The 72,089-nt window shown below is 37.2% G+C and overlaps 1 long non-coding RNA gene and 1 pseudogene across 1 annotated transcript; one reads left to right on the top strand and one right to left on the bottom strand.

Moving 5' to 3' along the window:
• Window positions 1-50,391: 50,391 nt before the first annotated feature.
• LOC145156337 (uncharacterized) lies at window positions 50,392-50,931 on the bottom strand. Its single transcript, XR_013736619.1, has 3 exons — window positions 50,868-50,931; window positions 50,639-50,785; window positions 50,392-50,536 (listed from the first exon to the last, which is right to left on the bottom strand). It is a non-coding gene; the product is annotated as an uncharacterized LOC145156337 (long non-coding RNA).
• Window positions 50,932-53,520: 2,589 nt separating this feature from the next.
• LOC145157425 (nudix hydrolase 3-like) lies at window positions 53,521-68,681 on the top strand (annotated as a pseudogene).
• Window positions 68,682-72,089: the final 3,408 nt, after the last annotated feature.

The raw sequence follows: 72,089 nt of genomic DNA, 5'->3' as shown, positions 1-72,089 counted from the left end.
AATCATTCCTCGTAGTTTTACGATTTTACTTCCTCTTCTTCATAGTTCTTCTTTACTTTTCGGATTCTATGCCCTTCTATGGCTAGAAATCCTTATTTTTCCCCTTGTTGTTTGTAGATTCTCACCATAACATAATATATGTGTTTGAGAAGGTGAAAATCCGGGATCAAACCCATGCAAGGAGTGAAAAGATGCACATATGTTCATATGATTTCAAAAATCGAGTGTTTCATCTTCTTCTTCATTTCTTTTGTGTTCTTACATGAAAAAAAGCATTTAAACCATTTCTAGTACATCTTGGATACTCATTCACTCCATGCATGTGCTAGAAATCGGATTTGTGGTGCAGTCCTAGTGTAAGATTCGGTGGTTTCAAGGAGCTCTCTATCACATGAATGAAACACACACTTTGGGGCCTTGGAATAACCCTAAATCTATGACTTGGATGCATGAACCTAAAAGTTTCTTTTTCTTCTGTAAACTCTAGTTTATTGTTATTTATCTTTGACCATAACTGAAATATGCATGTTGTCTTTGTCAATGTGCCCCTAAGAAGGCACTCAAAGCAACCAAGGATGACATGCATTCTGTCAGAATATTTTGTTCCGCGTTGAACGGCCACAACTCAGTCATTACTAAACCAAATCACGATATTCGTTTTTTACGAGATAGTTATATGAGTTAGCTTTCAAACCCAATTGGTATTACTGTAAAATATTAAAAATCGGATTTTTGACAATTTTTACAAAATAATTGCGCAAACAGCTCTTTTTCTGTGATCATTAGTTTTGCTTTACATGATCAATGGTCTTAAACCAAACCTTAAATCTGGGGAAAAATAGTTTAGAAACTTAACATATCCAAAAAAATATTGGCTAAAATTTCATGGATTAAAACCCCACAGAATGTTCTACACAAATTCATGAACTTTCAGCTACATCTACATCTCATGCACTATAATGTGCAAGATTTCTTAACTTGTTGGGGTTCAATACCACTATTTTGCTTCTAAATATATTTTTAACATATTGTCTTATGAAAGTTCATATATACAAGTGATGATCTGTAAAACCTCAAGGGCTAGAACCAATTCCTTATTTTTCTATAAAAATAGTTATTTAATGGCTATAAATTCAAAATAAACGTTTTCAGAAGAGATAAAATTCTGAAAATTATTATTATTAATATAATTACAGATTAATAAAGCCATGTTAATTTTCAGACAATTTGGATATTGTTTGGTATTTTATCCATATTTTTCATTAAATTGGAGCATGAATTTATAAATTCAGGTTATTGGACCTAAAAACCCTAACCAATATTTTTCTTAACCTTGGGAACATTTTGAGAACCTGTAAAAATTAAATTGAGAATTTTAGAAACTGTTTACCATTTATTTTGAATTTTCTCTATTAATTGGGTTTTAATTTACAAATAAATATCAAATGACCTTCAAAAATGTCTACAAAATTTCTGGACACCAATGTCCTTTGTTAAAACCAGAAAACCAATTTTTTTTGAATTTTTGGAATTTATTTCCATGCCTTTGTGAAATTTTGAACACAATGCATTATGAATTAATGTTACCGATAATGAATCGTACACACTTTGGGCGCTTTTACGACACCACTAGTTGGATAGGAAGTTCCTAGAAAATAGCTTAGTAAATTATATCTCACTAGAAACTATTTGTTCCGTAGGACGCTATTAGGATTCGCACTCACCAACATCAACCCGCGAAGCCCGAGCCGCAAACTTTCCATTGTGAGTTTTCACAGCCCCTATTTTACGTTTTAATGTTTTGGGGTGAAAAGCATGCTACAATTTCTATGAACATTATTTTACAAGCTTGTGTTATGAACTTAGTGATGTGAACTTTGTTGTATGAACCTTTTATTATGAACTTGTACTATGAATATGGTGTTATGAAATTGTATGTTAAGTCCCCGGAGAACCGATACAACCTATTAACTCATATTTGAGCCGATGGTCTTATGGATAGCGCTATTTGGGGTCGACAGCCCCCACTCACCCGGAACCGCAAGTGCATATTTCCATGAACTGACATCATGGGAACCATGGACATGATGGAATGGGGCAGGAACGGTCGTTAGGCTTGGTTGTGAACGGAATGCAATGGCATTCATCGTTTTCTAAATTGGAACATTTATAGAATAAACTACATTTTTGAAATAGTGTATTATTATAAACATGTGAACTCACCAACTATTTTATAGTTGACCCTCGTTTTTGCATGCTTTTCAGGGAACGGTCAGTGAATCAACAAGACGTTAGCATGATTTAAGTTGTTACGTTTGCTATGTATTAAATTATGTATTGTGAAAACTGAATGTATTTGTTTTGTACGCGATGTAAACTTAAAACGCTTAATGTTTATGGTTGGTACTTCTATTTACCTTTGTGATGAGACCTTAGCCTGTCACTCTTCGTGTTTCCGCTTTAACGGGGTATGACAGATTTGGTATCAGAGCCTAAGGTTATAGAGAATACCGGCTTCCCCGTTCCCTTAGGGACGCCTAAACTATAACCATTGAGTTAATAAAACATGCCATTTAGTATAAGTAATTCCGGTAATGCGCTACTGGACCTTAATTATACATAGCCTGATCACCTATGTATAATTAAGGAAGAGTTAGTGCAAGACCGGAATTGATTATAGTGAATGGTATCAACACCCTAGGATAAACATAAACATCAAACATAATAGAAATTTTCTAGAAGGCTAAAAATCCATCTAAACATTAGACTTTCTCGTGTACAGCGTAGCCATGTCAAACACTAGCTCTCAAGCACTTGGATCGACAGATGAGTCTGGTTACGTCACTGCGCGCCCGAAAGTCAACCGCGACTCGAGCACCGAACCGACTGAAGATCCGTCTACAGGATCAGAGACTGGAGAGGAAGTGAGCAGCCAGGCACCGACTGAGGAAACTTCAGCCCCACCGATACCCGAGCCTTCGCGACAGCTGACGCCTCAGCCACCCCTTTATAGACTATACCACAGGAGGACAGCAAGAAAGAGCGCACCAATGCTGAGAGAAGTGTTGAGGTTCGAGCGTCCAGAACCCGTGCCAGCACCTCCCGCACCAAGGAGTGAGCGTCTCGAGCCTAGTCAGCCTCGACCCCCAGTCATAGGGATACCTTATATGCGAGCACCCGGGATGACATGTCAGGAGCGACGCAGCATGGAGGCCATGGCCTGAGACCTGCATGATGCCCGTAGTACGATTACTTATCATCATCACAGCATAGCCGACATGTCAGACGTGGTGGATGCGGTGTGTGGTTATGCATACTCCGCCCAGAGGACAGCAATCAGAGCTATGATCACTAGCGCTATCGCTGGAGGGCTAGCATTGATTCTGGCAGTGGCACTTGTCTGGGTGATTGTGTTTTGGGGTTGAATCTAAACGTCATGGTTTATGTTTTGTCGTTTTTGGTCTATGTATTTTGATGTAATGCCTTTGGTTTATGGCTTTTGAGAACTATGGTTGAAGTGTCTTTTGTAGCTTGTAGTATCAAGCAATATGCTTTGTTAAACCTTTTATGTACGAACTACGAATGAAATCTATTTTAATGATTTTCAATCACCATGTTATTTCACACTTATATTTTTCATGAACTGTAAATTGTTTTGATGATTTGAAATCGTTCTTGAAAATATATTTTATTATTATTAATATTATTATTTCTTTGAAAAAAAAACTAATTAATAATGATAATAACGTCCTTAATTTTGTTTGTGTGTTATAGAACCATGCCCCAAAGAAGAAACACCCGCTCACGCCCAACACAGCCTGAGAATGCCACTCCCGATATTGCTCAACTAGTCTCGCAACAACTAATGGCTGCTATCCCTAACATTGTGGCTCAAGTCACTGCGGGAATCAATTCTAGTCAGACAAACCATGGAGGCCCTACACCTACTGAGAACACCGAAGGAAGCGGAGTTCGTAATGAGGAAACAAGGGGATGCACCTATAAGTACTTCATGTCTTGCAAACCCAAGGAGTTTCATGGAACAGAGGGTGCAGTGGGATTGTTGAAATGGATAGAAGGAATTGAGGCTGTACTCCACATCAGCAAGTGCTCAAATGACTGCAAGGATCCCTATGTTGCATGCCTTCTCCAAGACAGAGCCTTAACGTGGTGGAATGCGCAAGTCCGGAACCGTGGAAGGGAGGCAGCGAACCAATTAGCTTGGGAGGAATTCAAAGAGTTAATCAAGAAGGAATACTATCGTAAGGATGAGATCCAGAAAATGGAATCTGACTTCTGGAACCATGCCATGGTAGGAGCCGATGTGGAAGGCTACACTGTGCGTTTCCATGAACTCGCTGAACTAGTGTCGTACATGGTCACCCCTGAGAGCAAGAGGATTGACCGATACATATGGGGTTTAGCACCAGAAATCCAAGGCATGGTTACTTCAGCAAATCCTACCTCAATCCATAGCGCTGTAGACCTGGCGCACCGCCTTACGAATGATAAAGTGAGGGTCGAGATATTGACTCGCCAGAACCCGGAGGTGGTAACAGGTACATTCCTCCTAAACAACCACTATGCATCAGTATTATTTCACTCGGGGGCAGATAGAAGTTTTGTGTCACATGAATTTAGACCCCTAATCGACTTGAAATCAAAAATATTGGAACATGCCTACGTAGTTGAAGTTGCTAACGGTCATGAAATTAAGGCTAGGGAGATAGTTCCTAATTGTACCTTGAACTTAGCTGATAAAATATTTAGTATTGACCTTATACCCATTGAACTTGGAAGCTTTGACGTAGTGATTGGAATGGACTGGTTGTCCAAGAATCGAGCAGACATAGGATGCTTTGAGAAAGTTGTCAAAATACCCCTCCAAAACAACGAAACCCTTATAGTGTACGGAGAGAAACCAGGCAAGAACTTGAAGATAGTCTCATGCATGAAAATTCACAAATATATGAGGAAGAAATACCTTGCGTTCTTGGCTCATGTAGTGGAAAAGAAATCAGAAGAAAAACATATTCAGGATATTCCAATAGTGCGAGAATACCCTGAAGTATTCCTAGAAGAGTTTCCTGGACTCCCCCCAGCAAGACAAGTCGAATTCAGAATTGATCTAATTCCTGGATCGGCACCTGTAGCTAAAGCACCTTACCGCTTGGCACTTTTTGAAATGCAAGAACTTTCGGGCCAACTTCAGGAACTTTTAGAAAAAGGATTCATTCGTCCAAGTTCCTCACCATGGGGTGCACCAGTCTTATTTGTGAAAAAGAAGGATGGATCGATGCGAATGTGCATCGATTATAGAGAACAAAATAAATTGACTATCAAAATAGATACCCCCTTCCTCGAACAGACAATTTGTTCGATCAACTCCAGGGTGCCACGTACTTTACAAAGATTGATCTATGATCGGGATACCACCAATTAAGGGTACGCGATGAAGATGTTCCTAAAACCGCCTTCAGGACTCGTTACGGACACTATGAATTCCTAGTTATGCCTTTTGGGCTAACTAACGCGCTAGCTGTTGGGTTATGAGCATTCTAACACTCCTAAGTGTACATGCAACCCTAAATACCTTGGATCTATGTTTTCTCTATTATACATACAATTATGAACATCCAAGGTATTATCCTAATCTAGCATACAAAATAATAAATATAACAAGATAGAATACATACCTCTTTGATGTAGAATGTCTTCATGAAGCTTGAATGCCTAGTGCCCCAAGTGTGACACCTCAAATGGTTCACACAACACCAAATACACTTGGAATAACTTGAGAGAAACTTGAACACTCCTTGAAATCGTCTAGCCCTCACACTCACACATTAGTGCATGATTTCTTGAGCCATGGGATTCTTTTATATGGTGGCTATTAGGGTTACACCATGTAACTCATAACTTTACCCATTCCTTATGCTCCATGGATTTTAACCTCCATGGAGTATCCATGGGTCACCCCATGGACTTAGTCTAACATAAGGAATCTTGGATCACAAGCCCACATATATAAGAATGAATGATTTACACAATCAACCCATATATTTAATTAGTCTCCTTTTGATCACTTAATTAATTCCAAATTAATTCTTGATCAATACTAATTAAATAACCTTATTAATATATTAGAACTTATAATATATTAACCAACCTTAAGTGTTATTTCTCTCATTATAGTCTATCCAAATGCATGATGCCATGCAACCCAAATGGACCATGCCGGGTCGGGTCAAGTCTTACCAATTATAGTTATGGACTTAGACATTAATCCAACAGTCTCCCACTTGGATAAGTCTAAAACTATTATTGCGTATGACTTCAGGAACCGATCAGCAATCGTAGGTCTCAAAAGCTTCTGTCGAACTCTGACCTTGTCGATGAACTCTGACCTTTGTCAATGACTTGTCCATTAGATAAGGGATCATATATTCCTCCATTCTAGATATCATATTGACTGAGACATGGATTATCAATCATTCTCTCTGTCCATTTGTTGTTTCTTGATTTCCGATTCATGATGACTGACTCATTGAACAAATCAAATCAGTCCTGGCTTGGCCAAGCACTCACATGTATCATCTTTAAATCATCGAGGGGCCCACAGATATCGCTTTTATCCCGAAGGTAAAAGGAATGGATAAACTTCGACTCATATGGCTTGTTCTACTACTTGTTGAATCATACACAAAGGCACGTTTTATAACATCGAGTTACCAATGCGTTTTCGTGCAATCAATGTATAACCAACTCATAGTAACAACTCATATCTCTAGGTTTTAAGAATATAAGATATTATCGTCTCATGATCACTCGTGATAAAATCCATGAAGTGATTCAAATGAGCGTGGGTTGAATCTGATACTCAGAACTTATGAGCACTCATGAGTGTTGTAGCACCACTTTGTCCACCAACTTGGACCTCTACAAACCAACCCATGACAGTCTTGATTCATATCTACTTCCAACATATGACCGACTGTGGATGGTTTGAATAACTTAATCATTCAGGAAGAGCGACTTAGTAATTCTGGAAGTCAAAACATGCAAAGTGAAACACTAGAATAAATGAATCAAATATGGTATCAAACCCTATGAATATAAATAAACACTTTTATTTATCACCATACTGATTACTCATTATTCATTGTTTCGGTTTTATCAACTTTATACTTGAATTAAAAACACTAGTTGTCCCATGCTCCAAGCATGTACACTATGTTTTTCTTAAACAATAGCTTTGCCATACACGAAGTATGCACTCTATGTTTGTCTATGATCCTTACTTTGTGAAATAAACCAATTGAACATAATTTCAATGATTCTAATTTCACACTCCCAAATCCTTATCGAAAAATGTGAGAATTTCAAATTCCTATCATTTATCGAAATCTGTTTAGATTTTAAACTTATATGCACTGACCCTCCTGTAATGAATATGTACAAAGTCACAAAGACTTGTCAACAGTCATTATAAGGTATTCCAATGGAGATCAACTCCATGGAAACTAAGTCTCATATTCAAAGTACATTGCTTTAGACATGCTTCTTGCATTAAGTTTTCTAATCTTACACAGATAACTTCCACCTATGGAGACAACTCCATATTCTCATTTTGACTATCACTTCTGAATAAGAGATGCCTCTTTTCAGAATATGTCAATATGGTCCTTCCAAAATTAGCACTATACTTCCAACTGTCCCTGAGCAACCAATCTTTGGTAAACCTCAGATTGTCCTCGACAATTGCTTAATCATTTTAGTCATATCCAATTCTAGACCTTTTCCCTTCTTAATGATTCTGGGCATTTGGAAAAATTTAGAAATGACAAATATTATAGCACATGCAATCGATCCTGTACCCAAAGCAAATGGTACACGATTCATGATGTCTCACATAAAGACATGATTCTAGACCAGTCTTTTGCTACTATATTTTTATTTGCCATGTTTTCAAAATTTGACTATGAAGAGGGATGCCGTAATCATAATCGAATTTTGAGAACGCAATATATAGAATTTCCTTAAGTTGAACCAATTCAACATGAAATTCATATATATAGTCTTGACTAAGGATGATTAAGGTCTCAATCTAAGCCTTTAGAACTGAAATGAAGTATATCCTCTCCCTTAATTATAGAAAAACAACTTTTTCAATCCCTGCAGCCTCGCGAATTGAAACTTTTGTTTTCTATAATTAACATTGCTAACTTGCAACACTAACAATAATTATCATGCTCCCACTAACATGATGATTATTAGCGTAATACTTATGCTCCCAGTAGCTTTGATATGTACTCAGAAATCAGCTGAACTTCTAGAAATCAATACTTTATTGACTTTCTTACCAAAGTTCAGATTTCTGATACGAGATGCTTTGATAAAACTTTATCAAAATCATACACCTTTCCTTAGATAGCATGCATGTGTGTCTAAACAATTTCAGAACTATGAAAAGGGATGCCGTAATCATAGTCTCAATTGTTTAGACCTTTTGTCATCTGCTTCAAATCTACTTGGTGGAAGTGTTTCCTCACCATCATTTTCATGAATCGGAGAGAAACCTTATGACCCTTAGATTTTATGGTGTATGTGTTCTTATCCATGTGAATCGTCAAAACCATAGTTATAAGACAAGGATAATGACAAATCCAAACTCATATGGACTGAACTTATGCAATCTTAACTTCTTGCCACCTGGCAGTACAGGGCCTGCCATTGCTTCCAAGTTGTTATGCAACCAATTGAGAAATTTCAGAACTCCTATGCAAAGCCAACTTTAACTGGAATGGGCACAGAATATCTCAACACGATAGGTTATAAACCTCAATTCGTGTGCTAGTGAAGAACCTCAGGTTTTATTCTTGATTAGTTCTTGAAATTCTTTTTAGGATCTTTAAGACTCCCACTATCCTCTTGACATATAAGACTATCTTGCCAAATATTCAAGAGATAGTGCGGATTCTTTATCAAGACAAACACTTCACACAATTGGCCTTAGTTGGTCTTTGTTTTATCCAAAACATCACAACTTACCAATTTCAAATGTACAAGAGTAGGACACTTTTACTCTTACATTTGACAAGTGTTTTAAACCTTTCTTTAAGGTATGTCACTCAAGTTACAATCTTGGAGTATGACTCTAAGAATTGTTTTGGAACGAAGTATGACTCATCTTCCTGATCTAACCATTTCAACAATTCATGACTCCTCTTCTTAGTCATAATAATGCACTAAGATGACCTTTAGAGGACTAATTGTGATATGAGTTCTAAATCATTAAGATGATCACAAACATGATACTAAAGTACTCTCCCATCTTTTCAGATTTGAGAAACTTTTATCTTTCTACCTAATTTGATTCTTCCCATTCGTTCTGCCATACATTGAGACTTTTCCAATGTTTCAGAATTATACTTAAACTTGTAAGTATAACCATATTTACTAAACTTTAGTAAATCAAATAGTCTTAACGAGCTTTGTGGTGGACATGACCAGTGCACAAGAATGTGTACTCGATCCCTTTAGTCCTTCACTTGACTCACACATCCATGTGAACGAATAATTAGTCTTGATTTTCCAATGCTTGAAAGTTCTCATTCATCATACTATTCAACTTGCATGATTCCAAGTTTCGGTCCAATTGAAACTTGGGCGATGAGGAACTTTCCTGATTTGGCAAATTTAGACACTACCACAAATGAAAGAATCAAATCCATTTTCCAATATTGTTGTCAGTGGAATCATATAAGCAACAATTTTCCACAAATACCATTGTAAGGATACTTCAAATAAATAAAATTAAACAATTTTCTTTTATTTTAAAACTTTGCGGAAAAACTTATCCTTACAATCCACATGGAAAATTGTTGTTATCTATTCCTTACCAATATATCATAACTTCTTAAGCAACTGCTCAAAATTCTGATGCGATCGAAATCCACCTACGCGATCAGAATCAGCATATACTTCCTTTAAGCTTTTCTCTCTATTCTTTGATTCTTAAAACATCAACATGTGACCCAGTCACATCATGTAATGAGGATCTTAGAATAGAAACTTAACAGAGTTAGATAATGGGCTCTACCTGAAGTAGAGTCAGACTTATTACCTTTAATATCCTTAGTTAAACTTGGCAGCTTTGCAATCAACGCCCCTTCCTTTGGCAAAATAAACATATGGAGCCTTTGGTAATGGGACTATCTCAGACTTAGCCTTTCTCCTTACCATTTGGTCAACCGGGTTGACTATGGCCAATCCCTTTCCATTAAAAAGAGAATGCTTTTTCTGGATTTCCAGTGTCACCATTGTCACTGTCCATAAAGTTTTTGGGAAGTTGATCTTCTAATCAAATTTGCTTTACTATCGTTCCAAATCATTGTTGATTCAGCAGCACCAAGCAAATAGATATGATCATTAAGGTTCATGTCATAGTCTGTTTCATAGTAGTCCCAAAGGAACTCACTATGTGACTAAGAAAGTGATTAAACATCCAACTTTCTCAAGACTTTGACACCCAACTCTCCCAGCTTGTCAATATGTGACTTCATCTCTAAGATGTGATCACACATAGACCTTGCTTGCCATTAGGGCTTGAGTGACCTTGAACTTGTGGGTTAGGGAGAATAATTGGAGGAGGTGGAGGAAGAGAAGTATGACTTCCATGAGCCAAACTCGGGAAGTCATATTCATTAGGAAAGCTTGGTTTGGGAAGATCATTGTTGTCTAAACCAGACATCAACAATGGGAGAAATTCACGTAAAGTTGATTTAAGTCCTTAATATAACACCCAATATGATATATTAAGGCTACGACCCAACAAACTATTTTATAATCTAGAAGAGGGATGCCGTAACCAAGCTATAAAATATTTGAAGGTAGGTGAATGACGATTCACCAATTTCCACCATGAAAAACGAAATAATTTATTAGGTTTTAATTGGATTTGAAAGTCCTAGATCTTTGAGATTCATTGAACTGTTCAAAGGCATGTTTCAATCTCGAGTGTGCCCTTCAGGTTTTGTGACTGGGATGCCGAGGATCACAAAACAAGGTGTGAATAACCATGCAAATATACTTGGTACCCTTAATATTTACCTCTTAATCAGTGTACCGGTTAACCACACACGCTCCACCGATACTATGATAAATATTAAGTTACCCTTTGCCTACCTTGTTAAGTCCAGGTTAGTGTGCCGGTTAACCACACACGCTCCACTAACGACTTAAGCAAAGTGCAAAGTGTAATTTCATGGGTTAGCACCAAATTAACATTTTCCTAAGTAACTAAGATTGGGTATTAATAAGAGTTTAGTTACTTAGTATTTATCATTAATACTTTTAATGAAAGGAGAATTATAGTCCTTGTCCTACCCGTTCGGCTAACGACCCTCCACCAGTCAAGGAAGCGGTGGGTGAGAGTGGACACCCATTAAACTGCCATTTTATAGGCAGTAACCTTATACCGCCCTTATAGACCGGCTTCGTGAATGAGGCATACTAACGGTAAGACTGACTTTACTCTTATACATATATATAAATATTATTAACTTATAATATTATAAAGTATAAGGGTTGAATTTTAACTTTTAAAATTCTAAGGCTAACTTGGAATTAAAGTATTCTTAAGAGAAAACTTTTCAAATTCCAAAACTTGAGGGCAAGTTTTGAAACTATTCAAAACTAATTAATTCCATAACTTATGAGTTTAAAGTAGTTTTAATTAACAAAAAAAATAAAAAAATAAAAAAAAAACTCTTTAAGTTCCATAACTTGAGGACAAGTTATGGAAGACTTTAAACTAATTAATAAAAAAAATAACTTTTTTTTATTGTAACTTATGGAACTAATTAAGGTTACACTTTTTTTTTTAATTTAATGAAGAGACTCTTGAACCTCCATAACTTGAGGACAAGTTATGGAGTCATAAAACCATTTAATTACAACTAGACTCTTCATTTTGTAACCTTTGCCAACTTTTATGAGTTTTATGATTCTTAAATGTGACTTTTCATATAACTTGAGGACAAGTTACAAAAACACACTTTGGAATCAACTCTTAGATTAAAATGGATTGAAAACAACTATTTCACACAACTTTTCTATTAATCTAAGAACCTCATAAGAACAAGATAATTCAAATCATCAATCTTCAAGAAATTAGCATGAACATACAAACTAATACAAATCTTGAAATTATGACAATTATCTTAGAAATTGGATTAGCATGAACATTACCACATCAAAAACACGTTTATAAGTCCAAAAACATCTTAGGGTAATGTTCCTAGTCCAATTCCGGCCAAAACAATTGAATATATGCATCCAACTCGATTTTTCAGCTACTTTTGCAAGTATAACAAGAAAACAAGTCTAGGCTCTGATACCACTGTTGGGTTATGAGCATTCTAACACTCCTAAGTGTACATACAACCCTAAATACCTTGTATCTATGTTTTCTCTATTATACATACAATTATGAACATCCAAGGTATTATCCTAATCTAGCATACAAAATAATAAATATAACAAGATAGAATACATACCTCTTTGATGTAGAATGTCTTAATGAAGCTTGAGTGCCTAGTGCCCCAAGTGTGACACCTCAAATGGTTCACACAACACCAAATACACTTGGAATAACTTGAGAGAAACTTGAACACTCCTTGAAATCGTCTAGCCCTCATACTCACACATTAGTGCACGATTTCTTGAGCCATGGGATTCTTTTATATGGTGGCTATTAGGGTTACACCATGTAACTCATAACTTTACACATTCCTTATGCTCCATGGATTTTAACCTCCATGGAGTATCCATGGGTCACCCCATGGACTTAGTCCAACATAAGGAATCTTGGATCACAAGCCCACATATATAAGAATGAATGATTTACACAATCAACCCATATATTTAATTAGTCTCCTTTTGATCACTTAATTAATTCCAAATTAATTCTTGATCAATACTAATTAAATAACCTTATTAATATATTAGAACTTATAATATATTAACCACCTTAAGTGTTATTTCTCTCATTATAGTCTATCCAAATGCATGATGCCATGCAACCTAAATGGACCATGTCGGGTCGGGTCAAGTCTTACCAATTATAGTTATGGACTTAGACATTAATCCAACACCAGTTGCCTTCATGGATCTTATGAATAAGATTTGTAGGCCGTACCTTGACAAGTTTGTGATCGTGTTCATTGACGACATACTAGACTTTTCCCCAAACAAAGAAGAGCATGAACGAAATCTTAGGTTAGTTTTGGAACTGTTGAAAGACCAAAAATTATTTGCAAAGTTCTCTAAGTGTGAATTTTGGATTAGGGAAGTATGATTCCTTGGTCATGTGGTTGTAGAAAAAGGAATACACATGGATCCCACCAAAGTTGAAGCAATTAAGAAATGGGAAACCCCAAGATCCCCGACGGAAATTCGGCAATTTTTGGGATTGGCGGGCTATTATAGGCGCTTTATTGAGAACTTCTCCAAAATTGCCCAACCACTGACTATTTTGACCCAAAAGGATAGGAAATTTGAATGGGGAGAACCACAAGAAGATGCCTTCCAATTGCTGAAACATAAGTTGTGTAATGCGCCAGTCTTGGCATTGCCAGATGGTGTGGAGAACTTCACAGTGTATTGTGATGCGTCACACCAAGGTCTGGGTTGCGTACTGATGCAGAAAGGCAAGGTTATTGCATATGCGTCAAGGCAGTTGAAGGTTCATGAGAAAAACTACACAACCCACGACCTAGAATTAGGAGCGGTGGTATTCGCCCTTAAGATCTGGAGACATTACTTGTACGGAACTAAGTGCACTATTTATACTGATCACAAAAGCCTACAACACATCTTGGATCAAAATATGCTTAACATGAGACAGAAGCGGTGGGTAGAATTACTCAACGACTATGATTGCGAAATTAAATACCATCCAGGAAAGGCCAACGTTGTAGCCGATGCGTTGAGTAGGAAGGAAAGGGTGAAACCCTCACGAGCACATGCCTTCGGAGCCCTTGTTCAAACCAGTTTGAAGAGCGAAATCCTTGCTGCTCAAGGCGAAGCGTTAAAAACTGAGAACTTGAAACGTGAAACATTGCACGGCCTGGAACAACAATTTGAAACACGTTCAGATGGAGTGAAGTACTTCAAAAATAGGGTATGGGTACCAAAGATCGACGAATTACGTAAGGTAATTTTAAAGGAAGCCCATAATTCCCGATACTCGATCCACCCTGGAGCCGACAAAATGTACTTGGATCTAAAGGAATACTATTGGTGGCCTGGAATGAAGAAAGATATTGCCTTGTATATTGAGAAATGTTTAACTTGTTCCAAAGTGAAGGCCGAATATCAAAAGCCCTCCGGTTTGCTTCAACAACCAGAAATACCTCAATGGAAATGGGAGCAAATATCCATGGATTTTGTTACCAAGTTGCCAAGGACCACAAAGGGACACGATTCTATTTGGATGGTGGTCGACAGATTAACAAAATCCGCACACTTTCTCCCCATTCGAGAATATTATCGAATGGAAAGGCTTGCTCGAATTTACATAAACGAGATTGTAGCACGCCACGGGGTACCTATTTCCATCATTTCAGATAGAGATAGCCGTTTTACATCTAGATTTTGGCAGTCACTTTAAAAAGCCTTGGGGACCCGTTTAGACTTAACTACCGCCTATCATCCCCAAACAGATGGTCAGAGCGAACGAACCATCCAAACGTTAGAAGACATGTTCCGGGCTTGCGTGATCGACTTTGGAGGAAGTTGGGATAACCATTTGCCATTAGTCGATTTCTCCTATAATAATAGCTACCATACCAGCATTCAGTGTGCCCTCTATGAGGCCTTGTATGGGCGTAAATGTCGCTCCCCGCTATGTTGGCTGGAAATTGGCGATAGGCAGCTAACGAGACTGGATTTAATTCAAGAAACCACTGAGAAGATCTCGATAATACGTGATAGACTGAAAGCAGCTCGTGATCGCCAGAAGAGCTATGCTGACAAGCATAGGAAACCCTTGGAATTTCAAAAGCGAGAAAGAGTACTCTTAAAAGTATCCCCATGGAAGGGAGTCGTGCGTTTTTGTAAACGAGGAAAACTGAGTCCCCGTTATGTAGGACCCTTCGAGATTATCGAAAGGGTTGGTCCAGTGGCATATAAGCTCAAGCTACCGGATGAACTGAGTGCGATACACGACACATTCCATGTGTCGAACCTCAAAAAGTGCTTGGCGGAGGAATCCCTACACATACCCCTCGGTGACCTCCAAATTAATGATCGACTAAAATTCCTGGAGGAACCTATAGAAATCCTCGATCGAAAGGGTAAGCAACTAAAACGAAGTAAAATACCGATCGTGAAAGTTCGTTGGAACTCTAAGCATGGGCCCGAGTTTACGTGGGAACGGGAGGATTTCATGAAGAACAAATATCCTCAACTATTCGTTATGTCCGAACCAGTGTTACCGCATTGGAAAAAAACTATGTTCGGTAGACCATAACCCAAGGTAAGTTAGCAACCCTAAAATTTCCATATTGGAAAAAAAAATATCTAATGCTTAACAAGGTTAAGTATTCTAAGCTAATATGAACAAAATTAAATCATAATATGAACCAACTATAAAGTTGATAACAAATTCATATAATTCATGATTCGAAATGTGAACCAAAAGTAAAATCCAAGGATATCAAAATCTTACAACCACATATTATGAATCCTTGTTACAATTGTTGAAATATGATAAATTGATTTTTATAAAAATTAAATAATAGGTTATCATTTTCTAACTTAATTCAACAAATAAAAGTTTGCAAGTTATTACCAAGTGTAAATATTTCAACAAAACCCAATAATTAAAACCTTAGCGGATTATGATAATGTTTGAGTTTTATAAAATTTAAAATCTAGATTTATAAAAATTCAAAGGAGGCTTTTGTTATTTGATCAAATATCAATAAAAATACCATCTCTCTCTTAAAATTTCGGCCATTAGGTCTTTCCCTCTCCCCTATGCCTTAAAACCTATCATTACTTCTCATTTGAACCACCCACACACTCCATCTCACACTCCTTCTCCAAGAAACCTCTTCCACTTCCAAAACCTCTCCTACACCTCAGAAAATCCTCTATTCTCTGCCCTAATTTCGGAATTTTGAATGTCTTCAAGTGTTCTTGCTTCTCTCAAGAACAAAACCAAGGTGAACAACACAATCCTTCCTCATAGTTTTACGATTTTACTTCCTCTTCTTCATAGTTCTTCTTTACTTTTCGGATTCTATGCCCTTCTACGGCTAGAAATCCTTATTTTTCCCCTTGTTGTTTGTAGATTCTCACCATAACATAATATATGTGTTTGAGAAGGTGAAAAACCGGGATCAAACCCATACAAGGAGTGAAAAGATGCACATATGTTCATATGATTTCAAAAATCGAGTGTTTCATCTTCTTCTTCATTTCTTTTGTGTTCTTACATGACAAAAAGCATTTAAACCATTTCCAGTACATCTTGGATACTCATTCACTCCATGCATGTGCTAGAAATCGGATTTGTGGTGCAGTCCTAGTGCAAGATTCGGTGGTTTCAAGGAGCTCTCTATCACATGAATGAAACACACACTTTGGGGCCTTGGAATAACCCTAAATCTATGACTTGGATGCATGAACCTAAAAGTTTCTTTTTCTTCTGTAAACTCTAGTTTATTGTTATTTATCTTTGACCATAACTGAAATATGCATGTTGTCTTTGTCAAAGTGCCCCTAAGAAGGCACTCAAAGCAACCAAGGATGACATGCATTCTGTCAGAATATTTTGTTCAGCTTTGAACGGCCACAACTCAGTGATTACTAAACCAAATCACGATATTCTTTTTTTAAGAGATAGTTATATGAGTTAGCTTTCAAACCCAATTGGTATTACTGTAAAATATTAAAAATCGGATTTTTGACAATTTTTACAAAATAATTGCGCAAACAGCTCTTTTTCTGTGATCATTAGTTTTTCTTTACATGATCAATGGTCTTAAACCAAACCTTAAATCTGGGGAAAAATAGTTTAGAAACTTAACATATCCAAAAAATATTGGCTAAAATTTCATGGATTAAAACCCCACAGAATGTTCTACACAAATTCATGAACTTTCAGCTACATCTACATCTACATCTCATGCACTATAATGTGCAAGATTTCTTAACTTGTTGGGGTTCAATACCCCTATTTTGCTTCTAAATATATTTTTAACATATTGTCTTATGAAAGTTCATATATACAAGTGATGATCTGTAAAACCCCAAGGGCTAGAACCAATTCCTTATTTTTCTATAAAAATAGTTATTTAATGGCTATAAATTCAAAATAAACGTTTTCAGAAGAGATAAAATTCTGGAAATTATTATTATTAATATAATTACAGATTAATAAAGCCATGTTAATTTTCAGACAATTTGGATATTGGTTGGTATTTTATCCATATTTTTCATTAAATTGGAGCATGAATTTATAAATTCAGGTTATTGGACTCAAAAACCCTAACCAATATTTTTCTCAACCTTGGGAACATTTTGAGAACTTGTAAAAATTAAATTGAGAATTTTAGAAACTGTTTACCATTTATTTTGAATTTTCTCTATTAATTGGGTTTTAATTTACAAATAAATATCAAATGACCTTCAAAAATGTCTACAAAATTTCTGGACACCAATGTCCTTTGTTAAAACCAGAAAACCATCTTTTTTTGAATTTTTGGAATTTATTTCCATGCCTTTGTGAAATTTTGAACACAATGCATTATGAATTAATGTTACCGATAATGAATCGTACACACTTTGGGCGCTTTTACGACACCACTAGTTGGATAGGTAGTTCCTAGAAAATAGCTTAGTAAATTATATCTCACTAGAAACTATTTGTTCCGTAGGACGCTATTAGGATTCGCACTCACCAACATCAACCCGCGAAGCCCGAGCCGCAAACTTTCCATTGTGAGTTTTCACAGCCCCTATTTTACGTTTTAATGTTTTGGGGTGAAAAGCATGCTACAATTTCTATGAACATTATTTTACGAGCTTGTGTTATGAACTTAGTGATGTGAACTTTGTTGTATGAACCTTTTATTATGAACTTGTACTATGAATATGGTGTTATGAAATTGTATGTTAAGTCCCCGGAGAACCGATACAACCTATTAACTCATATTTGAGCCGATGGTCTTATGGATAGCGCTATTTGGGGTCGACAGTCCCCACTCGCCCGGAACCGCGAGTGCATATTTCCATGAACTGACATCATGGGAACTATGGACATGATGGAATGGGGCAGAAACAATTGTTAGGCTTGGTTGTGAACGGAATGCAATGGCATTCATCGTTTTCTAAATTGGAACATTTATAGAATAAACTACATTTTTGAAATAGTGTATTATTATAAACCTGTGAACTCACCAACTATTTTATAGTTGACCCTCGTTTTTGCATGCTTTTCAGGGAACGGTCAGTGAATCAACAAGACATTAGCATGATTTAAGTTGTTACGTTTGCTATGTATTAAATTATGTATTGTGAAAACTGAATGTATTTGTTTTGTACGTGATGTAAACTTAAAACGCTTAATGTTTATGGTTGGTACTTCTATTTACCTTTGTGATGAGACCTTAGTCTGTCACTCTTCGTGTTTCCGCTTTAACGGGGTGTGACATATACATAAATTCGACCCTTCAAATTTAGAGACTATGCTATTCAAGGGGTCGTGTCACCGTCAAATTTTTTCCTTACATTAATGAAATATAGACCTAATATAAGGTCAAACTTTCCTGAACTCTATAAACTAGAGTATATCAATAAAACTGGCATGCATTTTATTTCATTGGGAGTTTACCACATATCTCATAACCTGTTATTACAAACGATTTGCTTATGGTAACTCTAAGATTACTTAATGTATACCTCAAGATTATGTGTAATTAAGAGACGATCGACTTAGAAATGGTGAGTCTGCCTTAGGTCATGTTCCTTGTTTGGTTGTGGACTTAGGGCAGACTCATTAAGTTCAACGGCCTATTGGACCTTAATTACACACAATTGGTATACATCGGGTGATCTTAGGAGTGGATCAGGCATGGAACAAATCACAAGATTACATTCGAGTCATTTCTACTAATTTCATAACTTTATTTATATAAAACCTCTGCTATGAATTGGTTGCCACATTTGAGAAATCGGGAAATACTATACTTGAAAACTAATAACCTAGTTTTACGACGCCCGACTAATAACCATTACTAAAAGACTTATACTCATTTCGTCTTTGAAATTCTATAACATAAAGATGCCACCTCGTAGGTCTGCTAGACGCACTAGCGGAACGCAAACAAATCCACCACCGCCACCTCCCCAATATGATCATGTTATGTTCCAAGCTGCGGTCACGGCCGCGGTGGCAGCTGCTATGTCCCAAATCAGCACTGATGTTGCAGGACGGACAGGAAGCGGTACTAATAACTCCACTCAAGGAGATAGCCAAGGGCGTTCTAGAGAATGCTTCTTTAAAGACTTCACCAATGCCAGACCCGATTCATTCAATGGCAGCAGGGAGTCATCGATTTGATGCAGTGGTTCGAGAAGACCGAATCTGTCTTCGAGATTTGTGCGTGCCCCGAAGCGATCAAAGTCAAATTCACAGCTCGCACTTTCTCCGGCTGGGCCCTTACTTGGTGGAACGGCCACGTTAAGTCACTGATGCTTATAGTGGCTAACTCGATAAGTTGGGAGGACTTGAAGGCAAAAATGATGAAAGAGTATTGCCCCAGGGGCGAAGTGCAAAAACTAGAGCAAGAACTATGGGACCTCAAAATGACAGTCTCTGACCTTGCAACCTATACCGTCCGATTCTGTGATCTAGCACTCCTTTGCCCCGCTATGGTCACCCCGGAAGACAAAAAGTTGGAGCGATACCTCTGGGGATTGTCCCGCCTAATTCAAGATAGCGTTTTGGCCTCAAGACCAACTACTTTTGACAGTGCCAAGGAATTGGCACAACAACTCATAGACCATCGTGCCAGCCATGACACTGCGACAACCACCCCTAATCAAGCAAGTGGAGGAAACAACAAAAGGAAGTTCTGGGACAACAAGAAGGACCAACCAGCCCAGGACTTCACTAAGAAGCAACAAATCGTTGTTGTTCATGCTACCACAACCCTCGCCACGCCAGCACCCATAAATCAATACGCTGGAATCCTTCCGAAATGCAACAAGTGTAACTTCCATCACACTGGGGTTTGCCGGGAGATGCATTGCAAAAATTGCAACAGAAAGGGGCACAATGTCCGTTTCTGTAAGGCACCGGCACAACCCATCAACCAGGTCCCTGGTACTGGAGTAAGCTCAGCCTGTTATGAGTGCGGCAAAACGGGACACTTTAAAAGGGACTGCCCAAGAGCAAGGAATGGCGGTGATGGTGGAAGGGTGCTTACGATCACTGCAAGAGAGACCACCCCGGAACTACCCGTAAATATCAGTACGTGTTTCTACCATCGACGTTTAGATTTTTTAAAAAAAAATTTTAGCATCGATTGAAGTATACCAACCATAAATCTCGAGAACACGGCAAACTCGTATAAGTCTTATCATCTATATAAAAACGCAGGGTATTTACTAGTGAATCTGTGATGGCTAGTGTAAACATTATGGTCATATATCATTAAGATTCTATGGACTTGGAATGTGTGATTCCGCCTCATTTCCTGTTCCTTGTTTGGTTGTGGGCTTAAGGCAGAGTCACTCATTCGACTGCCCTTGCAAACTTAATGATATACGACTATTTTACACCAAGCGATCATAGAAGATCTGTTGGGACTTATATTGCAAATTTCATCACAAATTGTTGAGGCACTCGTAATACTAGTACTCACTAACTACATTATAAAATATTCATAGTAGTAATACCAAGTATAAAGCGGAGAGCATAAAGGCACATGTAGAATACACTATCATCCCAAAACAATAACTCCTTTTAAATCGACTCAGCTCAAGTTACAATAAGAAATTCCAAGGTCGTCATGTGACACCAGGCGGATTGGTCCCCACCATATCAATTTCTCGCACTACAAAAATTTCCCACATCTTTCCCCAACTCTCGAAGTCCAGGTCAAAGTGCTAATTTCGGGACGAAATTCTTTCTAACGGGGGGATGATGTGACAACTGTCAATTTTTGGTCAAGTGAAGGTCAACCAAAGTCAACAAGTCAAACCGGTTAACTCATCTAACCCTTGTATATTAGGGTTTCCATTATGATTCTTATTGTACTACTCGCAATCTTAATACAAAGTATCACTTAGAGTTTTCACGTGTTCGGAAATTCTAAACCCTAATCAGGATAAGTGATAAATCTACTCGATAAAACATTATTCCAAACCCCCTCGGGAGCGTATAACATTCATAACAAGGCTTAACAGAGTGTAACAACCTTGCGTTACGAAGCCAAACACTTAAAAAGGTCGCAGGCGAAATCTCTCCCAAATCTCTCTCTGTATGAGAAATCTCTCCAAGTATGTGAAATCTCTCCCAAATCTCTCCAAGTATGTGAAATCTCTCCCAAATCTCTCTCTGTATGAGAAATCTCTCCAAGTATGTGAAATTATCTCCCAAATCTCTCCAAGTATGTGAAATCTCTCCCAAATCTCTCTCTATATGGGAAATCTCTCCAAGTATGTGAAATCTCTCCCAAATCTCTCCAAGTATGTGAAATCTCTCCCATATCTCTCTCTGTATGAGAAATCTCTCTATGTACCTTCCTCAGTCGAAAACAGCCCAAAAGGACCCTCTTAGTCCGGAACCCACTTGGTCTGGAACCCTCTTGGTCCGGAACCCCTTGGTCCGGAACCCCCTTAGTCCGGACTACCCTCCTGCTTCGGAACATCCTCCTGACTCCGAAACATGTGGGGCGGATCGGACCTCCAACTGAACCGGACACATTTGGCTCCTGACCTCGGATCCGAGAAGGAAGCGTCGCACCTCGCCCAGCGCCTCCGGAATCCACTGCTCACCCGCTTCGGAACCTCGCAGCCTAAGTCTCTCCTCCGGAAATTTGGCAGTAGCTCCGGAATGCTTAAGGAGCTCCGAAAATTTTGTGGTGACTCCGGATTTCCCCCTTTTACTCCGGATTTTTACCAATTTCGGACTTTTTAGTGTTTTTAAGTGATTTTTGCTCAGGAAATTTCCTTAGACTTTTATTTTTATAATTTTAAACACTCCAAACTTATATTTTAATATATAAGACCCTATATTATCATATTTTAAACCATATTTTGGGATAGGATCGTAAACCAAGGACAATATCTATTGAGTGAGATATTGTGTTAGAGTGTTGATTTCCCTTAGAGTGTGACACAAGCTATCCCCCATACCCACTTAGGACAACCCCCAGTCACTATTCACCCCTACCTAGTCAACTATTTGTCCTCTCACATCTCTCCTCCAGCTGGTAACTTGATCAAAAGCTGGAAACTCCCATCTCTCCTTCCACTTTACTCACACTCTCACCAAGAAACAAACACTTCTCTCTCATTTCCCTCTCTAAGAACTCGAGACTCCAAGGCTGCCTTTGAACTTCTCACCCTCATTCAGTAAGTATTCTCATCCTACATTGAACATTCTTCACTCCTTCACTCAACTTATGAATCTCTCATAACCAATGTCACCATAATAGTTCTTAGATCTTCAACTCCTCGAGCTTTCTCCAAGTTTTCTTGACTTGGAAACCTCATTCCTCCAACGTCCATCTCAGGGAACCACTCAAGGTGAGTTCATACCCCTACATTTTCATGTTTTCTTCAAGTTTTAGGGGGGGAATACAAGTTAAAAACATCATAATATACCTTAAACTCAAACTCCAGCTATCACCAAGAAAGTTTAGTTCCATTCACGGACTGTTTTTAACATCTTAACCATTTTAGTTTTCAAAACTGTATTAGATGAAAATAGTTCAGGTTTATACCTTTAAAATGACTACCTGCACATCTCCATGAGATTTTTCTACGATTTATGGTGATTTTTACAAAACTGCCTATCATTTCAGAAACGAATTCAGACCAGTCTGTGAATATGAACGTTTTCACACAAGTTAAAGGCTTCTAAAAATCATACTAAAAATTATGAATAAACTAGACACATTTTCTAAACTCTCAAAGTTTACAGATTCAGTTTTCGAATTCGTATGATTTTTCTATGATTGTTCTAAGACAGTGTAGAAAGGTTAAAAATTAGCTAACAGCTTACGACTTTCATAACACTTTGTAACCTGTTGAGCATAGTGCATAACAACAGGTTTCTAAATGTTGAATGCATTTCTTGTTAGTTTATCATCATAAATAGAAATTAGCCATTCATGATAAGGTTTTTCATTTATTTCGAACACATATAATAAACTACAATAAGCATAGTTTATGGATTTTTACAACATGAAAAATGTCTTACTCTCATAACAAATGGGTTTTTCATATACTACTTGATAACCTATAATAGTAATAGTTTATGGATTCATATCACTAACTTATTTTCATTATAAGTCCCGAAAATTGCTTGTGTATCAATCAGATCCAATTGATGGTGCGGAATCCCAATCAATTGGGTGATGTCAGATCAAATATAGAAGAGAATGAGAAGAAGAATTAAGATGAATCTAATGATGTATTCAATATGAATGATGCTCCTTACAATAGATTCTCTCTCACACACTATTCTTCTCTCTAACTTTCTCTCTCTAGAACATGCTCCTCTCCACTAACTCTCCTCTAGCCTTACACTCCTCACCCTATATATATGAGACATGGGCCACCAGCAGCACACGAGTGTACAGTTACACATGCGTGTGCGGCCGTACACAGGGTGTGCGGCCGCACACACATGTGCAGCCGTACACAGCCACAAAATTACAGAAAAATATATTTTCTTAGTAAAGAAAAGTATAAACCATATTTTCGACCCAACATTCATAAAAGGTGATTTCACTTCCACCACGGAAGGGGTATAATACTCAAACTATATGTAAACTAGTTAACGTAAGTTGTGAGACAATTCTCTCCCCGTACGTTCGAGTACGGGATTTCAATTCCTGTAAGTTATAACCAGAGTCTCTTGTAGGGAGAGCGTGATAATTGTGTATAGATCTATATTGGGGTTGACAGGTCTGCGGGTGACAAGAGTCATAGGATCTTAACGTCTGAAAAACGTGGTGCAAGTTATTTCTCGTCATAGTATGGTTATAGCGACTCACATAGGGAGTTAACAATCTTTCAAGTTTACAGGGAAAATTCTACCTTGAAAAGGGGTTTTATCTATTTTAAAACTGCAAACCCGTTATAAGTATAAGACACACACATACTCTCGGTCCTGGGATTTAGGACTACATGACTTTATAAGGAAAATATTGGATTTTCTTTGGAAACATATTTCTATTAATACTACATTTCATCTAGAATGGTTAGACTTCAACTATAATTGCTAAGTGTATATGCTAGACTTATATAAGAATCTAGTCACAATCGACTTAGAATTTGTGGGCCCGCCTTACTTCCTGTTCCTTGTTTGGTTGTGGATCTAGGACAAACCCACTATATTCAACGGTTTATTCAACTTAAATATTATATAACTTATATACACTGGGTGATTATAGATGGAATCTACGGGTCCTCCTAGGATTCATTATCGCATAGCATAAGAGCATTCACTTCACACTTAATAAAGAAAATATTAGATTTTCTGGAATCATACTTTATCGTATTTACAAGGAAAACGGTTTTTTCCTCAAACAAAACTCTTATGAACTCACCAACTTAATTGTTGACACTTTTTCAAAACTACTTGTATTCTCATGAAATCAGTGAAACAGGAAACCAATAGCATTTTGAGGATGGGACGTTAAATCGTCAAACAGTTTATTTTGTCATCATAATGTAATTGATTTTGAAACATGTAAACATATACTATGATGTAACCTTTTCAATTATATTTATGATGGTTGTATTTACTTTGAGCACTATATTATACTCGTTGTTGTGATACTATACATGAAGTCCTCCACCCCCGGACGTTTCCGCCATCCTTGGTTTGGGGGTGTGACAGCAAGGTACTCCTCGCATGAGTACTTCGGGGTTTGGAATATGAGCGAGATGATTCTGAGGTCTAAGTCGGGTTGACGTTACGAATGACGAGGGTTTCGTGAATCTGACGGTCGAGGCGATGGAAACATATGAACTTAGTATGGTGAGGACCACGCCAAGTCATGACGAATGATGATAACGGACTCTTTTACCGAAACAAAGGTTAGGCCGATTTGAACGAAACGTTTACTATACGACGGTGTATCCCGGGTGTGCTTGACAATGTACTTGGTGTAAATGTTCTAGTGCTTTATGTTTTCACCCTGATGCTACCACTTCCACAAATCGTACCGCGATGAGCGAGTACTAATAGTGCAGTGTTTTGATAACTAGTGTTGATACTCTATATTATGATCCTTCTCGGTACCTCTATGATCGCCCTGTATATACAAGTTATGTATAATTAAGATGAATAAGACGGTCGACTGAGTGACTCTGCCCTAAATCCACAACGAAACAAGGAACATGAATTAAGGCGGAATCACTCACTCTAAGTCTGCAAAATCTTAGCTATGCACAACCTTGATGTACATGCTAAGCCATCATAGCTTCCCAGAACAGATCCTTAGTTCTCTTATGAATGTTGTGACATGTTCATGTAAGTGAGTTATTATAATTACTTTTAAAGTTTTCCCCAAGTTTTAATCTTATATATTTATAAATTAAGTTTTAAATCAATACTTAATTCGAAGACGTACCAAAATCTCAAAAGCGGGATCCCTCGTTGCTCCTTTATGTCTTGTTGTTAGTTTCCTCCTTGACCTCCGTCACCTCTCTTTGTTGGGCAGTCTCTCTTGGCATGTCCCATTTCACCACATGCATGGCATACCTGAACTATACCCGCATCGGTGGTTGAAGTGATGTGTTGAGTCGGAGTTCCACAGAAATGAGCTTCTTCGTCTTCCCTCCCTATTGGACAATTCCTCTTAAAGTGTCCAGATTTGACGCACTTGAAACAAGACAGGTTTACTTGGGGAATTGGCCATGTCGGTGCCCTGTAGAAACAGGCAGTGTTCCCCTTCCTGCTGGAACTCGTACACTGCATCTCTCGGCAAGCTCTGTTGTGGTGGTAAGTGCATTTTTCGCACTTTGGGAGATTTCCAGCATATCGTTTCACGGGGGTTGTAGTGGTAGATGAAGTGCCAGATGTTGTGACTGCGGTTGTGACCGCAGGGGTAGCCACGGGCTGTCGTCTCTTGTTAGAACCTTGAGCCGACCTTTTTGTCTTGTTATCCCAGAACTTTCGCTTCTTGTTCTTAGGTTTGTGGTCTGCGGTGTTCTTGTCAACTGACACTCGCTGGTTCCCTTTATTGTTACTGCGATTAGCATAACCGGCACCGCTGTCGTCATTAGCATTGAAATGTGCCATGACGGCTGTCACAGTAGCTGTGACCGCAGCCTGAAAAGTAGCGGAGTCTATCTGCAGAATTGGTGCCTCGCCTGTTGGTTGGTTTCTGCCTAGTGAAGACATGATTCTGTTGCATGGCGAAGAATGATCTTGTGAGTAATGATGGTCATCACTAGTTGCATTCCATCATTTAAAATATACTAACTATTTTCACGCTTTTCTGGACTATTCTCAATGTTTCCGACATCATTCCTGAGATGTGCCCATGGTAGTGGATAGAAGTAGGTTTTGTACGTGTGATATTTAAACTAAGTTATCCCTGGTCTGAGTGTATTCTGGTTCTGACTTTCATAGGGTTCTGGAAACAATTCATAAAGGGAGTCTATCTAAAATAAACTCTATGAATCAGAAGTGGCTATTCTCGAATGAATTTCTGTGAACTGAATAACTGATACTGGCTGAATGAAAAGAAATAATTCTAACATATTGTGTGAGTAGTGTAATCACTAGCTCACGAAGTAAAGTAAGGTAATTATTTATTCATTAGTGTGACGCGTAAGACGTTTTAGTTTCTCTGGCTGATCAGTTCCTGGAATTCTCTCCTTGTTTCTCCTTGTCTCCTCTACTGACTGTTATGATGGAGTGGTTACACCTATCTGGGTTTGTCGTGCGAGAACGGAAGTGTCTAAGGAATCTATGAGATTAAGGATAACATTATGGGGCGATCCTTATTGGGTCCTCCTATAATTGCGCAATGTATATAAGTTGTATATAATTTAAGATTAAATAGACCTTCGAATAAGTGATCCTACTCCAAAACCACAACCAAACAAGGAACATGTAGTGAAGCATAGATCACAAATTCTAAGTCTATAAAATCTCAATTATATAAAACCTTGGAAGTATACACTCCGGAATCATAGACCTACTAGAAGGGTCTTTTAAGTTCTCACATAAGAAATTTATAGTGCCTAAAATACTCTTATAGTATTTTAATATAATGAACTTGGTATGTATTAAACTTTTCGTTTGTTTTATAGTATCATAAAATACTCCCATAGTATTCTAACTTTTTGTTCTGATCTAGAAATCCCTTTAATAGAGTTAGGTAAGTTTTAAGACTCTTGCAACACCACATCACCCCCAAACACATGTTGGTCATATCTCAAATGAATATAGTTGATCAGGCTATATTGATCCCAGATATGATTACATAACTGTCCAGGTTTGACCGCAGTGTTCAACCTTTAAATACTTTTGTTCTGTTCTTCTTGTGATGCTTGTTCTAGTATGTATATATGTATAAACATGTATGTATACTTTTATAAAGTATCGTTATATTCTTAAAATATATTATTATTCAGAGCACTTAGGCCCCATTGTATTTATAGTTGTATATCTTTTATTGGTTGATATACTTAGTTCAATATAAACAATGCTCTGATACCAATCTGTCACACCCCTAAACCGAAACGGCAGAAACGTTCGGGGGCGGAGGACGTCATGTTTAGTATCACAACACATGTATCATAGCAATCATAGTAACAAACAACCATTGTATTAATAATAAAGTGTTTACAAGTAGTGATTCACAAAAGATTGTATCCAAAAGTAAATAACAAAATAAGACATGAAGCTACTATACTTCATCTTCCGAATCCCAGTGCGCGTACCTGTCTGCTAGTTTCCTGAGAATACAAGTTATTTTGAAAGAGTAGATCATCATTTAAGCTGGTGAGTTCATAAGTATTTTAATGATGTAAAGTAAGATTAAAGTTCTTTTAGAAAAGTTCGCATGTTCCTCCAGAAGATCCTGTATCTTCTGATATGATGAAAGTTAAGTAAAAATGTCTCTACAATCCTTTCTATGAGTGCTGAATGGATACAAGTTATATAAAACCCAAAGTAAACAAATAATCAGTTGTGTGAATCTGCCCTAAGCCCACAACCAAACAAGGAACAGGAAGTAAGGCGGAAATCACACATCCCATTGTTTGTTTGATCTTCGTTGTATATAACCCTGGTGTATTCATTTGGTACTCAAGGAGTTAACTGTAATAGTTCCTTTATAGTTGAAGAAAACTTTCTTTAAGAATAAATAATATTTCTTTTAGTAAAAATGGTAACCACAATAGTTCCTTCTATAATCACTTAGAGTACACTAGTTATATATATAATCTAATATCGAACGGATAGTTAATTGTGTGAATCTACCCTAAGCCCACAACCAAACAAGGAACGGGAAGTAAGGCGGAAATCGCACATCCAACTACCTATCGGAAATTAATGATATAACCCTTTTGTACAAACTATGGTATTATAGAACTAACCACTTAGGTCCTTTATGTGATACTCGTTTAATTAAATGGATTAAACCTTTTACTGATAAGTTTCTAGTTTAGTTTACTCAATGTTCTATTATTTGGACGACTACTAGAAGTAATGACATCCTGTACTCTTAACGCCTCAGTCGATACTGTTGCGAGTTTTTTATATATTTGTGTGTTTTATTTATTATTGTCCGGTACTTTACCAATGTACCCTTTATAAATAATTCCAGCTTGATATATTGTTATCACCTCATGTTTGCTAACCCTGGCACGTTGTAATCGTACCTTTGTTAGTGCAAACCCGGTAAGATATGTTATTATGTTTTATCACCTCATGCTTGCTAACCCTGGTACGTTGTAATCGTACCTTTGTTATTGCAAACCCGGTAAGATATGTTATTATGTTTTATCACCTCGTGCTTGATAAGCCTGGTACGTTGTAATCGTACCTTTGTTAGTGCAAACCCGGTGAGATATGTTATTATGTTTTATCACCTCGTGCTTGCTAACCCTGGTACGTTGTAATCGTACCTTTGTTAGTGCAAACCTGGTAAGATATGTTATTACCTTAATTTGTTATAAACAATGAGTTAAGGTTACGATGTCTTCCTAGAATACTAGGAATATCTTATAAGTGTGTAATTCATGATTTTCTCTTCTGTTATTGTTGTAGTATATTCCTCCCTAAACTAGTTATAGTATGATCCTCCATGTATTAATTATATTATGTTCTTCTCTGTACTAGTTATAGTATGCTCCTCTCTGTACTAGTTATAGTATGCTCCTCTATGTACTAGTTATAGTATGAACTGAACCCCTAAACTATACCTATTATAGTTTACTAGCATGTTTGCATGAACTGTTATTGACTTATAGAAAAGACTCGTTTATCTACTGAGTTATGATTGTATTTCAAAAACAGAGTTTTATAAACAACAAGGTAACATAACTTCAAAAGAGTTTTTAAAATGATTTGATAACTTATAAAAGTGTAAGAAATCTTATAATGTGATGGTTATCACAAATAACATTTACACAATTGACATTGTGTTCAACTTGTATTCCCCCCCCCCCCCCCTTAAAAGCATTTAAAACAGTTAAAGGATTGCTTATAGGGGTATGAACTCACCTTATGTGGGTGATTCAACTACAGATTCGTGTAAGGATGAGAAGTTCCACGAATGTATTCCTGAGACACAAATGAGTCCTAAATGACATATAATGGCATATAGGCATGTAATTAGTGTTTAAAAGCAACTAACATGCAAGGAAACACCCATAGGGACTAGGAAACACTTGGACTAAGTGTTAGAATCACATGTGATTGATCAAAGGGGGTTTTAAGGCCACAATATGGAGTGTACGGCTAGGGGTGTACGGCCATGGAGTGTACGGCTGTACACTCATGGAGAACATGCAAGAGGAAGGGTGTTTGATCCATGGGGAAGCTAGTGGGTCTATTACTCAACAAGAATATGAACAAAGTTCTCATTTAGAAGGGCCTTTTGGAGTGTTTTGAGGTGTGTACAGCCATGCAAGGGTGTACGGCCGTACACTCCTTTTGTTCTTGTGAAATGGTCGTTTCTAGGGTGCTAAACAAGAGTTCCTAACGTATACTAAGCATATGGAAAGAATACTTACAATTTGGAAGCTTGAAGAGGGTTCACGGCCACCAAGAACTAGTGTGTGTTCTTGGTGTTCTTGGTGAAAGATGAAGATCTAGACAAAGATGAAATTAATGGAATGAAAACATGGATTCTTCACTAGTAAAGCAACTAATCAACTAATCAAGTTAGGAAACACTTACATCTTTGAAGATCTAGGTGAGAAACTTGATGATAGTTGACAGAGAAATCCGAAATCTAGGCTTGGAAGTATAAAAAGTGTTGGAAAATGACTAAGTGTCATCTTTATAGGTGAGAGTGTACGGCCATGAGGGGGTGTACGGTCGTACACCCATGTGTACGGCCGTACCTCCTGAATGAGTGTTTGGTCCGAAATGCAACTTTACGAATTTGGTAACACATCCCTTAACCTCAACCTTAATTTTACTAAGCTTAGGACACTCGAACAGACTCCAAACAACGCTGAAAGGTAGCTGAAATGAGTCTGACTTGGATTGAATTAAATGTTGTACAAGATAGGAATTTCGGGTTGTCACACATGACAGGAGACATCTCCCAACTGCACAACATTCAGAATTTTAATGGGGGATACGTTTCCTTTGGGGGAGGAGATGGCGGAAAGATCACTCAAAAGGTAACAGTTTCCAATGGAGTGCTGAGCTTCGAGAATGTTAACTATGCGCCTGAGTTAAAGAACAGTTTGTTGAGTGTTTCTCAGATTTGTGACAAGGGTTATTCGACGCATTTCACAGATAAAGAATGTCTAATTCTGAAGCCAGGTATTGTCATTCCAGAAGAATGGATTCTTGTGAAATCAAAACGGGATGGCAATGCATATATAATTGACATGAACAACGATCTTCCTGAACAAGTCACTTGCCTTTTCTCAAAAGTTTCTGAGCACAATGCTATGTTGTGGCATCGAAGACTCGGACATGCTAACGCAAAGAACTTGAATCGTCTTGCTAAGAATGAAATAGTGTGCGGGCTTCCTGTGAAGGTGTGACAACCCGAAATTTTCATTTGTATAAACTCTACAGTCAAGCACTACAGATAGTAGCCAAATTCATTTCAGTACGTTTTTGGCCGGTTTTCAGTCCGTTTGGGTGTTTTTATTTTATATTCGTCAAACGAACAAATAAAAGGAAGTATACTTTAGAGGTTGTCGTGCAGCACTTAAGTCTCAAAACTCCAAGAGTTTGGAGTTTACGGCCCTAAACGTGGAGTTTACGGCCGTAAACTCCACGTTTAGGGCCGTAAACTCCAAGAGTTTGGAGTTTACGGCCCTAAACGTGGAGTTTACGGCCGTAAACTCTAAAGAGTATAAATATGACACTTAGTCATTTTTGGCTCATTTTTCACTTGCTAGCTCAAGAACACCCACAATTCTCTCTCAAGTATCATATCACATTTCTTCCAATCTTCCAAAAACGTAAGTGTTTCTTCCCCAGATTTGTTGATATAACACTTTATCTAGTGTTTATACATGATTTCATCCATGAAACCTTGTCTTTTTCATAGATCTTCAAGTGTTCTTCAAGAACACCAAGAACACACACTAGTGTTCTTGGCCCTTAAACACTCTTACAAGCTTCCTATAAGTAAGTACACTCCTCCTATCTAGTTGTTTGCTTAGTATACTTGCTAAGCCATTGGAAAACATCAAAAATTCCCAAGAACACATGTGTTTACGGTCAAGGGATATCCTTGAACCGTAAACACCATCAAGTGGTGTTTGAGTGCCACCAACACCTTCTAGGGCTTGGATATTGGACTAGAACCTTGCATGCATGAACTAGAAGCCCCAAATCACGAAATGGTTGGAGTGACCATGAGTTTACGGCCGTAAACTCATGGGTTTACGACCGTAAACTCCAAAGGAGTGGTCCAAGGACCGTAAACTCCAAAGAAGGGTCATTTCGATCCCTAGTTCCTTCCTAAGCCTTTGATATAAACGTAGAACACTTCCTTGAGGGGTATAAGACCTTAAAACACCCAATGATGCAAATTACCATGAGTTTACGGCCGTAAACTCATGGGGGAAATGGCCAAAAACCATAAACTCATGTTTTGTTGCCAAATGGGAAGTAAACTCCAATGTGAGACCATATTCTCCTTAGATGCAACCCTTTAACACTCCTAGGACTTGAAGCAAAGTGTTTCCATGTATTAGAATGTCTTTACTTGATTAATCAGTTGTTAAATGACTAATTAGATACATTTATGTATCACTGCATGTTACATAGGATCTGTGTGTGTGTTCAAGCCCTCACTTGGCACTTAGCATCCTATCCGGCACTTCCATCCAAACCACTCACTACAGGTGAGTTCATACCCCTTAATCAACCTTTGAAATGATTTTAAATGCTTTTATGGGGGGAATACAAGTTGAACTGCTAAGTTATTATATCAATCACATGTGATTAATAACTGTCAAGTAAATAGATTTTTGCATGTTAAACTGTTTATTTCAGCTAAAGGTTTTCAATTCTCATTTTCAAATCTCTTTTAAAACACTAAAATCCCTTTTTAAATTACTAAGCTTTTATCAAAGTCTTTTAAACTTATATTATTGATAGATTCATGTCTATATAGATATGGTTATATAAGTAGGGTTTGAAGGACTTAGGACTGATAGCCCGCTTTATTTCCTGTTCCTTGATTGGTTGTGGACTTAGAGCATCCGGTTATTTGTCCGAGTGTCGTTGAAGTCCTAGTTATATATTAAATATATCTGGATAGATATTAAAACTCTTACTCCAGTTCAATACCTTTGGGTAGCAAAGGTACCTAGATAACCTCTCAAGTAAACTCTAATAGGTATAGTTTAGAAACCAACCATAATTTTCATAAAGGAGAACTTAGTTATATCGGTATTCATAAAAACTTGTACTCTTTGTAAAAAGAAAGGTATATAGAAATCAAAACACTAGATACATCCTCATGACGCAGATTTCACCGTTGTCAAGTTGGTAACCAGAGTCTCCTGGAGGGAGAGCGGGCATTGTGTGTATAGATCTATACGGGACAAACCATCCCACATCCTGACTGTTAGCTATAGTCCCGGCGGACCAAGCCAAGGGGTGACAAATGTCACATTCATTTCGACGCCATCAGGTCGTCGTGTTTACATCCGTCAATCAGTATGGTTACGAGTATCTTTACATTTACCTTATAATTCATGGGCTTAAGGTAAGTACTATCACGGTATTTTCTACATATAAAACCATCATAATATATTTTCCTAGTTATACACTAGGCCACATTTTAAACCTTTAAACTAACCTACTTAGTATTAAAGGCTACTTTAGACTCCCCGAGGTGTATTGTCATTTAATACTACCTGGAGTCTGTGTTTTTACTACTTTAGACTCCTCGGGGTGTATTGTCCATCTAATACTACTCGGAGTCTGTATTTTATTACCATATAAACAGCAATGTCATTGCTGAAGTCAAGTATTATTTTCCCTATTACATTTAATTGTGGCTTTCCCACATACTCACTAATGTAAAACTATATTTTGATAATGATAGTAACATTAGGGGAAAAATGCTCTTTAAACACAAAACTGTAGGGTCTTGGTATAAGACTACTTTTAATAGAAAATATAGGAATTTCTGGAAGAAATTCAAATACTTTATAAGCTCTTATCACTATCATCAAATGAGATTATTTTGAGGAAAAACATGTATTTATATCAATGTCATTAAAATACTTATGAACTCACCAGCATTAAAATGTTGATATTCGCTTTCAAAATAACTTGTATTCTCAGGTCGTCAGTAGACAGGTACACTCAGGGAGCTTTTGTGAAGACGGCCTTGTAGCGAGCTGCATTTTATGTTATTCTCTATATCTACTTTTGATGTTGTTGCTAAATGTAACCTATGTAAAACTATTACTATTAATGCAATGGTTGTTGTACTTTGATTACTATACTGCATGTGTTGTGATACCTGACATGACGTCCTCCACCCCAGAACGTTTCCGTCGTTCCGGTTTTGGGGTGTGGCAGATTGGTATCAGAGCATTGTTTATAGTGAGCTCAGTATATCAAATCATAAAAGATATACAACCTATAAATACAATGGGATAAAAACACTCTGACCAAGAATTATACATTAAAATATATCCATATTTTTACAAAAGTATAAGAACATCCAGAATATAAAAACCCGAACAAGTATCACAAGAAGAATAAGAATAAAAGTCTTTGGATGTTGACCATTACCGTCAAACCTGGGCAGTTATGTAATCGTAAGCTGGAATAAATATAACCTGATCAACTATATTTATTCGAGATGCGACTAACGTGTGTTTGGGAGTGATGGTGGTGTTGCAATGAATCTGAAACTTACCATATAGGAATGCTAGAGCCAAACATAAAGTTTAAAATACTATATGAGTATTTTATAATACTAAAAGACTAACAATAAACCCAAAGGCATGTTCAGAAGTTTTATAATCAAGCATGTAATTAAAATACTATAGCGGTATTTTAGGAACTATAAGTAACCTTGCGTGAAAACTAAAAATATCCTTACGGATCGGTCTATAATTACAGAGTGTATGCTCCCAAGGTTATATATAGTTAGGATCTCATAGGCTGAGAATGTGTGGTTTCGCTCTACTTCCTTTTCCTTGTTTGGATGTGGATATAGGGTAGTATCACATATTCGAAGGCCTATTAGATCTAAGTTATATATGATTTGTGTACACTATGTAATTGTAGCAAGACTCGTAATGAATCGCACATTAAAATGTTTTAATAATCTCTTAAGATTCTTTAGACATTCCCATTCTCGCATGAACCCCTTTACAAAACCCTATCCACTTCAGTAATCGACAGAAGAGTCGATAAAGACCCGGAAGAGGTTCATTGAGAAATATTTCCAAGTAGGAAATAAATGAACAGTGACGAGACTATTGAAATCACCATGTGCCTATACCTTTTAGGAACATTGGTGGGACATTCGCCTGAACTTCCGAGATTTCAGTCACCCATTACGAAGTTATGGCGATCAGAGTCAGAATCGGAAGTAAGGTGGAACAAGAATTCAATATGTCTACAGGAAAAGAGAACCCTATATAAGTACCCGAAGAAAACCAACGCTTGTTTCAACCAAGGATAAAAGGTGGACAGCGGGAGCCAATGCATGGAACCCGAGAAGTGTTTCTACCTCCTTAAAACGTCACGCTAATAAACCATAAAATAATACAATTTAGTGAGCTAGTGATTACACTACTCACACTATGAGTTAGGCAAATCGTTTTTCCTGTCGCGACTAAGATAAATAAATCGGATCACAAAACCTCGATTGAGGGTGTTTAGCCATAAACTTTCATGTTTTTTTTTCTTGTGTAATCTTCGTTCCTGAATTCCTTCAAATATTTTCAAAGCCGGAGAGTGAACCTCTCCAGTATACAGATAACTTAGTTGGAACGACATCCGATTTATGGCTTTCCGATACATTTACTTCTACCCTGTTACCAGGACTGCATCATAGCGATGTAGGTCGACCCTTAAACAACCATAACTCAAAAGCACGGGAAAAATTTATGCCTATTATAGTAAAGAAAGATACGTCTAGGGGTAACCATCATTTCTCATCAACTTATGTTCCTCATCGTGTAGGGAAAACCATGCCTCCAAAGAAGCGTAACCAACCCGCTAGCAAGACACCGACTCTTCGGATCGATGAAGCTACGTTCCAAGATGCAGTTTCAGCAGCCGTAGCAACTGTCATGGCTCACCTGAATGCTAACAACGCCAATGACTTTATATCGACGCGAAGGTGAGATTATGATCTACAACTCTCGTATAGACTTCGTCGGCTAATTTTGACTTTAAATTTTATTATATTTATTTTTAGTACGTCGGGACAGGAAAACTCCGTCAAAAATCCATAACTTCTTCATCCGATTGTCCGTTTTCGTCTGTCTTTTTACCGTTGTACTACTATTGAAGAGATCTTCGATTCTCGTTTAGATTGTTTCGGCCAAAAGTCGCTCGATCTCTATTTCGAGTTTTTAGCTGTCTACTGCTATATCCGAAACTTAGAAAAATCATAACTTCCTCATACGAAGTCAGATTTGGACGTTCTTTTTATGTATGTTTATGGTTTAATGAGATATACGACTTTCATTTAGATACCTAAGACCAAAAAGTATTTTATTGAGATTTCGCTTTTTACGCTTACCAGTGTTTTACCGGTTTTGACGCGGATCTTTGATTGGTCAAATCTTCTTCGTTATAACTCGGATTTGAGTGTTCTTTATATTTCTGAAAACCTTGACACGATATCTATCATTTTATGCAACCCAATTGAGACTTCTGAACATTTCATTTTTGTCGCTATAATTATTATATCAAAATAGATTACCATACTTGACTTTAGGTCATTATATTGACTTGAAATATCGGGTTGTCACATCATCCCCCCGTTAGAGGGAATTTCGTCCCGAAATTAATTCTAAGATAGGTATTTATGGACTAGGGAATAGATGCGGGTATTTTTGTTTCATCTGATCTTCGCGCTCCCAAGTGTAATCAGGTCCTCGCTTTGCATTCCAGCGGACCTTCACAATAGGTATGCGACTTTGTTTTGTTCTTTTTATTTCCCTATCCATTATTTCTACCAGTTCTTCTATGAAGTGGAGACTCTCGTTGATTTCGATTTCGTCCAGAGGGACAACGAGGGTCTCATCGGATAAGCACTTTTTTTTAAGTTTGACACATGAAAGGTAGGATGTACGTTATTTAGTTCCTGCGGTAATTTGAAGCTTGTATGCTACCGGGTTGATCCTGGCAAGGATCTCAAATGGTCCGATATACCTTGGATTTAGTTTCCCACGTTTTCCAAAACGTATTAATCCCTTCCAGGGTGAGACTTTGAATAGTACTCGGTCCCCAACCTGGAATTCCAAGGGTTTCCGTCTTTTGTATGCATAACTCTTTTGTCTTTCCCTTGAAGCCTTTAATCGTTCTCGGATTTGGACAATATTCTCGGTAGTTTCCCTTATGATTTTTGGGCCTGTGAGAGTGTTGTCGGGTATTTGACCTCTAGCTAGTTGCGTGCACCCACTTCAGCCTAGCACAGAGGTGATCTGCACTTGCGGCCATAGAGGGCTTCGAATGGAGCAACTTTGATGCTAGTGTGATAGTTATTGTTGTACGAGTACTCGACTAATGGTAAATGGGTATCCCATGCCTTACCAAGATCGATCACACAATCCCTTAGCATATTTTCCAAGGTTTGAATGGTCCTCTCACTCTGTCCGTCGGTTTGTAGGTGGTAGGCGGTACTCTTCTCTAGTCTCGTTCCTAGAGATTTTTGTAGTGACTTCCAGAACCGCGAGGTGAATCTACTATCCATGTCGGAGATAATGGATATTGGTACACCATGCAGTCGCACAATCTCCCTGATGTATGTTCTAGTCAGTTTCTCTAACTTGTCTGTTTCCTTTGTTGGTAGGAAGTGTGCGGATTTGGTTAACCTGTCGACGATCACCCAAAGTGGCATCAAGTCCACATGGTTGCCTTGGTAACTTGATTTTTAAGCCCATTGCAATCCGCTACCACTCCCTCTCAGGTATCTCCGGTTATTATAGTAAGCATGCGGGCTTTTGCTCTGAATTTCATGATAAGACTCATCCTTGGCTCATCCATCCTCACCTCGTGTATACGAGTTGTATATAATTTAAATCGACAAAACCTTCGGTTGGGTGGCTCTGCCCCAAGTCCACAACCAGACAAGGAACAGGAAGTAGGGCGGAATCACACATCCTAAATCTTGTTGAGTCTAAATTATATGCCACTCTTGCATATACAACTAGAAGCGATAGATTAACCTAATGAGTTCTTATACTCTATTCTTGAACTTGACCTGCAGTACAAGTGGCCTTCCTCGGAGATCTCTTGGGTATGCTTTGGGTGGTTACTGACTTCTGTGACTTCTTTGGTGCTTTCTGTTTCAAGCTTTCTATCTATTGAGCAGGCTAGAAGGTGTGGTACCCCTCGCATGGGTACTTCTGAAGTTTTGAAGTGATAGACGATATAAGGGTTTGCGTTATGGATTAGAAGAATTTCATCTGACAGCTGATCAAGGAAAAAGTTCCTTTACACGGCATAAAAAAATTGCATGGTAAGGATTAAGCCAAACCATGTCGGATGAGGATGTCGGAACTTCTCAACAAAGTATATATTAAGTTATTCTGGAAGAGATGATTACTAGGATAATGAACAATTCTATGTACATAAGTTTTCAGCGCCTTCAGTTTTATTCTGTTATTTTGCTACGAATCCCCTTTTTAATTCAAAATTGGCGGATATTACTAATACGAGGGTTCTGATAATTTGAAACTATGAACTTTCACGGAATGATTCCTACTAGGTCTCTCTATCATTGCTTGGTGTACACAAGTCATGTATAATTAAGATTGGTAAGACAGTTGACTGAGCAACCCTGTCCTAAATCCACAACCAAACAAGGAACAGGAAATGAGGCGGGATTACTCACCTTAAATCTACAAATCTTAATTATAAATGACCCTAACGTATACACTAAGCCATCATAGCTTACCTGATAGAGTTCTCAGCTTTATATGAATGTTGTGTTTTGGTTCGAATGAGAGAGTAATTATAATGATAAATAGATTATTGGGGTTTGGAAGCGTACCAAAATATAGCAGGGTTCTTTTATGTTTCCCCATTCTCTGGGGTCAAATTCCTCCTGCTCCCCCGTCGTTCTTCTCTGTTGGACAGTCCCTCTTGCAATGTCCTTTCTCACCACAAAGATAACATATTGGACTTGTTCCAACGTTGGAAGTTGAAGTGATGAATTTGACCGGAGTCATACAGAAACGGGCGGTGTGCCCCTTCATGTTGCATCTATTGCAATGCAGTACCCGGCAGACTCCATGATGATGGTAGTTGCACTTGCTGCAGTGTGGGAGGTTTCCTAAGTACGGTGTGGTCGGCGTTGGGATAGCAGGGCTGACGAGGGTATTGACTACCCCAGCTTGTTGCCCTTTTGTAGGTCCTTGAGTTGAACAACTCCCTTTCTTGTTCTCGAACTTTCGTTTCAGAAAATTGGGTTTGAGGTTCGGAGTGTCTTTACAAGTAGGCACTTGTTGTTGAAATTGATTATCACCACGATCGGGATTGTCGATCGCATTTCTACTAACATTTGTGTTGTTAGCATTAAGGTGAGCCATGACAGCTGCTACGGCTGAGGTGACTGCAGCTTGAAACGTAGCCGCATCTATCTGAAGGATTGGTGTTTTATCGGAGGGTTGGTTACGTTTCTTCGTAGGCATGATTCTGTTACAAGATGAGAAAATGAGCTCGTGAGCGATTATGGTCTGCTTTAGATGTATTCCAATAATTTATCCTAATATAAATTTTTCATTTCGTCATACTGATCTCAAAGATTCGACCTACATCCCTATGATGCAGTCCTGGTAAAAGAGTAGAATGAAGTTTCTAGAATGGTTACCAAACGAGTGTCATTCGAACGAAGTTATCTTTGGTTGGTGGATACTATGATCCAGTTTTCGAAAAGATTTGAAAGTAATTCATAATAGAGTCTACAATAAATCGACTAATGAATTTGAGGAGTAATCACTCTTGATTGAGATTTCGTGATCCGAATCATTGTTATTAGCCAATACAGGAAAAGACGATAAGTTCGAAACCTAATGTGAGTAATGTATTCATTAACTCACTAGGTTACATTATTTATTAGTTATTACTGTGACGAAAAAGGCACTCAAACACTTCGCATGTAACACGTGTGGTTCTCCTCCGTTCTCCATTCTATTCTAGGTAAAAATGATTTGTTCTCTCCGGGTATTTATAGGGTGTCCTTCTCCTTCGTAGGTATATTAAATTTCTGTGCCGTCTTACTCCCGATTCTTACACTGATATCCATTACTTCATAACGAAGAGTTCGAATCCCGGATGTTCATGTGAATGTAAGTTTTTCGTTTTGTTATACTGTTCTCGATGATTCGACCTACATATCTGCTACGTTTCTATAGTACTATGAAAGCATTTAAGTTATTAAGACAAAATATTGACGTTAACATCTTAAGTTGGTTCTGGTTTTAAGCGGAGGCATCTTTTACTATAAAGACTAAAAGATGAAACGATTGCAAGATATCAAGAGCGAACATGAATTTGATATCTCATAACCAAAACACTTAGTTCGATAGGGATCTTGTTTGGAATTAGAAGTTCAATATAAGTATGACTTGTAACAAAATAATGTGAAATTGAGTGGTTATTTTTTTTTCAAAATGTAAGAAGTAAATGTCGATTGTATAGGTGTATTAAGTACATAGAGTTTGGAAAACGTGACCTTAAACAGGTCTACAATACACCACAATTCTGGGAAAATCATCGACATTAAAATGACCTACCGAAAATGGATTTTCGCGGTCGAACTGAAAAAGCATGAAAAATAACTTTAAGACATCTCCGAAGACTTAGACTATAACCAAGAGATAAACAGAGGGCGAGTAGAGTATGATCTACTTCTTACTAGATCCGGCCCTGGATTTGGCTAACTGGCGTTCTCTTTCGAATATACGCCCATCTTGTACAACATGATGTTCTCGTAATCGTTGCACTTTGGCTTGCGAAGCCGCCAGTTCTCCCTGTAAGAAGTTGGTACGATCCCTTGTAGCGTTATGATTGTCTTCCAGGTTGCGAAGACGAACAACATCGACACCAGTGGTAGCCTCAATCTGTACCACTCGGTCGATAATAGCTCTTCCCTGTTCCGTGTTGTGAGAAACACGACGAACCAGCACGGGAGGTGCTCTATCTGCGGAACCTCCGGCTTCTAGATTGTAGAAGCTTCGGTCTCCTTGGTAGGGGAAATTTTGACCTTGTTCATGACTCCACTTGTCTAGGCTTATGGCCCACAGAGGCGTCGGGCCTTGAAAGTTCTGATGAGGGTTAGGGTTCTGAGTAACTGGAGGTGGATTGTACGCTTCTGATCCGGAATCGTCGTCTTCGAGAAAGTCTTCAGCAAAATCATCGTCTTGGGGAATTACAGGCTCAACTTCTGGTTCGGCACTAAGCCAACCAGCATTCCCTTGATTAGGAAAGTACGGATCTCTGGGAGAATGGAATCCAGCCATTGTTATCTAAGCGAGAATAGGGATATAAGAATTATCTAATATAATTAGTAACTGTAATTATTCATTAGTGTGACGCGTAAGATGTTTTAGTTTCTCTGGCTGATCACTTCTTGGAAATCTCTCCTTGTTTCTCCTTGTCTCCTCTACTGACAGCTATGATGGAGTGGTTACACCTATCTGGGTTTTTCGTGCGAGAATGGAAGTGTCTAACGAATCTATGAGATTAAGGGTAACATTATGGGGCGATCCTTACTGGGTCCTCCTATAACCGAGTAATGTATATAAGTTGTATATAATTTAAGATTAAATAGACCTTCGAATAAGTGATACTACTCCAAAACCACAACCAAACAAGGAACAGGTAGTGAAGCATAGATCACAAATTCTAAGTCTATAAAATCTCAATTATATAAAACCTTGGAAGTATACACTCCGGAATCATAGACCTGCCAGTAAAGGTTTTTAGTTTTTATGGGTAAGATTTTATTTATTTGACGATTTCTAGATCTAACAAAATATCGAGGTTCACACGTTTATTTCAGTTCTTATAATACCATAAAATACTCCTATAGTATTTTAAATTTGTAAGTTTGATTCTAGTATTTTCTTTGGTAAGTTTTTAACTTGTTTCTCACTACGACCATTCCCCGACATACGTTCGTCATATCTCGCATAAATATAGTTGATCAGGCTATATTTATTCTCGATCTGATTACATACCCCGATGCCTAATCGTAACGTCTCAACTTGCCTTAATACTTTTGTAAAATCTTGGCTATGATACTAGACCGATGCATGCATGTACTTATACTTTTATAAAACTTGCATTTTATTTTCTTAAAAGTATAGTTTGTGAAAACGTTTTGTCAGAGGGTTTTAGTCCCTTTGCATTTATAGTTTGTATATCTTATGTGGTTCGATATACTTAGTTCACTATAAACAATGCTCTGATACCAATCTGTCACACCCCCAAACCAGAATGGCGGAAACATTCGGGGGCGGGTGACTTCACGTAGTATCATAATAGTTGAATATTTGTAAAGAAAGTAAACACAACCATCATAAATATAACTTAAAAGTTACATTGTTGAAATACAATACATGTCTCAAAAATAAATTACAATATGATGATTTAATAAGTTTTAAGACTGACGTCTTAACGTCCCTTCCCCAAAAGCTGATGATTTACCTGTATTACTGAATCGCTGAGAAATACAAGTAGTTTTGAAAAAGTGTCAACAATTAAGTTGGTGAGTTCATAAGCGGTTTTGTATAAGAATAGTATCATTTTCAGTGTAAAATAACAGAGTTTGTTCCTAGAAAATCCAATATTTTCCATGTATGTGTGGTAGTTTGAAAAAGTTCCAAAAGACTGAATGTATAAGTGTTTTCCATACTTCAATTAGTATAAGTAGATTTATATAAGTATATATATAATCACTAAGGCGTTTAACAGCCCCGTAAACCGAGATGTATTAATACCCCATGTGAGTTTTTTTTATAACCGTGCTATTGACCCAGACTGCCTGTAACAACGTTGTTCAGGTGTTGGAATGATATGATGTTTGTCACCCCAGACCTGCCGGTCTAACTGTAGCTAAAAGTTTAGGTGCGGGATTGTTAGTCCCATATAGATCTATACACAAATATCACGCTCCCCCTACAGGAGATTATGGCTTATAAAGCAGGACTTAATCTGCGAACTGAACGGTTCGATGAATTCAGATATCTCACAAAATTTGGTATCACAGGTTTACGTATGAAAAGTCCATTTTCCTTGTGAATATAAGTATTTCCTCTTTTTTTTATAGTATGTAAAAATATCATGAATATCTCGTAACTATACCTATTATAGTTTTAAAAAGGGTGTTTCGTTAGGATGAAAAACCTTGGTGTATTACCAACCTTGCATGAAAAGTAGTCTTTAACTTTAGTAGTGTTATTTTATGTATTTAACATTTATACATAAGATGTAGGTAAAACATTTGAACTTATAAGTATTTCAACGTAAGTTTTTCTTGTGTTTCACTTGTATTTCCCCCCCCCCCCCCCCTAAAACATAGAAAAGACGTGAAAATAAGGGGTATGAACTCACTTGATAAGTGGTGACTCGGGCAGTGTGTCGTTTCTAGGAATGATCTTTCTTGACGTAACCACGGGTTTCTGGCGAAGAAACGAGCTTCACGCGGGCAGAATTTCGACTGGAAAGAATGTTTTTCTCGGGAACTTCGGGACTACGAGCCTTCGTCGGGATCTGGACGCGTAACTGGGGCGTCGGGGTAGTCTCGGGATGCTAAAAGCATAGTAAAAGTGGCCAGAAGAAAAGAAATGAGCAGCCTAAACCCAAGACCTTCGTTTTCTATTTATAGGGTCATTTTTGGGGTCTCACGTCGTGAATTTCACATATTCACATCATGAGTTCAGTAGTCATCCGGTGCGTCATCGCGACAGCAGTCTATCAGGCTCCAGAAGTCGTCAGCACTGAGTTCATGTCGTGAACCTCTTTTTCACGTCGTGAACTCTGACACAGTGTTGGGGTTCGCGCCCCGAACTTCAAAAATTCATAACTTTCGCATACGAACTCCGTTTTCGACGTTCTTTATATTGACGCGAAGGTGAGATTATGCTCTACAACTCTCGTTTAGACTTCGTCAGCTAATTTTGAATTTAAATTTTATTATATTTATTTTTAGTAGGTCGGGACAGGAAAACTCCGTCAAAAATCCATAACTTCTTCATCCGATTGTCCGTTTTCGTCTGTCTTTTTACCGTTGTACTACTATTGACGAGATCTTCGATTCTCGTTTAGATTATTTCGGCCAAAAGTCGCTCGATCTCTATTTCGAGTTTTTAGTTGTCTACTGTTATATCCGAAACTTAGAAAAATCATAACTTCCTCATACGAAGTCAGATTTGGACGTTCTTTTTATGTATGTTTACGGTTTAATGAGATCTACGACTTTCATTTAGATACCTAATAACAAAAAGTATTTTATTGAGATTTTGCTTTTTACGCTTAACAGTGTTTTACCGGTTTTGACGCGGATCTTTGATTGGTCAAATCTTCTTCGTTATAACTCGGATTTGAGTGTTCTTTATATTTCTGAAAACCTTGACACGATATCTATCATTTTATGCAACCCAATTGAGACTTCTGAACATTTCATTTTTGTCGCTATATTTATTATATCAAAATAGATTACCATACTTGACTTTAGGTCATTATATTGACTTGAAATATCGGGTTGTCACAGGTGTACCGACGGAAATGGACAATGGATACACGTGTGTTTTTCAATCCAAACATGTTTCGTTAAACTATGTTAATCATTACCTTAATATATACAAAAACATAGTTTTTTTTCTTTAATTTTTAAGAAGCTATTTTTATCGAAAAATTATTTTAAATATATTAAAATTCATAATTTTTTGTTCTTTATGAATAGACATCCATATTGATATAGTACATTCGTGATTCACTTATGAATAAAACGTATGCTTAATTCTATTTACGGTTTAAGTATCATTAATTAATGAATATAACACATAATAAAGGTTTTTTTATCTAATATATTTTTTTTACATTATCTTTCGTCACATTTTATATTCATATATGAGTAAAACGTGTATTAGCTCTCACCATATGTTATATTCATATATGAATAAAATAGTTATAAGATTTTTATTACAGTTCATTTGCTATTCATATATGTATAAGTAGTATGTTAATAAAAGACGAAGTATTTAGAAAATCTGAATTAGTTGTTCATATAAGAATAACAAATGAATTGTAACAAAATTTTGATAATTATGTTATTCATATATAAACATAACTTGTATGTAGAGCTAATACACATTTTATTTATATGTGAATATAACATGTGACGAGAGCTGATGTAATCTGTAAAAAGTTTATTACATGTTATATTAATATATCAATGATACTATAAAAAAATAAGGGTTTAGGTCATTTTTGGTCACGTAAGTTTTGGTTTTGTGCTTATTTGGTCACTTAACTATTTTTAAGTTTTAAAACGTCATCAAACTTTTGATTTTGTGCTCATTTAGTCACTTAACTTTTGGTTTGGTCATATTTAGTCACCTAACTTTTAGATTTGTGCTCATTTAGTTACCTAACTTTTAAAATTATGCTCATTTAGTCACTAAACTTTTAAATTTTTTTAAAAGTTTAGTGACTAAATGAGCACAATTTTAAAAGTTTGGTGACCAAATGTGACCAAAACAAAAGTTAAGTGACTAAATGAGCACAAAGCCAAAAGTTTTATGACCTTTTAAAACTTAAAAAGAGTTAAGTGACCAAATGAGCACAAAACCAAAAGTTAAGTGACCAAAAATGACCTAAACCCAACAAAATAAACATATTTTTATTCATAAGTGAATAACGAATTATTGTAATAAAATTCTGATGCATTTTTATTCACTTAAGAATAATGCGAGCTAAAACTATAATATATATATATATATATATATATATATATATATATATATATATATATATATATATATATATATATTATCTTAAAACTATGTCAATATATATGTCTATTTATGGAGAATAAAAAATTATAAATTTTGATATATTAAAAATTGTTTGTCGATAAAAAATAACTCCTTAAAAACTAAAAAAAAAAACTATGTTTTTATATATATTAAGTTAATGATTACATAGTTTAAATAAACACGTTTTATTTGAAAACACATGTTATTCATTTCCCTTTTCCATTGGTACGATGGAGTGTTTTGCGGCAAAAATAAATAAGTGACCGACAATGATTCTCCAATTCTCAACATTTTTTATTTTCTCAATTGATTATATATATATATATATATATATATATATATATATATATATATAGGTTCCGTTGAGATTAAAAATAAAATAGAGATCTTAATATTCAACATTAGCCACATATTCCATGTCTGCCGCTCTAACCCTCCGGCGTACCGGCACGACATACCTATTATAATTATAAATGATTATATTACGCCGCCCATTCGTTTCTCCTCCGCCACCATCCCCACCACTACAAACGCCACTGCCGCCACCAATACCACTACCTCTGACACCAGCCAACCCCACCACAGTCACCTCAGTCACTTATACCACCGCCACCTCTGCCAAACCACCTCTTCTGTCACCAACTGTTAAAATCATATATATATATATATATATATATATATATATATATATATATATATATATATAATCATTTATGATTAGCCATATACACATAAACATGTATAATCATATATGATTATACCTTTCTGCTATATAATCATTTATGATTAGACATACTCCGTTGTTGCCGGTACGCTGGAGTGTTAGAGCGACAAATGAGAAATACGTGGTTGATGTTGAATCTTAAGATCTATATTTTTCTTTTTAATCTCAAGTGAACCGTCTCATATATATATATATATATATATATATATATATATATATATATATATATATATATATATATATATATAGGGAAAAGTTCAATAGAGAACCATAATTATTGGGTCTTCAAGGAGCCAAATATTTTTTTCAAGTTTTAAAGCTTATTCTTTATCGAAAAAAAAAACTAAAAATATCTAAATTCATAAATTAGCATTGTGAATGTTAAATATATTTTTCAGATTCACCATGTGAATTTAGATTCACATTATGAATCTTAAAAAATTCACATTGTGTATTTGACGGGAAAAAAAAATTTATCGAATTCGATATCATTGTAAAAATGATAAAAAGTTATGAATATTTGTATTTTTAGTTTTTTTTTATAGAAAATAAGTTCTAAAAGTTGAAAAAAAGATGGGTTTTTGGTTCCTTGGTTAATTATGCTTTTCTATTGAACCTCACCCTATATATATATATATATATATATATATATATATATATATATATATATATATATATATATATATATATATATATATATATATATATATATATATATATATATATATATATATATATATGGTTAGGTTAATGTGAAACGGCCTAATTTTGTGAGACCGTGAGACGCAATCCTAACCACTCATTTGGTAGATAAAAAAAATTTTACAATGCAAAATAATTGAAAGATTTCGAAAAAAAAATTCAAATATTATTTTCGGAATTTATATTTTCCAAAAAAAAATTAAAAAAATACCAAAAAAAAAACTAAATAAATAAAAATATATTTTTTTACATATTCTAGTAAAATATAAGAATATTCTACATGTCTGACAAATCTAGCAGAATATTCTAACATTCTAAAAATCACATTAGAATATTTATAGTGTAATATTCTATTAGAATATTTCACGAAAAAAAACGGTAATTTTTTTATTTATTTTTAATTTTTTTTAGGTAATTAAAGTGACGAAAATAATAATTAAAAAAAGAATTTTCGGATTTTTCCTTTTAGTTTGCATTTTAAATTATTTTTAGATTTGGTCTCACAAAATTAGTATGGTCTCAAATGAACTTCAACCTATATATATATATATATATATATATATATATATATATATATATATATATATATATATATATGGGGAAGGTTTACTTGGAAAACAAAAAAACCCTAAAAATCATAAAAATGCATAAAAAAATACTTAGATATTACAAAACTTTTTTTTAATTTTTTTTATAAAAAAATCGGAGGTTTTTTAATAAATTCGCTGAAAAAAAAATAAAAAATCAGGTTTTGTTTTTTTTTAAATTAAAAAAAAGGATTTTCAAAAAAAAATCAGCGAATTTATTTAAAAACATGCGATTTTTTCATAAAAAAATTCAAAAAAAAGTGTTGTGATCTCTAAGTTTTTTTTATGCATTTTTATGATTTTTAGGGTTTTTTTTAAGGTTTTTTGTTTTCCATAGAACCTAAACCTATATATATATATATATATATATATATATATATATATATATATATATATATATATATATATATATATATATATATATATATATATATATAGGGTTGATATCGGTTGAGAACTCATAATTTCCCGAGAACCCGAGAACTAAAAGTGGAGCGTTGGATCAAAAGTAATTCATTAAAGACATAATCGTTATCTTACCAATCTTATTTAATGTTTAATTTTTTTGTGTTATTTAACATATTAATATAAATGTCTAAAAACTTACATCATAAATCAAATTTTCATATTTTTTTAAAAATAGTATTTTTCGTTTTTTTTTTTTTTAAAATGCAGATTTTTTAATTTTTTTAGAAAACATGAATTTTTGAAAAAAAAATTGAAAAAATATTTTTTTTAAAAAAATGCAATTTTTCCAAAAAACTGTAATTTTTTTTAAAAAAATGCAATTTTTCCAAAAAGCTGCAATTTTTTTAAAAAAACTGCATTTTTTTTTCAAAAAAACCTGCATTTTTTTCAAAAAAAAACTGCAATTTTTTCAAAAAAACTGTAAGTTTTTTTAAAGAAAGTTACATTTTTTTCAGAAAAAACTGTATTTAAAAAAAATGCAATTTTTTAAAAGAAAACTGCATTTTTTTAAAAAAGTTAATTTTTAGGTGCATATGTGCATATTTTTTCAAATGCACATATGTACATTTCTTATACTATACTATTCGTACGTAAATCACAACAAATCTCATATTTATTAATTAATCTATAAACATAATACTACAAGTATTTTATTCGATACAAAATAAAATATAAAAAATAAAAAATGCTACAAATTTCAAAGCGTATTCATGTCTTCGTGTCAATATTTCCATATTTTCTTCAATTTATCATTTATCACATCTTCAATATTCACCACAATTTCTTTCAAATCTACAAGAAAAATTAAAAAAAAAATCGGTTGATGCAAAAACACTCATAAAAATACATATGTGATTTACATGTGAATCATATGTAATTCATATGTGATTTACATGTGATTCACATGTAATTCATATGTGAATTACATGAGAATCACATCTAATTAATATATGAATTATATCTGATTCATATGTGAATAACATGTGATTTACATGTGAATCACATGTAATTCATATGTGAATAACATGTGATTTACATGTAAATAACATGTGATTTACATGTGAATCATATCTAATTCATAAATGATTTACATGTGATTCATATGTGAATAACATGTGATTTACATGTGAATAACATGTGATTTACATGTGAATCATATGTAATTCATATGTGAATAACATGTGATTTACATGTGAATAACATGTGATTTGCATGTAATTCATATGTTAATTACATGTGTATCACATGTGATTCATATGTGATTCACATGTGAATCAAATGTAATTTACTTAATAAGGTTCGAAAAAAAATCAAGAAGAGAAGAAAAAAAGTTACACAAGGGATTTTCTAGAAGGTTGTCATTGTTGGTTCCAACATCAATCATGATAGGAAGAACCTGTTACAATTAAAAAAAAAGGAAAAAGATATATGTTTGCAAGTGAGAAATTTTTGAAATATGTATATATTAAGATAGATAATATGCAAACATTACCCTTAATGTGTAATACAACGAGGTACATACCAAAGTGAATGGCCCGCAACAATCAATACTTTAGCATAATCTCACTAAATAACTCCTTAGGTGTTGCAGTTGCAAAGTATAATTAATAATAAAAAAGGAAAAGGAAAAGGAAAAGTATGAAATATCATATAATTTAAAATTTTAAAAATCTTACCTGGTAACCCTATAAATCTTTCATATAATTTAAAATATTGTCCATTAAATTAAAAAGAAACATCTTACCCGTTGTTCCAGTGCAGTTTCTTCAGACTTTATATTCAAAGATTCCAGCAAATTTATGGCTTCTTGAAACCCTTCAATTGCTGTATCCTCAGCATCAAGATTTCTATCCACATCAACGACTTTCGCAAGGGACACACCCACATCTAGAACCTGGAATCGGAATCAACAAACGGAATGGAATCATAAGATCAAATCACACATATCAAATATTATATAAATTTGTATATTTTCATATCTAATGTATAAAAAAACCTGTGATGGAGCTTTTGAAGAATCTTTTATAGCATTTCTACGAACATCAAGAGCCCGAAAGTAATGATCCCTTGCAGCTTTCAAATCACCTTCATAATATTTCAGATCCCCAATTTTATTCAAAGAAACCGAAAGCTTATGTGTAACCTGCATTACATATATATATTCAACTAAGGTTATAAACGTAATTTTACCTTCATTAAAAAAAAGATTCAAGAATTGTTTGTACCTCTAGATCATCTGTTCCCACTTTCGAAAGGAAATTCACACTCTCATCAAAATATCCAACTGCACATCTCCCATTGCATGACTACAGTTTTCAATATAATCATCATTATAACTTTGAATTTGACTTTGACTAGTCAACAGAGACAAAAATCAACAGATTATGTTCTTGATTTAATGAGATTGTAATTGAGTTTGAATTTTTTTGCATGTCATGTTCCTGATTTACTGTAATATGAGTTTAAATGACCAAAAGGGCATTTTTAGTATTTCAGTTTGCAGTATTCTTAACATATTCTTGGCGGGGGGAAATGCTGGTCACTCAAAATCTAAACATAATCATTTGCTTATGTATCGTGTAATAAATTGAAAAATATACATTTGTAATCAGGGCCAAAGAAAAGAACAAAAGCATACATCAAAATCTAAACATTCAAAATAATCGGATACCTTCACTACAATGTTAACTTTGGAACTTATAATCTACAGTTAACAATCATCTTTGTTATGTTCTCGTATAAGCTGAAACACACGATCTAAAAGCTTCAACTCTTCAGGTTACCATAAGAACTGCTAAGTGCATTCATATATACGACCATACAAATGACTAAATGAGTGATTCCAGAGATCTAAATTCCACCATACAAAGGAATGGAATCAGATTCCAAAATGGTGAATTGCCTGGTTGAAACGTTGAACTGTTGGATGATGCACAGTGCCACTAGTAAAAAAGCACAACCAATAACTAACAGCATGTTTGATAAGGTGGATCCTAAAAATGATTGGTTAACAACCTTATCTGTAATAAAACCTTATCTGGTCAGTCAAAGAAACCTTTAACTTATGAGAAGAACATAAATATTGAAATAAACATTCAGAAAATGAGATTAATGATTTACCTGATTGTAGTTGTAGGCACTTGATTGTCGGAGTTTTCATTTCGATTTATTGGTGGTTATATGTGGTACAGATCCGGTTAGGTCGATTTGGCAATAGATGCTTGTACAATCAAATACTTGATCGGCATAAGATCGTCTTCTCTAATCAGAGGCCGATTTAGCAATGGAAGCTTCTCTAATCAAATACTCGATCGATCGTCCGAAATACAGTGGAGATGCGAATTTCGTTTCGTTTTTATAGAGAAGTCTGCAAACCTTGATTCATCAATATGAAGACGATGAGTGAAGACATTTAACTCCTTCTCAGACTTCATCGATAGCCAGATACGAACGCAATAAGATCTATTACGGGAGGTGATTACAGTGTAGGTTTTAATGGAGGCGGATATGGTGTAGGTTTAGGAGGAGACGATGGTGGTGATGTTGTTTTAAGGGAAGATCGGGGTACTCGATTCTCTCTGATGTTATCCTGATCAAATGAATCGCTTTCTCGAAGGCATAAAGATGTGTGTGTGTGTGTGTGTGTTTGTGTTTGTGAGGGAGAAAGAGGTGGGGGAGACGATGAGGAAGTCGATCAATTGATGGGGGTGACGATTATCGGAGGCGGCCATGGATTTCAAACGGTGGCTTCATCCAACAATCAACGATGAAGACGTGATGTAGGTGTAGAGAGACAGAGAGAGGCAGGATGAAGAGAGAGAGAGATAGGGGCAAAGTTAACGTGATTAAATCTGAAAAGGGGGAATCAATTACACTGTCCCAAAAATACCCCTGATACTTTTTAATAAGATGCCCCCATCCATTTTTATTTTCACATATTTACAAATATATCACAAAGCATCCTAACCCTCTATTATTTTAATCTAACGATCATTGTTTAGTTCTTGGGTTCTCATTAAACTTTGAGTTCTCAAATGATCCTTGCTCTATATATATAAATATATATATATATATATATATTAATATACCACAAAGTTTCCCGAGAACCCGAGAACCAAACCAGGGCCGTTAGATCAAAATAATAGAAGACTAGGATCATTTGTGGCATTTTTGTAAATACTTGAAAAAAAAATAACACGGGGGCATTGATAATTAAATGATTCAGGGGCATTTTAGTGATGAATTACCCTGAATCAGGTAAACCTCGTCCATCTCTCTATCTCTCTCTCTCTCTCTCTCTCACACACACATACACACATCCCACCTCCTACCGTCACATCGCCTCCAAAGACGACCCTCGCTCATGTTCTTCCTCATCGTCGTTATCTTTTGTCGTCGTTGATCTGGCAATTGGAATCGATTCCTCGCATGGATCTTATGAGTATCATCAGGAAACGCTTGATAATCTCCAAACTGCCATGGATAACGCCGGTATTCTCTATGCAGTTATGCTCGATACCAAAGTAAGTCCTCTCTATTCTCTACTAGATCTCCACTAATCGATCGATTGTTTGCAATCTGTTTTTTTGCATCATCTACACAGCAATGTCTAATTCTTTTAAGTGTTTATGCATCTAATATGGATCTAATTTTGACTTCGGTGGTAAAATTGAATACTTATGATATTGATTCTATCACTAAATGGTGTTCAAAAGTATAATCTAGTTCCCAATTATGTTGGGAGGTTGACTTTTTCATTATCATTTGATGACCACATATACTGCTTCTTAATTTGAAGCATGTCTTCAAAAGTTGTTCGTAGTCATTGAGATTGTGACCTAAATCTAATCTTGATACACACCTGTGTTATTCTATTTCATGTTCAAAGCCATTTCATGTTCTACAATCACTAATGCTACTGGTGTTTGCTTCGCAGTTGCAGAAACCGTCGTATGCAAACACCGCGTCGTATCCAAACCCAGGTCAGATTACATATTTCTTCTCTACAGTTGTTTGATTTCATAACCGTTTTCATCTTCTAGTTGGACTACATTTGAAAGGGTTCTTTAATATATGTTTCTAGGGCTTTCCTGATCATACTAGAACTCCCAGGGGGTGTTTGGATACGTGTCAAAACTCTAAACTTATTATTGTGATTTGAAGTTCAATATCAATGTTAGAGTGTTCGGGAAACTGATTATGATACGGATTGTTGATTAGCTAAGGTCAAAATAATCAGATGTTGAGATTAATTTGAAATCACCCAGCCATCCCTCTAAGTCACAATTACTGTTTAATCTACCTTGTATAGAGGAGCTGTTCACAGAGATGGGGATTATCACCGAGCTGTTCATGTGTGGATTTTTGCTGAAAGTACACAAGAACTTCTTCTACAACGACGAGCTGATTGCAAGGATTCATGGCCTGGATTATGGGATATCTCTAGTGATGGTCATATATCTGCTGGGGTTTCATCCCTTATCACTGTTAGGTAAATTACTGAACTCTCATGGAAGAAAATTTTGGATCTAATCATGGATATAAGTAATTAATTCATTGTTATATGTTTATTGTTTCCAGGAGAGAGCTTTAAGAAGAGCTTGGTCTGACACTCCCAAATGATGCCTTTGAATTACTTTTTGTTTTCCTGCAACAGAGGTAGACTTTACTTTCTTATTAACAGGTTTTTCATTAAGCTACAACGATTAAATGTTCTGATTTCCATTCCATGACTTGCTATTATTGTAAATTTGTAATTGTAGTGTCACAAATAATGGTAATTTCATTAATAATAAATTCGATGATGTTTATCTCGTTACAACAGTATCCCCAATTCTGTGATAACCCGAAATTTTCATTTGTATGATCTCTTCAGTCAAACATTTCAAATAATAGTCAAATACATTTTAAAACATTTTTGGCCGGTTTTAAGTCCATTTGGGTCTTTTTATTTTAATTTTCGTCAAACGATCAAATAAATGGAAGTGTTTTCTAGGAGCAATGTGTAACAATAAAACAACCAACACCTTAGTGTGGTGTTTACGGCCAAACAAGAGGAGTTTGGGCCGTAAACTCCGCTTCATCTTGAACTCATGCATATAGCATGAGTTTACTCCCCACTCCTTCATTTTACACTTCCAACTTCAAGAACACCTAACTTTTCTCTCAACTATCATAAGATCATCTCTTCAAATCCTCCAAAATGTAAGTATTTACTTCCTAGATTCGAACATGCAACAGTTAATCTAGTGATTATACATCATTTCATCCATGGATTCTTCATTTTTACTTAGATCTTCAAGTGTTCTTCAAAACACCAAGAACACACACTAGTGTTTTTGGGTCCTAAACACTCTTCCAAGCTTCATATAAGTAAGTATACTCTTCCTAGCCAGTTATTTGCTTAGTATACTTGTTAATCCATGGGAAGAACATCAAAATCCTCAAGAACATATGTGTTTACGGTCAAGGGAGATCCTTGAACAGTAAACACCACCAAGTGGTGTTTAGATGCCCCTAACACCTTCTATAGCTTGGATAAAAGACTAGAACCTCGCATGCATGACCCAGAAACACCAAAACACGATATGGTTAGGGAAAATATGAGTTTACGGCCGTAAACTCATGGGTTTACGACCGTAAACCCAAGTGTTTACGACCGTAAACTCTCAAAGTACCGTAAACTCCAAAAGTGAGCCATTTCGAGCCCTAATCACTTCCCAAGCCTTTGATGCAAACCTAGAACACTTCTTTGTGAGGTATAAGACCTTAAAACACTCAAATTCACCATTACCATGAGTTTACGGCCGTAAACTCATGGGGGAAATGGTCCAGAAACCGTAAACACATATAGGGTTACCATTTGAGGACTAAACTCCAATGTGAGGCCATACTCTCCTTAGATACAACCCTTTAGCACTCCTAGCACTTGAAACTAAGTGTTTCCATATATTAGAGTGTCTTTCTTGATTATTTAGTTATTAAATAACTAGTTAGATACATTTATGTATCACTACATGTTACATAGGATCAGTGTGTGTGTTCAAGTCCTCACTTGACACCTAGCATCCTACCCGGCACTTCCATCCAATCCACTCACTACAGGTGAGTTCATACCCCTAAATCAACCTTTTAAATGATTTTAAATGCTTTTATGGGGGGGATACAAGTTGAACTGTTATAGTTATTGTACCAATCACATGTGATTAATAACTAGAACAGACTACAAGATTTTGCTACTGGTTTCAAATTACCATCAAACTTTGGATTTTCAAGTGTTTCAAACCTTTTATCAAACTCTTTAAATGCCAAAACTGTTTTCAAACTCTTTTAAACTTGCTTTATTTTCAAACCCATATCTATACTAATATATTTATATAAGTAAGACTTGAAGGACTTAGGACTGATAGCTCGCCTTATTTCCTGTTCCTTGTTTGGTTGTGGACTTAGGGTATTTTTGTTATTTGTCAGATTGTCGTTGAATTCTTAGTTATATATCATATATATTTGTGTTGGATATAAAACTCTTCACTTCAGTTCAGTACCTTTGTGTATCAAAGGCATGCAACCAACATCACTATTTAACTATAATAGGTATAGTTAAGGATTACTACTCATTACTACTATCACAATGACACCTACTAGAGTCAGTACAGTTATGAGTCAATACATGCTCAATACTATACAAAGAGAATACTATATACTATACAACAGAACACTCTATACATTATACCAGAAAATACATTATACAATATACAAGAGAATATACTATAATTAGAATGGGACATACTACTTCTCGATACGACACTTCACAGTGGTATCACCGTGTAACCAGAGTCTCCTGGAGGGAGAGCGGGCATTGTGTGTATAGATCTATACGGGACAGACACTCCCACATCCCGACTGCTAGCTACGGTCCCAGCCGAAAAGCCAAGGGGTGACAAAATGTCACATCACTACATATGACTCGGAGGGTCATCAGTTATTCGATCGTCAATCAGCATGGTTACATACGAGTTCACATTCAAACCTTTAATTACACATTAAGAATTAAAGGCCAAACAGGCTCCCCGAGGTGTATTGTACATTTAATACTACCTGGAGTCTGCATTTTATTACATTTAGCCGGCAGTGCCACTACTGGGGTAAAACCTTATTCTTCCAATTACTTTACATGAATAAAGTCTAAAACTACATTTTCTTACTGATAGTTTCACTGGGGAAAACTTTTACATTTTCAAAGGATCAAACATGCAAACAAACGGGTCTTGGTAGAAGACTACTTTTACTGGAAAATATAGGATTTTCTAGGGAGTATACTATTTTCAAACATTGATATTAGCTATTATACTACATCGTTGTAAACATTTTTATACAAGCAATGACACTAAATACTTATGAACTCACCAGCTTTATGTTGATAAACTCTTTCAAAATAATTTGTATTCTCAAGTCATCAGTAGACGGGTACAGATGAAGCTTTTGAGAAGATGGAGCACATGCAAGACTCATCTTTTATTTTGATTATACTTTTGGTGTCTTACAAACTGTACAGAACACGCTTGTATTACAATTATTATATTAATGCAATGGATGTTGTTGCTTGTCTTTACTATTATGCATTGTTATGATACTGTACATGACGTCCTCCACCCCAGAACGTATTCCGCCGTTCCGGTTTTGGGGTGTGACAGATTGGTATCAGAGCATTGTTTATAGTGAATCAAGTATATCAACCCATAAAAGATATACGAACTATAAACACATCGGGAATAAAACGCTCTGACCAAGAATATATACTTTTAAATAATAAAATATTTAACTAAGTATATATATACATTTATCCATACCAGTGTCAGTATCATACTAGAACAGAACAAAAGTATTACGATTGTTGAACATCACAATTAGGCTTAGAGACATATGGTCAAACCTAAGGGGATATAGCCTGATCAACTATATTTTCTGAGGAGTGACTACCATGTGCCTAAGAATGATTGTGGTGTTGCAACAAGTCTAAAAACTTACCAACACTACTACAAGAGCATTAGAACAAGAATACCATAGGAGTATTCTGCATTACCATGAATTATATATGTGAGAACCAAAAAGGTCGTTACTAGTAGGACAATAGTTGTTATGTGGATACACTAAGGGTACATGTGACTAAGACGCTATAGACTTAGAATCTGTGATCTTTGTTTTACTTCCTGTTCCTTGTTTGGTTGTGGATTTGGAGTTAGGGTCACTTATTCGAAGGTCTATCCTGTTTTGGTTGCATGTAATTGGTATGCACTATGCAAGTATTGAATCAACTAATAACGATCATCTTATAAGTATCTTAGATTAGTACGTCTATTTACTATTCTTTCCCCATTCTCGCGTAGATAGCATGGCTGGCTTTCATCTCCCTGGCGATCCGTACTATCCGAACCAAGGCATTGGAGGATGGCTTGATGATGAGCCAGAAGATGATCACCCAATCCCTCTGGATGATCACCATGCAGAAGGCTTTTCTGATAGCTCCGACTCCGAACCAGAAGTCAACAACCTACCCCTAGTAGCTCCAAACCTCAACCCCCATCCGGCATTTCAAGGTCCCACTCCCATGTGGGCAACAACCTTGAACCAATGGAGTGATGAGCAGGGTCAGCCCTTACCCTTCAACGGAAACCGAAGCTTTTACAATATAACCGAGGGAGGATCAGCTGACCGAGTCCTGCCCATCATGGTCCGAAGGATTGCTAGGAACGTCGAGCAAGGTCATGCAGCCATCGACCGAGTAGTGGAAATTGACGCCAACTCTGGCCTTAACACAGTCCGCATTCGCCAACTCAAAGAGGCTATGGATAGGACTAGGAGGACCAATGAGGCTCTGCAGCAACAGCTAGCTGCATCCCGAGCTGAAGTCATGGAACTTTGAGTGCGTCAGAGGGTGCATGAGCGACATCTTCAGGAAGTTGTACGTCAACTGGCAGAACTGAGGGTTCGCCCAAGGGATACCCATTGCTAGTAGATGATGTTAACTAATCTCTCTCTTTTGATTAAGGAATAGCCTATCTTTTCTGTGCTCTGTAGAGCACTTGTCTGTAAACACTCCTAACTTTTAAAGTACTCTAGCTAGACTTCTAAGCTGTCAACATTTTCCCTTATAGTTTGATGTAAGACCTACTGTTAGGTCACTTTTCCTGAACTCATTTTACATCATTAATACCAGTAATATTGGCAGTTATCTAACCTATGGGAAAGTTTGTACTTTCGTATTTCCCTACTCTGTTGTTATGCTTCTATCTAACAATTGGACTATGGTGATTTAGTCCATGAAACACTCTCACCATACTTACATTCGATACTTACTATTGTCATCATTTTCATGAAATTTCAGTAAAAGATGCCGCCTCGCAAGCGTCCAACCAGAAACACGCCTGCAAATCAAACTCCACCACCACCACCACCTCCGCAGTTCGATGCGGTAATGTTTCAGGCAGCTGTAACCGTAGCTGTGACCGCAGCTATGGCCCAAATAAATTATGGTGATGCAAGTGGAGCCGGAATGGGCACCAACTCTAGACATGGTGAAATCCACCCACGTACACAGGGGTGTACCTATAAGGATTTCATGAACTGCAAACCAACATTCTTCAATAGGACCGGAGGGATCATTGCACTGTCCCAATGGATCGAAAGAACTGAAGCCATCTTCGAGATGTGCTCGTGCCCCGAAGAAAGCAAGATAAAGTTCGCTGCTTGCACCTTCACTAAAAGGGCCCTGACATGGTGGAATGGCCATGTCAAATCACTCTCTTTGGTAACAGCCAACGCCATGGGCTGGGACATACTGAAAGACCTTCTGACAAGGGAGTACTGCCCTAGGAGCGAAATCCAAAAACTCGAGGAGGAACTCTAGAACCTCAAGATGAAGGGGACCGACATAGTGGCTTATACAGCCAGGTTCTGCGACCTGGTGACTCTGTGTCCTAACATGGTCCCCATCGAAGGCAAGAAAATTGAAAGATACATCTAGGGTTTAGTGCCCCCGTATCGAGGGAACGTTCTAGCATCACACCCTACGACCTTTGACAGCGCCAAGGAATTAGCCTAAAGGTTGATTGATCATGAAGTTCCTTACACTCCGTCAGCAACCACAACGGTTTTCACTGCACCGACCAAGACATCCGACAACAAAAGGAAGCGGTGGGACCGAAAGAAGGGTAAATCAGCCCAATCCTCTTCAAAGAACCAACAGACGGTGGCTGTCCATGCTGCCACTACCCCTGCTGCCCCTGTACCAGCCAAAACATATGCAAGGAACCTACCCAAGTGCACTAAGTGCTCTTTCCATCATAACGGCCCCTGCCGTGAGATGCACTACACTAATTGCGACCGGAAGGGCCATACCCCCCGGTTTTGCAGAGCACAACCCAAACCCATCACCCAGGTCCCCAGTGCAGGAGTAAGCCAGGCCTGCTACGGGTGCGGCGAGGTAGTGCACTTCAAAAGGAACTGTCCGAAAGCTGGGAGTACTGGAGGAACAGGGAGACTGCTTGCTATTGGCCACAATGAAGCAGTAACAGACCCCACAGTAGTCACTGGTACGTTCCTTCTCGATAACTCTTATGCTTGTATCCTATTTGATAGTGGGGCAGAGAAGAGTTTCGTAAACCAAAACTTTAAACACTTACTTAAACAATCACCGCAACCACTAAAAGAAACCTTCGTCATAGAAATGGCTAACGGAAAGACAGAGAGTTCTAACGAGATCTACATAGGTAGTACCCTCACGCTAGATAACCATTCGTTTCCAATCGACCTCATACCAGTAGAAATCAAGAGCTTCGATGTCATTGTGGGCATGGAATGGTTGAGTCTCCATCGTACCGATATTCTGTGTTTCGACAAAGCAATCCGTCTAAACCTACCAAATAACGAAACCTTGTTGATCTACGGAGACAAACCCAGTACGAGCCTCTGTATCATCTCAAGTATTCAAGCCCAGAAGTACTTGCGTAAGGAACATCGTGCATTCCTTGCACACGTCGTCGATACAAGCCAGAAAACAAAAGACCTAAAAGACTTCCCCGTAGTACGCGATTTCCCCGACATCTTTTCGGAAGAGCTACCAGGTTTACCTCCGCAACGACAAGTCGAGTTCCGAATCGACTTAATCCCAGGAGCTACCCCTATAGCCAAATCGCCCTATCGTCTAGCGCCTGCTGAGATGCAAGAATTGTCCGGTCAACTTAACGAACTGCTCAGCAAGGGCTTTATAAGACCAAGTTTCTCACCCTGGGGAGCGTCGGTCTTGTTCGTAAAGAAGAAAGACGGATCGTTCCGTATGTGCATCGATTATAGGGAACTCAACAAGCTGACGGTCAAGAATTGTTACCCTCTTCCTCGCATAGACGATTTATTTGACCAACTGCAGGGGGCGAGCTACTTTTCCAAGATTGATCTAAGATCCGGGTATCACCAGTTACGAGTGCTTGAGGAGGATGTCCCGAAGACAGCCTTCCGAACTCGTTACGGACACTACGAGTTCGTAGTGATGCCATTCGGACTGACCAATGCGCCCGCAGTATTCATGGACTTGATGAATAGAGTATGTCGTCCTTACTTGGATCTGTTTGTCATCGTCTTCATTGATGATATACTTATCTACTCTCGAAGTGAGGAAGAACATAACGATCATCTGCGACAAGTCTTGGAAACTTTACGATCGTAGAAGCTATATGCGAAGTTCTCTAAATGCGAATTTTGGATCCGAAGAGTCGGATTCTTAGGACACGTGGTTAGCAAGGAGGGAATCCACGTGGACCCATCCAAAATTAAGGCTATTGAGAAATGGTCAGCACCGAAGACGCCTACGGAAATTCGTTAATTTTTAGGCCTCGCTGGCTACTACCGTAGGTTCATTCAAAACTTCTCTCGAATCGCGAAACCCCTGACTACATTGACCCAGAAAGGCGTGGCCTTTGACTGGGAAGAGAAACAAGAGAAAGCATTCCAAACCCTGAAGCGAGCCTTATGCATCGCACCGATACTATCCCTCCCCGAAGGGATAGAAGACTTCGTGGTATACTGCGATGCATCTAACCAAGGCCTCGGCTGTGTTCTGATGCAACGAGGAAAGGTCATCGCTTATGCCTCAAGACAGCTGAAGACACGGGAGGTCAACTACACCACACACGACCTCGAATTAGGAGCGGTTGTGTTCGCCCTAAAAATATGGAGACACTACCTGTATGGTACGAAGAGCACCATCTATACCGACCACAAAAGCCTCCAACACATCTTCAACCAGAAAGAGCTCAACATGAGACAACGACGGTGGGTCGATCTACTCAATGACTACGAATGCGAAATTCATTATCATCCGGGTAAAGCCAACGTAGTAGCAGACGCCCTAAGTCGAAAAGAATATTCTAGCCGAAGAGTCAAGTCACTAACAATGACTATCCATTCGCATCTATCCGCACAAATTAAGGAGGCTCAGCTCGAAGCTTTGAAACCTGAAAATGTAGCGGGAGAATCCCTGCGAAGAATGGATAAGAACCTGGAAGCCAAGGGTGACGGAGCCTTATATCTCATGGACCGGATCTGGACACCGAAGCACGGTGGCTTCAGAGACTTAGTCATGAAGGAAGCGCATAATACTCGATATTCCGTCCACCCAGGTTCAGATAAGATGTATCCGGATCTCAAGAAGTCATACTGGTGGCCTAACATGAAAGCGGAGATTGCTACCTTCGTAAGTAAATGCCTTACTTGCGCGAAGGTCAAGGTCGAATACCAGAAACCGTCAGGTCTACTCCAACAACCGGAGATACCTGAGTGGAAGTGGGAGCGGATCACTATGGACTTCATAACCAAGTTACCCAATACAGCGGGTGCACTTGATACCATATGGGTCATCGTCGACAGGTTGACCAAGTCCGCACACTTCCTACCCATCAAAGAAACCGACAAGATGGAGAAGCTCACAAGAACATACATTAGGGAGATAGTACGGCTGCATGGTGTTCCTATATCTATTATCTCAGATAGAGATAGTAGATTCACTTCGAGGTTCTGGCAGTCATTACAAAGCTCCTTAGGAACGAGGCTGGACATGAGTACGGCCTACCATTCACAGACCGACGGACAAAGTGAGAGGACTATCCAAACTTTGGAAGATATGCTGCGAGCCTGTGTGATCGACTTTGGTAAGGCGTGGGATACCCACTTACCCCTTGTCGAATTCTCATACAAAAACAGTTATCACACGAGCATCAAGGCTGCTCCATTTGAAGCTCTCCATGGCCGGAAGTGCAGATCCCCTATGTGCTGGGCTGAAGTAGGTGACACTCAGTTAGCTAAGGGACGAGTTCCTGACAGCACTCTCACGGGTCCGGAAATCATTCGGGAAACAACAGAGAAGATCGTTCAGATTCGTGAACGATTGAAAGCCTCTAGAGATCGACAGAAAAGCTACGCAGACAAACGAAGGAAACCTTTGGAGTTCCAGGTGGGAGACCGAGTCCTTTTGAAAGTCTCACCCTGGAAAGGCTTGATACGCTTCGGAAAGCGTGGAAAGCTAAATCCAAGATACATAGGGCCTTTCGAGATTCTCGCTAGAATCGGCCCCGTAGCTTACAAACTCAACTTACCCCACGAGCTTAGTAACATACATCCTACCTTCCACGTTTCGAACTTGAAAAAGTGCCTATCCGACGAGACTCTTGTAATCCCACTCGACGAGATCGAGATCAACGAGAGCCTCAACTTCGTGGAGGAACTTGTAGAGATCATGGACCGAGAGGTCAAACGAACCAAGCAAAGCCGTATCCCAATCGTGAAGGTTCGCTGGAACGCCAAGCGAGGACCGGAATTCACATGGGAGCACGAGGATTAGATGAAACTTAAATATCCTCATCTCTTTACGTAGTTATGTTGTAAAAACTTAGTTGCTTGAACTCTAATTTCGGGACGAAATTCCCTCTAACGGGGGGATGATGTGACAACCCGAAATTTTCATTTGTATGATCTCTTCAGTCAAACATTTCAAATAATAGTCAAATACATTTTAAAACATTTATGGCCGGTTTTAAGTCCATTTTGGGTGTTTTTATTTTAATTTTCGTCAAACGATCAAATAAATGGAAGTGTTTTCTAGGAGCAATGTGTAACAATAAAACAACCAACACCTTAGTGTGGTGTTTACGGCCAAACAAGAGGAGTTTGGGCCATAAACTCCTCTTCACCTTGAACTCATGTATAAAGCATGAGTTTACTCCCCACTCCTTCATTTTACACTTCCAACTTCAAGAACAGCCAACTTTTCTCTCAACTATCATAAGATCATCTCTTCAAATCCGCCAAAATGTAAGTATTTCCTTCCTAGATTCGAACATGCAACACTTAATCTAGTGATTATACATCATTTCATCCATGGATTCTTCATTTTTACTTAGATCTTCAAGTCTTCTTCAAAACACCAAGAACACACACTAGTGTTTTTGGGTCCTAAACACTCTTCCAAGCTTCATGTAAGTAAGTATACTCCTCCTAGCTAGTTATTTGCTTAGTATACTTCTTAATCCATGTGAAGAACATCAAAATCCTCAAGAACATATGTGTTTACGGTCAAGGGAGATCCTTAAACCGTAAACACCACCAAGTGGTGTTTAGATGCCCCTAACACCTTCTATAGCTTGGATAAAAGACTAGAACCTCGCATGCATGACCCAGAAACACCAAAACACGATATGGTTAGGGAAAACATGAGTTTACGGCCGTAAACTCATGGGTTTACGACCGTAAACCCAAGTGTTTACGACCGTAAACTCTTAAAGGTGGTCCAAGGACCGTAAACTCCAAAAGTGAGCCATTTCGAGCCCTAATCACTTCCCAAGCCCTTGATGCAAACCTAGAACACTTATTTGTGAGGTATTAGACCTTAAAACACTCAAATGCACCATTACCATGAGTTTACGGCCGTAAACTCATGGGGGAAATGGTCCATAAACCGTAAACACATATAGGGTTACCATTTGAGGAGTAAACTCCAATGTGAGGCCATACTCTCCTTAGATACAACCCTTTAGCACTTCTAGCACTTGAAACTAAGTGTTTCTATATATTAGAGTGTCTTTACTTGATTATTTAGTTATTAAATAACTAATTAGATACATTTATGTATCACTACATGTTACATAGGATCAGTGTGTGTGTTCAAGTCCTCACTTGACACCTAGCATCCTACCCGGCACTTCCATACAATCCACTCACTGCAGGTGAGTTCATACCCCTAAATCAACCTTTTAAATGATTTTAAATGCTTTTATGGGGGGATACAAGTTGAACTGTTATAGTTATTGTACCAATCACATGTGATTAATAACTAGAACAGACTACAAGATTTTGCTACTGGTTTCAAATTACCATCAAACTTTGGATTTTCAAGTGTTTCAAACCTTTTATCAAACTCTTTAAATGCCAAAACTGTTTTCAAACTCTTTTAAACTTGCTTTATTTTCAAACCCATATCTATACTAATATATTTATATAAGAAAGACTTGAAGGACTTAGGACTGATAGCTCGCCTTATTTCCTGTTCCTTGTTTGGTTGTGGACTTAGGGTATTTTTGTTATTTGTCAGATTGTCGTTGAATTCTTAGTTATATATCATATATATTTGTGTTGGATATAAAACTCTTCACTTCAGTTCAGTACCTTTGTGTATCAAAGGCATGCAACCAACATCATTATTTAACTATAATAGGTATAGTTAAGGATTACTACTCATTACTACTATCACAATGACACCTACTAGAGTCAGTACAGTTATGAGTCAATACATGCTCAATACTATACAAAGAGAATACTATATACTATACAAGAGAACACTCTATACATTATACCAGAAAATACATTATACAATATACAAGAGAATATACTATAATTAGAATGTGACATACTACTTCTCGATACGACACTTCACAGTGGTATCACCGTGTAACCAGAGTCTCCTGGAGGGAGAGCGGGCATTGTGTGTATAGATCTATACGGGACAGACACTCCCACATCCCGACTGCTAGCTACAGTCCCAGCCGAAAGGCCAAGGGGTGACAAAATGTCACATCACTACATATGACTCGGAGGGTCATCAGTTATTCGATCGTCAATCAACATGGTTACATACGAGTTCACATTCAAACCTTTAATTACACATTAAGAATTAAAGGCCAAACAGGCTCCCCGAGGTGTATTGTACATTTAATACTACCTGGAGTCTGCATTTTATTACATTTAGCCGGCAGTGCCACTGCTGGGGTAAAACCTTATTTTCCCAATTACTTTACATGAATAAAGTCTAAAACTACATTTTCTTACTGATAGTTTCACTGGGGAAAACTTTTACATTTTCAAAGGATCAAACATGCAAACAAATGGGTCTTGGTAGAAGACTACTTTGACTGGAAAATATAGGATTTTCTAGGCAGTATACTATTTTCAAACATTGATATTAGCTATTATACTACATCGTTGTAAACATTTTTATACAAGCAATGACACTGAATACTTATGAACTCACCAGCTTTATGCTGATAACCTCTTTCAAAATAACTTGTATTCTCAAGTCATCAGTAGACAGGTACAGATGAAGCTTTTGAGAAGATGGAGCACATGCAAGACTCATCTTTTATTTTGATTATACTTTTCGTGTCTTACAAACTGTACAGAACACGCTTGTATTACAATTATTATATTAATGCAATGGATGTTATTGCTTGTCTTTACTATTATGCATTGTTATGATATTGTACATGACGTCCTCCACCCCAGAACGTATTCCGTCGTTCCGGTTTTGGGGTGTGACAAATTCCCTTGGAGGCTTTTACTCTTCCGGTGATGTATAATTCAATCATTTTTTATTTTGAGAATATATACCAAACTTTTATAAAGTTGTTATTGAAAATTTGAAATCTAAACATGTGCTTGTTCTTTTTCTTTCAGGAATCTGAAGTTTCTGCTGTTAAGTATATCTCCATTGAGGAGTATAAGCAGGCCCTTGCTAAAGAAGATCCTAAGTATGTTCCCTACAGTCTAGAGGGGCAATATGGTCAACTTTTTGACATAATTATGAAAAGGTACCAGTGCAATGTGGAAGCACCGAGTTTGGATCTTCAAAAGAAGCTCAATCGTTATGCTCCTATCTCACTTACTGTAGAGGTTTCATAATTGTATTCTCACTTTAGCATCAACTTTACTACAATATGAATTATTTTTTTAATATTAATCTTTATTCTTTTTCCACAGTTGACCGGTTTGACCAAGGAGGACAAGGAAGCATTAGTGTTACTCATTCATGCTGCAAGCATGATGGATGATATTTTCCACCAGCAGGTTTTGTTCAGCAATCCATCTCTAAGATAATGGTTAAAGGGGAATGCTCATAAGTCTCATTGTGACAAATTGAAATGGAGTTATTATTCAGTAAACAAAAGCCCATGGTAAGACCCTGTTCTGCAAATACCTTATAAGACCACCCATCATATCTTTGGTATTTGTGTAAATTAAGGTTATTTGGTTTTGTAGGTCTTGCCTTGATGAAAATGAAGCATTTTTGACGACTACAAAATCTGTAATTAGATTACTTCCGGAATCAACAAAGCCGATTCCAGGTTGGAATGGAATTGAATACAAGGCTGCCTTTCCCATGAAGAAACCATCTGGTGCTAATTTCTACCCCTCAGACATGGATAAAATGGTAAAGTTTTTTATTTTTACAAGTGGAAAAATTGTAGATTATTTCTTGTTGACTCAGATGAGACAAAAAATACAAATTTTCCCCAACAAGAAGGTGTGAAAAAGATGTTAAATTTCATTTTTCCAATTGCAGGTGACCATGCTGCAAGGATATTTAACCCTGGAGCTGTAACATCAGGCTACAAAACAAAACAAGTAATAAAAAATCATTTCCCCTTTTATTTAAAAAAAATCGTTACAAATCTACAGTTATTCACATTACTAATCACATGTTATTAGTAATGTGAATCGTTATGGTACTATGTATTATTAATCGCATGTTATTCATATGTTATTCACATATGAATCACATGTAATTCATATATGAATTAGATTTGATTCACATGTAATTTACATATGAATTACATGTGATTCACATGTAAATCACATATGAATTACATGTGATTCATATGTAAATCACATATGTGTTATATGTGATTCACATGTAAATCACAAGTGAATCACATATCAATTACATGTGATTCACATGTAAATCACAAGTGAATTACATGTGATTCACATGTAAATCACAAGTGAATCACATATGAATTACGTCTATATGCACACATGCATTTTGTGTAAGTGTTCTTCGTTAATGAAGCATTCTTGCCAAAGAGTTGATGAAGCATTCGTTAAATTTCATTTTTCTAATTGCAGGTGACCATGCTGCAAGGATATTTAACCCTGGAGCTGTAACATCAGGCTACAAAACAAAACAGGTAATAAAAAATCATTTCCCCTTTTATTTAAAAAAATCGTTATGAATCTACAGTTATTCACATTACTAATCACATGTTATTAGTAATGTGAATTGTTATGGTTCTGTGTATTATTAATCACATGTTATTCACATATGAATCACATGTAATTCACATATTAATTACATCTGATTCACATGTAAATCACATATGAATTACATGTGATTCACATGTAAATCATATATGTGTTATATGTGATTCACATGTAATTCACATATTAATCACATATATTTCAATGTAAATCACAAGTGAATCACATATCAATTACATGCGATTCAGATGTAAATCACAAGTGAATTACATGTGATTTGATGAAGTATTCGTTAAATTTCATTTTTCCAATTGCAGGTGACCATGCTGCAAGGATATTTAACCCTGGAGCTGTAACATCAGGCTACAAAACAAAACAGGTAATAAAAAATCATTTCCCCTTTTATTTAAAAAAAAATCGTTATGAATCTACAGTTATTCACATTACTAATCACATGTTATTAGTAATGTGAATTGTTATGATACTGTGTATTATTAATCACATGTTATGAACATGTTATTCACATATGAATCACATGTAATTCATATGTGCAATAGATTTGATTCACATAACAACTGTAAGCATAAATGCTTAGTGAGTTCCCCAAAATACCACATACCACACATACGCCTTTCCAGGCCATAACTCTGTAGGATCTTCTGATCCATGTGTCTCAGTGACTTCCGTCCCAAATCCCGGTAGACCTTCCGATCCTACCCGTATCGACCTTCCGGTCCGTAACCTCTTGACCTTCCGGTCCATATCATCTTGACCTTCCGGTCCATACCATACATAACATTCATAGCACATACATATCACATAACCGCATATAGCACATACATCTCATAGCATACAAGACCTTCCGGTCACACATAAGTACCCTTCCAGGTACAGTATAGTGGGAAGACTCACCTCGGGTAACTCGGTAATCTCGAACTCGGTAAAATCTGCTCTAGCCTCCGCCTAATCACATGGAATAAGCACTCTAATCAATACAACTCTCAAGGCTAGACTGTTCCCTCTCTTAGCACTCTCTAAAGGGTAAAATACCATTTTACCCCTCTCATGGCTCAAAGACCCAAATGTTGACCAAACCCTAAAAGTCAACAAAAGTCAACTCTCCGGGTTACGTTGCGCGTACCGAACCTGTACGCTGGGCGTACCCGGCGACCTCACAGAAACGGGGTGCGCGACCCCTTACACCGCGCGTACTGGGATTACGCCCCGCGTAACTCCCAGTTTCAGACTCTAAGCTCTTGAGGTCTTAAACAGTTAAGTCCCACGTCCAACTTCTAGATCTGACCATTTCTAAACCTCTTAATCCATAAAGTTGGTGACTTTAAGCCTGTGCATGGCTGGACAAGTCACTAACACCCATAACATTACATTTCCCAACTCTAGAAAGCTCATAATTCAAGCATGACCTCATAACAACGACCAAGATGGAATTTTTATGGATCTATAACACAAATATCACTGAAATGGGACAGATCTAGGTCCATGGAGTACATTACACTCATAAAGTCTCCGCCTTTGGGACTTTTAACCCTAGAAATGGTCCATGCAACATTAAACCAAATAAAGAGGAAAGTTTTGAACTCTATACCTCTAGATGAAGCTCCTTTCTCTGAAGATCTCAGATCCAAACTTGCACTTCAAGCCCTAGTCTCCACAAGCTCTTCTCCTTCTTCTTCACTAACACACCAAGACACTTTTAGCTCCAAAATACACACACTCAAGCTAAGGACGATGGAAGGCTCTCTCTTAGGGTTTCACTCTCTGATATGGAGGCTGAGAAATGAGCCTTAGCATCCTTTAAATAGTGCACAAGCCAAACATTTAGGGTTTGCATCTGGACCCGTTACGCCCAGCATAACCCTGGGTACGCCCAGCGTACCCAGGCGAGTCCGCGTCCAAATTAAGCGCATGAGTACGTGCAGCGTACTCCCCAGTACGCCCAGCGTACTCATTTGCTACAAGAACTCTCTCAAGGGACCAATATTGACAACTTGACAAAATGGAAGGGTTAAATAGCTTTACCTGAATTTCGGGATGTTACAATTGTAACGACGTAATTTTTCAAAACAATTTTTCATTTTTAAATCATACTTTCAATCACACGATAATCATAAAACATAATGTATTCACTGTGTCATAACAAAACATGTCCCAGAATCTCAATAACATAAACTCCATAAATGTGTACGAATCATGCCGGCGCCTTCCCGCGATCCTCGCTAGTACCTGAAACACATATCATAACAACTGTAAGCATAAATGCTTAGTGAGTTCCCCAAAGTACCACATACCACACATACGCCTTTCCAGGTCATAACTCTGTAGGATCTTCCGATCCATGTGTCTCAGGGACTTCCGTCCCAAATCCCGGTAGACCTTTCGGTCCTACCCGTATCGACCTTCCGGTCCGTAACCTCTTGACCTTCCGGTCCATATCATCTTGACCTTCCAGTCCATATCATTTTGACCTTCCGGTCCATACCATACATAACATATATAGCACATACATATCACATGACCGCATATAGCACATACATCTCATAGCATACAAGACCTTCCGGTCACACATATAACATAACCGCGTATAGCACATACATCATAGCATACAAGACCTTCCGGTCATACATAGGTACCCTTCCACGTACAGTATATTGAGAAGACTCACCTTGGTAACTTGGATAATCCCGCACACGAATATACTGATCTAGCCCCCGCCTAATCACATATACAATATCCTCAAATAAATAATGGCTCTCAAAGGCTATATTAAATCCCTTTATATAATCCCACAGAAGGGTAAAAGACCATTTTACCCCTCCTTGACCCAAAAGTCCAAATGTTGACCAAAACCCTAAAACTCAACGAAAGTCAACAGGGGCAGTACGCGGCGCGTACCAGCTCTTGTACGCGGGGCGTACTCCGGCGATCCAGAATCGGGGTCTCGGACCCTTACGCTGCGCGTACTGAGATTTACGCCCAGCGTAAGTCTCAGTTTCAGCCTTTCTTGGATTTTGGTCTTAAACGGTTAAGACATAAGTTCAAACTCTAGATCTGACTTCTCTAAGATCACTTAATCCATAAAGTCGAGACCTTTAAGCCTTTGCATGGCTGTAAAGGTCCCTAATCACTCTAACACCTTTCCTTCTTCCTCATAAAGTCTAGATCTCATGCATGGCTCAATATTCACGTCCAAGATTGGGTTTTTATGAACATACAACTCATATTACCCTGAAATATGGCAGATCTAGGCCAATGGAGACCATTTACTCATAAAGTCTCCACCTTGGGACCAAAAACCCTAAAAATTGGTCCAAGAAGCACAAAACACAAATGACAAGGAAAGCTTTGAGCTTTTTACCTCAGAAAGAAGCTCCAACCTTTGTAGTACTCAGATCTACTCTTGTCCACCAACTTCTAGCTCCTAAAATGGTCTCCTCTTTTCTTTCACCACCTTGAAATGACACTTTGAAGCTTAGAACACCCACACACAAGCTAGGAACGAAGGGTAACTCTCTATTAGGGTTTCACTCTCTGAAATGGTGGCTGAGGATAAGGCCTTAGCATTCCTTTTATAGTGCACAAGCCACAAATTAGGGTTTGCATCTGGGTCCGCTACGCCCCAGCGTAACCCTGGGTACGCCCAGCGTACCTAGGCGAGTCCGCGTCCAAATTAAACGCATGAGTACGCCCAGCATACTCTTCAGTACGCCCAGCATACTCATGCGCCATATTATATCTTTTAAGGGTTAAACTTGACAATTTGGAAAAGAAGAAGGGTTAAATAGATATACCTGAATTTTGGGATGTTACAACAATTCTCCCCCACTAGAACCAGACTTCGCCCTCGAAGTCTC

This window comes from Lactuca virosa, chromosome 2 (assembly GCF_052849685.1).
Source record: "Lactuca virosa cultivar CGN04683 chromosome 2, Lactuca_virosa_CGN04683_v6, whole genome shotgun sequence".
Taxonomy (NCBI): domain Eukaryota; kingdom Viridiplantae; phylum Streptophyta; class Magnoliopsida; order Asterales; family Asteraceae; genus Lactuca; species Lactuca virosa.
Note: the sequence above shows the minus strand (reverse complement) of the source record. Positions and strands in the feature narration are given on the sequence as shown.